A 54,112-nucleotide genomic window follows, 5' to 3' on the forward strand; every position below is an offset into this window, starting at 1 on the left:
TGTGGCTAGGAACCAATATTCTTTTCTTAGTTCTCTTATTCTCTTAGGTACTTGCTTTAGCGTAATTATTTCTTTGCCTTTATAAAACATGGGTTCATTTTTTGTCATTTTATAAACAATGTCTCTTATTTGGAGGTGGGGGTGGGGATACAGTACAGCCTCAATTAATAGGACTAAAAACCCAATGTCAGACCAAGCTATAATAATAATGCAAATCCAGAGCATGTAAATAAAAATATCAATCTCTGCTATAATTTTCTGTTGATGTAATTTTTTGTTGCAGTGAATGAAACAATACTGATTTGGTGCGCAGGACATCTGCCAGGACCCCTCTGAAGGCTTCTCAGGGGGAGATGGAGCCTGGCCTGAAAGAGCCCCCTCCCTTGCCAAGGAGGCCCGAGAGGGAAAGGGCTCCGGGGAGAAAACGCTCACCAGACGCCGTCCTGTCTTCATATCCAGGTATAGATGCTACAGGGCTGGGCTACCTATGGAACCAGCCTTGTCCTATCACATCAGCCCACCCCACACAATCCATCCATCCATCCATCCATCAATCCATCCATCAGGACAGAGCCAGAAGGGAAAGGTGTGACGAATTTGCCAAGGCTCTGGGGGAAAAGTTTACCCTGAAGTCCTTGGGGCGGGTTGACAGGTACCTGGGTGTACATATCTTGGCCACTAAAAAGGGATTTGCATTATCCCCCCCCCCCAAAAAAAGATTGAGGAGTTGTTGGCCAAATGCAAAATGGCGGAGTCTAACTCAACGCATAGCCCCATGCAAAGTGACTACTATGGCCATAATGACAAGGACAGCCCTGAGTTCACAGATAATAAATTATATAGATCTGTGATTGGCTCCTTGCTATACATTAGCAATTGGAGCAGGCCTGACATAGCTTTAGCTGTAAATCTATTGTCCAGGCATGTGGAAAACCCAAAGGAATTCCACTGGAATGCTGTCAAGAGGGTACTTAGGTACCTCAGGGGCACGGCCGATGCCCTCTTTATGCTGGAACCAGAGAAGGGGAAGCCGGCCCAGCTCTCCGCTTACTCGGACGCAGACTGGGCTGGTGACACCAAGAGTAGACGGAGCACCTCTGGTTTCCTCATACTGCTAAATGGCTGTCCTATCCATTGGCATGTTAGGCAGCAAAAATTTGATTCTTGCTCCACGGCCGAGGCAGAATATGCCAGCCTATCGGGCACAACAAACGACTTGATTTGGTTCAATGCTCTGGTAACGAGCATCTGGGCACCTCCTACTCTGCCCATCCAAATTCAAGAAGATAACACGGCCGCAATTGGAATCTCGGGGGCGTACACGGTGGGCTCTAGGTCACGCCACATAGACATCCGCTACAAGAATGTCAGGTAGCTTGCCAGAATGGGGTTTGTACACATCAAACATTGTAATACAACCGACCAGTTAGCTGATCTGTTCACAAAACCTGTGCCCATTGACCGACACAACCTTCTGTGTAAGCGTTTGTGTTTGCTCCTGTAAACGATGCATCTGCATGTCTATGACGCCTGCTCACCCCCTCACTCATACTCACTGGCACCTGTCATTGGCTGGCAAGAAGGGGAATTGTTAGGTGTTTTGTGCCAGCCATGGCAGTTTCTTAAAAGGCCACCAGATGGGAGCAAAGAGGCACCTTTGATCCCACTGGTGGGCCAAAGGGCTCCGGCCCCTGCAGCCCCATTGGGGAGAGTTAATGGCCCTCCGGCCCCCTCACACTTTGGTAAGGGAGAGGCCAGGGGCCCCTCTAAGAATCCCTGCACAGGGGCTGCTCTTTGGCTCTTGTTCTAACTTCCTACAGGACTGAACCAGGGGCTCAATCCAGGCATGGATGCCTCCTTTTACTCTACTTTACTTCTAAATAAAGATTCAACGTGATTGCATCCTTGTGTGCTGCCTTTTCTTGGAAGTGGCCTCAACGAACCATCGATCTTTGTGAGATCCCTCACATCCCCATCATCTTTGCTGGTCAGAAAGTCAGAAAAGGGGGTCATGGGACCTCGGGACATTGCAACCGTCATAAGTACATGCCAGTTGCCAAGCCTCTTGAGCTGAATTGTGGCTGTACGTCTAGGTAGCCCAGCCCCAGAGACGAGGCAGGCCCCCAACCTCCTGACCTTCCCCAAGAGCATGAAGACTCAACTCTGCCAGCTGTCTGGGGGCCCAAGGGGGCCCTGCAAGCCATGGGGGGGGTTGGGGAAGAAGGAGATTCCTCTCCTTTCAACTCTGCAATTGTCCCTTTTGCCTTTTTTAAAAAAACAAACCTGTTTGGCTTTTTTTTAAAAAAAACTTTGCTTTCAACTGCAGCTTTTGTATCGTTGGAGAGTTTTACCAAAACTACTACAACACTTCAGCGATGATGGGCAGTGCAGAAACTGGACCCCCCCAAAAAATCATATATACAAGTAGTCCTCGATTTACGACCACAACTGAGCCCAACATTTTTGTTGCCAGTTGTTAAGTGAATCACTGCAATTCCTAAATTAGTAACATGGTTGTTAAGTGAATCCGGTTTCCCCCTTGGCTTTGCTTGTCAGAAGGCTGCAAAAGGGGATCACGTGACTCCTGGGACACGGCGACTGTCATAAATGTGAGTCACTTGCCAAAGGTCCAAATTCTGATCATATGACCGTGGAGATGCCAGAATGGTCATAAGTGTGAAAAATACTTTGTTCAGTGCTGTTGTAATTTGAACCAGCACTAAAAAAACGGTTGTAAGCCAAGGACTCCATAAGAATAGAATAGAATAGAATAGAATAGAATAGAATAGAATAGAATAGAATAGAATAGAATAGAATAGAATAGAATAGAATAGAATAGAATTAGAGAGTTGGAAGGAACCTTGGAGGTCTCCTAATCCAACCCCCTGCCCATGCAGGAAACCCTACACCAGTATATCATATCTCCTATATCTCATATCTCATAATAAGAAAAATTAAAAAACCAAGCTCGGTAGCAGACTTAGCCAATCAAAGAACAAAGTTGATCAGCCTTAATCTTGGTTAGGTTCTTTTGAGATCTAGCACGTTGAGGGACACCATCACACTGGGTCATTCCATAGTGACCCCTAGCTTTGCTCCCCATAATGTCGCTAATGTTTTTTGTGGTTTTTTTGAGAAACTTTATTGAGATTTTTTACAAAAAAGAAAAAAAACATAAGTGTACTGACATTTACAGTTAGTATCAGATGTGCAGTGTTTTAACTATATACATAAATAATACTTGGTGATATTTCAAATCACTTTTTACCGTTATTTAACACACCTTTAGGTCTTTCTTTCATTTTATCATGCATCCACTTGTACCACCTTTCCCACACAATATAATAAACTGACTTCTCATCATCGTTTAATTCATGAGTTAATTTAGTCATCTCTGCGCACTCCAATATTTTCCTAATTGTGAGCTCTTCTGGTGGTTGGGTTTTCTCTTTCCAGTACTGTGCGTATGCCAATCTGGCGGCTGTAATTATGTGGATCATTAAATGTATCTTTTCCTTTCCATATGGCTTCTTTACTATTCCCAGGAGAAATATCTCTGGTGTTAATTCAATATCTTCGCCAATTATTTCATATAACCATCTCCTGATCTTGTTCCAATATCCTTTCGCTTCCGGGCATGTCCACCACATATGAAAGAAGGTGCCTTGACCGTGGCCACATTTCCAACAATTAGGATGTATATTAGGGTATATCTTTGCTAGTCTGGCCGGGACTAAATACCATCTATGTAGCATTTTATAATGGTTTTCCTTGTATGTCGCCGCTGTAGTCAATTTAAGATTCCTATTCCATGCCTCCTCCCATTCCCCAAAATTTATATCACGCCCTATATTTTTCTCCCATGCATTTATTTGATTCTTTGTGATATCTTCGGACTTGTCATCACCTAATAAATAGTTGTATAGTTTGGCCAGAATCTTTTTATTTGTTCCCATCAGGACTTTATCCAATCCATTTGATCCAAGTTCTAAACCGTATTGTTCTTTGTCTTTCTGATATCTAGATTTTATTTGTGAATAGGTCCACCAATCTAAAGTTATTCCTTGCTCTCGTAAAGTATCATTTGATTTAAGATTCCCTCCTTCGTCTAAGATATCTTTGTATCTGCCCATTTTCTCCGTCCCCCATCTATTGGGGTGGATCAGGGCCTCCATCGTTGAGAGCCAACTTGGAATTTTTTTGTAATATCTTTGCCTAATCGGGGTCCATGTTTGTATCAATGAGTCTCTAATTTTATGTCTATGGAAATATGTCTTCCTTTTCTTCTCTACATCCCAAATGTGGGCATGCCACCCTTTTTGCAAATCGTGGCCTTCTAGGGTAAGAATCCTCTTATTTTCCAGGGTGATCCAATCTCTTATCCAGACTAGCTTAGCTGCCCTGTAATATATTTCCCAATCGGGGAGTCCAAATCCACCTATATCTCTTTTGCCCCTTAAAATTTTAATAGAAAACCTCGGTTTTTTCCCCTCCCATATAAATTCTCTGATGATTTTGTCTAATTCTAAAAAAAACTTTTTCTCTAAATTTACCGGTATGTTTTGGAATAAAAATAGTATTCTGGGGAGAATATTCATCTTAATTGTGGCTATCTTGCCCAAAAGTGATCGTCTTATTTTCTTCCATCTGTCAAGGTCTTGTTTCATCTTCCTAATTAGGGGAGTATAATTGTCGTCTTTTAAGGTCGAACATCTTGATGTAATCCAAATTCCTAGGTATTTAATTTTTTTGGCAACCTGTAGTCCTAATACTTGTTTTTCTGGCTCTCAGTTGTATTCTTAATCAATACTTTGGTTTTGGTTTTGTTCAATGTGAAGCCTGCCACCTCTCCATATTTACTTAATTCCTCTAGCACTTTTGGTCCTGATTCTATGGGGTCTTCAAGGATTAAGGCTACATCGTCTGCAAATGCTTGCGTCTTGTAAATTTCCTTCCTGATCTTCAGTCCTTTTATTTCCTCATTAATTCTAATTTTCCGTAAAAGAACTTCTAAGGCCAAAATAAACAATAATGGGGATAGGGGGCAACCTTGCCTTACTCCCTTACTAATTTGGAATGTTTTAGTCCTATGCTCAGTGGCAGACTTAGCCAATCAAAGAACAAAGTTGATCAGCCTTAATCTTGGTTAGGTTCTTTTGAGATCTAGCACATTGAGGGACACCATCACAGTGGGTCATTCCATAGTGACCCCTAGCTTTGCTCCCCATAATGTCGCTAATGTTATCAAGGGGGTTATCCAGGGGACCCTCCATATCCCATCCCTATTATCTTGGGGAGTAAGAGGCCCCTTGGGTCATGACACCAGCTGTCCCCCATGAGAACATAATGCGGTGATGTCACAGCCCCTGGGGCAGAGATATAAAGGCAGAAGGGATGAGAGGGGAGCTGTGGAGAGTTGAGGAGAGTAGAGGATAGTTGAGTTCAGTTGAGTTGTGTTGAGCAGAGTAGAGCAGAGCAGAGCGGAGGGGAGTGTTCTACTTTGTCAAATACCTCGCTGAAGCCTTTCAACTTTTATTTCTAGTCTGTCTTTCACAGTTACGTTGTTGGTAGGTTGGGCTATAGTTTCTTTTTGCATGCAAAGAACGAGTTAAGCAACTCTGCTTTCTCTCTGCTGCCTGTAATTTCCTTGCCGTCTTCTCTCTTTAGGGGACTTTTAGTTTGGTTGCTGTGCCAAACCAGACAGTTGTAGAGGTACAAAGGAGAGACTCCCAAATTCCTCTGTAGATCAGCAGCTCCTTGGGCAGTCTGAGCTTCTTGACCCAGGAAGAACATGTGATAAATAGAGATAGATAGATAGACAACTAGATAGATAGATAGATAGATAGATAGATAGATAGATAGATAGATAGATAGATGATAGATGATAGATGATAGATGATAGATGATAGATGATAGATGATAGATGATAGATAGATAGATAGATAGATAGATAGATAGATAGATGATAGATAGATAGATAGATAGATAGATAGATAGATAGATAGATAGGAGCACCAAGGACCCCTCCTTTCAACCTGGAGTTACAAAACTTCTCCTTTATTGACAGGATCTCCATCCAGTTCAAGAACTCCCTCTTCACGAGAGGATGGACCACATGCTAAAAAAGTTGCCCTTCTTGAAGAAGGAGGACAGCAAGGAGTCCCATCCACAAATTACGAATAATGACCCATGGCAGTGGAACAGTCACTTCTCTGGCTCCCACCCGTCCACTTCTTCGGCCACTCAAAGAACCACGCAGGTCTTGCCCCTTCTTGTAAAGGGTTCCCCAGCTCCAGTGGACATGAGCAAGAAGGTGCAGCCTCCAGCACTGGTGCTGCCAGAATTGGTGTGCAGGACCCCTCTGAGGGCTTCTCAGGGGGAAATGAAGCCTGGCCTCAAAGAGCCCCCTTCCTTGCCAAGGAGGCCCGAGAGGGAAAGGGCTCCGGGGAGAAAAAGCTCTCAAGACACCATCCTTCCCTCATATCCAGGTATAGATGCTACAGGGCTGGGCTACCTATGGAACCAGCCTTGTCCTATCACATCAGCCCACCCCACACAATCAATCCATCCATCCCTCCATCAATCAATCCATCAGGACAGAGCCAGAAGGGACCTTAGAGGTCTTCCTTCTCCAGAGACCAATTGCATTAAGCAATAAGTTTCTCTTCCTACCTTCTAGTGCTTTGGAAAATAAGTTGGCCCCCTCCTCTGTGTGCCAGCCCCTCAAATACTGGAAGACTGCTCTCATGTCACTAGTACACCCTTCCTTCCTTTTCCTAACTACCCAAATCCAAATCCTGCAATCGTCCTTCATCAGGTAGGGACGTTATGGTGCAGACTCCATCAGTCAAAGAGTTTCGACTGTGGGGCCTAGGAAGAGGGTCTTCTCTACTGCTGCCACTGTATTAGGGAACATCTTACCCTCAGAGGTGAGGAAAGACCCCTCCCTCTTAGCCTTTTTCAAAGGCTAGATCTAAATTATAAGATTACAACATCATGAAATTTCAAAGCAATAAAAAATTCCAATTCCATATATAAGATGGTTGTCTAAGGACAGGAAGATCAGGGCCTCGAGACTTATGACACGTTTGACCCCTCCCTCAGGCTCAGCCTGGTGATCCACTACGCACTCCTTGTCTCTCTCTGCTTTGAGAAGGCTTGTCCTGTCGAATTGCCCATCAATCTCTGTCTGTCTCTTCTTCTCAGAACTCTCTGACGAGTCTTTCAAAAATTTATGGGAGAGCAGGAAGCCATTAAAAGGCAGACCCGTCAAAGAAATCTTGGATCTCATGGACGAGAGAGAAATATTAGAGACCATCTTGGACCATCTTCGTCCTTTCCAGGTAAGCAGCTGGGTTTGTGTCGCGGTGGGCCCTGAGGTCCATCGTGGAGAGGGTCCAGAAGCCAGGGCTGCCTCGGTGGAGATCATTTATCCCAAAAGTAGACAAATGTAGTTATGGAGAATTTGCTGAACTAGGGGGTCCTTGCTGGAAGGATCATGGAACGACCATGGAATGATTGCCTCAACCATTTTGGACTCCACCTCAACATCAAGACAGGATACTTAGGGACTGTCACCACCCCTGGAATGCTTCAAATCAATGGAGAAAACCTAAAGAAGGTGGACATTTTTTGGTATCTGGGATCCCACCTCCAATGTCAATGGTGACATCAATGGCGAGGTGAGAGCAAAGGAGAATGCAGCCTGGATACGTTGGCGAGAACTCACCAGTGTGTTACTGGACAGACGAATGGCCACCCATCTTAAATCTAAGACCTACAAGACAACCATCCGCCCTGTTGCACTGTCTGGCACTGAATGCTGGGCAGCAGCAACAGGGACCGCAAGCTCTCTGCATGCCACGGAAATGCGAAATGGTCCTGAGTGTGAGAAACAGTCCATTTTTTTCAGTTGTAAACTATCCTTTATAACTTCGAACAGTCAGTAAATAAATGTTCTGACCCAAACACGACAAACCCTCTGAAGTGAACTCAAAGATTCCTTTATGAGGAGAGCCAGCAGCCCCGACAAAAAGTTTCTCTCTCACCACAGGCTAACAAGTCCATCCGGCAGGGAGAAGAATCGTTGTCTGCCACATCTATTCATCTCCGCCCCCTGCCTTTTATCCCCAGAGCTAGGGAGGGGCTTCGCTAGCAGTGGTGGCTCGTCTGTCCCAAGGACCGGCCCATAGATTTCCACTGCTCTCCTCTCCTCTGCCTTCTGTGTATCCGCGCGTCAGGCACTGGACCCAGATGTTCCTCCTCTTCCTCATCCACCTCCAGACCTGCGGTCTGTTGACTCACCATCTGAGGGCTGACGGATGGCCCAGGCTCCTCCTCTGTCTCTCTCTCTCTGCCAGCCCCATTCCCTCTTCCCCCTCGGAGCTCTCAGGTTGCCTTGATGCTGGCCCTGACTCCCACGCCGCCTCCTCCTCCTCCTCCTCGTCCTCCTCCTCCTCCTCCTCCTCCTCCTCGTCCTCCTCGTCCTCCTCGTCCTCCTCCTCTGATTCGGCTGCTGGAGGGCCACAACAATAAATGGTGATAAATCAAGTTCTCACAATTTGTGGCAGAGATTTTCCAACCGTTCATCTCAAAAGCTGCCTCAGCTCCAGCTGATACAATCCGGATGGTCCTTGTTACGTGCTTCGTGTCTGTCCCAGCTAGAAAAGTCAAATTACTTATAATATGCATCCGGACGCAGAAGGGAAACCAATCCTCCCCTTGGAAACACACAGAAAGCTGTTCCTTCCTCTGCTCCTTCACTTTCTCACAACTTCTTTTTTGTTGTTCTTGTTGTTGTTGGCAAAGCAGATTCCTTCAGACCACAAACTGCCCAGGAGGAAAACAAGCGCATTGCCGCCCATCGACCAGAAGCAAAGCACGTCCCAGGTCTTGTCTAAAGACAAGGTAAATATGCGGAGGTTTTACACTTTTAGGGCCGCAGTTATCTTAGATGCAACATCAGAAGAGGACAGCTTGCCATGGCCAACTCACCGTGGCTGCCCACGAGCCACAGCAGACTCACCGCGGGTGAATTCAACCATTCCGTTCTCTCCAATAATGTTAAAAATCATTTTAACATTTGTCGTTTATGTTTCATTTGTCCCTCCTTTGAGGCCTCCTTTCTTTGACGCTTCTGTTCCACCATTTCCTCGATATTAGACAGACAATGATTAATAGAACTACAGACTTGGAAGGGGGCCTTGGAGGTCTTCTAGTCCAACCCCCTACTGAAGGAGGAAACCCTTTCCCATTTCAGGCAAACGGTTGTCCAATCTCTTCTTAAAAGCTTCCAGTGATGCAACACCCACAACTTCTGGAGGCAAACTGTTCCACTGGTTAATTGTTCTGACTGTTTGGAAGTTTCTCCTTGGTTCTAGATTGGTTCTCTCCTTGATAAGTTTCCATCCATTGTTTCTTGTCTTGCCTTCGGGTGCTTTGGAGAATAGGCTGACCCCCTCCTCTTTTTGGCAACCCTTGAGGTATTGGAACCCTGCTATTAGTGTAACTCTTGTTCCCTGGTGAGTTGGCCACGGCAAGTAGGCCATGGCTAGTTGGCCATGGTTAGTTGGCCAAGCCAAGAGGGCCATGGCAAGTTGTCCCAATCCACCACGGAGAGCTAATGCATGTAAAAAGATGAAGCTGCCAGATCTCCACAGAAACCATAAAGGATCTCAGGACGGCCAAACAGAGAATCAGCAAAGGGCACCTATGGGGATGGGGGAGGGGGGTTAAAGTAGCTTTTCAAGAAGAAGAAGAAAGTCAAAATGGCAATTATTGACTTATTAGATTCGTATGCTGCCCATCTCCCCGATCAGGTCACCCAGGACCAGTTTCCGTGTGCTTGACCACACGGAGTCCTTTTCTGATCCTAATTTCTCCTATATTTCCTTTTCCTGGCCATTTGGTGGAGCTCCCTAGGACTCACAGACTCTTTTTCCCACCTTCAGATTAGCCTCTACAAATATTATGGCGTTAAACTGCGAAACTCAACACAGAAGGACCTGGTGACGGAACAGCTCCAAAGCCTTCTAAGTTTTTCACTCCAGGAAGAAACAGACCGAGAGGTGAGTGGCAGTGGGATGCCTGCGGGGGCTGAGACCTCCATCTTTGTGGGGTCCTTGGGGCTCTCTGAGCTTGGATGTTTTCTTGCAGACGTTTAGTGACCCAACTAGGTCACCTCATCAGTGCTAGAAGAGAACAGGTTTTGCAGAATAGAGGTGAAGGGAGGAGGAGGAGGAGGAGGAGAATTGTGGGGTCCTTGGTGCTCTCTTAACTTGGTTGTTTTCCTGTAGATGTTTCATGACCCAGCTAGGTAACATCATCAGTGCTAGAAGACAATGGGGGTTACAGAGAGGAGGAGGAGGAGGAGGACTGTGGGGTCCTTGGTGCTCTCTGTGCTTGGTTGTTTTGTTGCAGACATTTCATTACCCAGCTAGGTAATTTCATCAGTGCTAGAAGGGCCTGGGGTTTGCAGAGAGGAGGAGGAGCAGGAGGTGGAGAAGGGGAGGAGAAAGCGGAAGGTAAAGACAAAGGGTTAGGTGCAAATAAGAGCCCTGGTGGTGCAGCGGACTAAAATGCTGTTAAGTAGCACGTAGCTGCCAGCTGCCGGCAATTACTGTGAGTTCAAATCTCACCGGGCTCAAGGTTGACTCAACCTTCCATCCTTCCGAGGTAGGTAAAATGAGGACCCGGATTGTGGGGGCAATAAGCTGACTTTGTATAAAAAAGAACACCGCTTTTGGGGGGGGGAAAGACCTACTAAGCAGGTCTATACAAAAGTATGAAGGCTATTGCTTAACGCATTGTAAGCCGCCCTGAGTCTCCGGAGAAGGGCGGCATATAAATCGAACCTATAAATCAATAAATGTCCTAATTCACAAACATCGCTTTGCCTAGGGAATCTCGGAATCCATTCGAATGGCATCCTTTTGCCACCTGCCTGAGATTCTGGTGGCCCTGGAGGAGGCTGGCCAGTTCAGGCAGACAAAAGGACCGTTTGCAGTAGAAGCCCCCATTGAGGTAAGACCAGGGATGGGGTTGCAAGGTCTGAAACTCAGTGCAGAAGGAGGCTGGGGGATTCTGGGAAGGAAAGTCCAATGTGCTTAGAAGGACTTAGGCTCCAGGCTGTCTGGTCTCCTCAGATTGGTCATAGATCTCGTAGATGTAGGTGGTGCTGAAATTCTCCATCTCCATCTCCTGGAGAACTATTTTATAAGGCTAGAGAAGATTAGGAGCTGCCCCAACAAACACCTCGAGTAGACCCAAAGGTGCTTTTTCCAAAGGCTTGGGCTTGGTTTTTTCCTGAAGACATTTCGCTTCTCATCCAAAAAGCTTCTTCTCTTTTGACCCAAGTCAGACCTGAAGAAGCTTCTGGGATGAGAAGCGAAACCTCTTCAAGGAAAAACAAAGTCCAGTTGCCTTTGAAAAAGCCCCTTTGGGGCAACCGTGACCTGGATGACTAAGAAGCTCCATCAGTTTCCATCCATTGCTTCTTGTCTTGTCTTCTGGTGCTTTGGGAAAGAGTTTGACCCCCTCGTCTTTGGACTGACAGGACTCACAGACTCTCTCCGAGAGATGGATTCGGACCACATTAATACTCTGCTATGGCCAGGCAGTCCTGGGAGCGCAAGTAGAGGACATGATGCCTTTCCTGGACAACATTGTCTCAGAAATACTCTATCAGTATTCCAGCATGAAAAAGGTAGGCAGGTTTCCACCCTCTACTTCTCTTAATGCTGAGTTTAATCACAAGAACAATTATAATCCGGAGTCCTTAGCTTGTTTGATTTCTTAAAGACATTTCATGACCCAACTAGCATGTTGTGGGAGAGGAGGAGGAGGAGGAGGAGGAGGAGGAGGAGGAGGAGGAGGAGGAGGAGGAGGAGGAGGAGGAGGATCTATGGTCTTGTTGCATTTATTATCCTCAAGGCAGCGCTCCTGCATTACACTCTTTCTTCCTTTCCACACAACAACTCTGTGACGTGTTTTGGATTGAGACTGGCCCCAACTCACCTAGCTGGCTCTCGTGCCTAGGGCGGGACTTGAACTCACAGTCTCCTGGTGATTGGCCCAAAGACAGTTGGCCTTTTTCCCTAAGGAGGAACTAGAACTCACCATCTCCTGGTGATGGGCGCAAAGTCTCTCAGCTGCCTTTCATCCTATAGTGGGACTAGAACCCAGAGTGTCCAGTGATGTTTTGATTGGGGGCCCCCAGAGTTCAACCAAAGACAATCGGCTACGTAAAGGTTTCAGTAAATAAATACATCCTCTTCCTTCTGGTTTCTTTTCATTCCCACTGGGGTTTTCCAGGACGAAGGGCTGAAGAAAGCCTTCATGAGGTCCATCATCATGATCACCAAAGCTGTTGCCAACAGCAGGAGGCAAGACCTCGATTTGCCCCAGAAACAGGAACTGGTCACAAACATCGTTGTAAGTGGGGAGAGGGGGGGAGGCAGGTGCTCCTGGGCGTCTTTCTTTTTGGAAGTGAATTTGAACCGAATTGAATGCCAATCAATGGAGCCTGAAAGGTTTTGTTGCTAAGAGGGACATTTGTTAAGGGAATTCTGCCCATTGTACGACCTGTCTTGCCACCGTTGTTAGCCGAATCATTTTCGTTCAGTTAATCGCACGGCTGTTAAGGGAATCTGGCTTCCCAATTTTATATAGGTCATCAAGAGGCCACAGTTACCCACCCCTGACTTAAATCATGGTCACGGGACACTGCAAACTGCCATCAATGCAAGCTGGTGGCCAAGTGACCGAAATGGGGTCACAGGATCGCTGAGGAAGGGGCGCCTCTCGGAACTTGGCATCTGGGTCATAAGTAGTCCTGAAGAGATCCCTCAAAACTTTAAATGGTGGCTAAGTGACCAGTTGTAAGCTGGGGACTTCCTGTGTCAACCAGAAAAAGCGTAGGGCTGGGAAGAGGGCCAGCTGGAGGGTGGCCATATCTCAGGTTCTTTCTTAGATGGGTTTCCTTCTCTTTTCAGGAAGTCATTGAAGATGAGCCCGCGAGACCCTTGTCCATCGAAAATCTCCATCAAGCGATCATCACCATCACCTGCATGAGGTATGTACCTGCCAAGAGACAGAGAGAGAGAGAGAGAGACAGAGAGAGAGAGAGAGAGAGAGGAAGGAGGGAGGGAGAGAGAGAGAAATCCTGCATCCTGTTTTGGTCACCACAATATAAAAAAGATGTTGAGACTCTAGAAAGAGTGCAGGGAAGAGCAACCAGGATGATGAGGGGAGTTCTGATATTTGAGGGGCTCTCAGAGAGAGGAGGGGGTCAACTTCCCCTCCAAAGTAGCTGAGAGCATGATGAGAAGCGATGTATGGAAGCTTATCAAAGAGAGATCCAGGAGAAATTTCCTGACACCGAGAACAATCCATCAGTGGAACAGTTTGCCTCCAGAAGTTGGGGGTGCTCCATCCCTCGAGGTTTTCAAGAAAAGAGGGGACAACCATATGACTGGGATGGTTTAAGGACCATCAAGCAAGGGTTGGAGTAGAAGACCTCCGAGGTCCCTTTTAGCCTAATGAGTCTATGATCTTCTCACCCTCCTCCTCTTTTCTCGTCTTTCATCAGCCGTATGAAGCCCCCCTTGAACTCCGAGATGAGGTCTAAAGTGGTGAGAAAAAGCATCCAGAAGGTGTTTTCCTTGCCGGCTTACCTGGTGACAAAACTGAACGTGAACGGCCCAGGACAACCAGCTCAAACTCAGGTGAGCAGTCCAGATGGAGCCAAGCCATCTGAGATCCACCTGGAAATAAGCATGATTCAAAATCTCCTCCAAAACTCTGGATCCATCCATGGAGCCCAATGTCCTTTTGTTCCTCGTGTTCAGCCGAGAAAGCATTTCCTCCAACTCTGGAAGAAAAACCAGCCCTGCAAGACGGGCCACTCCGTTGATTGCAGAAGGGTGGACTTCAACTCCCAGAAGTCCGTGGCTGGCTCAGGATTGTTGGGCGTTGCAGTCCACCAGTCGTCCTAAAAGGGCCATAAATTCCCCAGCCCTGGATTTCTTCCTCTTACTTCCTTTACACCACTTCTTCCTTTAGATATTCTTTTTCTCCTTCTAGGATTTTTATGACCAGATGGTGACCACCTGCAATACCATGCTCACCGCCTTGCTGTCCGAGGCTCCCAATTTGGATTCCCTGCAGGATGTCTTGACGGTAAAGAGTGATTCTTTCTCGGGGTTGGTCAGCCAGATGTTTAGGCTGGATTTGGCGATTCTGTCCAGCTGTCGAGCCCCTCCCAAGGACCCGGGATAGGCAAATGTGGCTGTTGGATGGACAACTCGTCCCATGGGACAATTCAACCATTCAATTGAACTCATTTCAATAGTTAAAAAGTGATGTTCATTTTTGTCATTTACATTTGTTTTGTCCCTCCTCTGGCATCTTTTCACTAATGATTCTATTCCACTATTTCTCTGATATTCGTGTCTCTCTTGTCCCACGGCAAGGAGGAAGGGAGGGAGGGAGGGAGGAGATGATAATAAGAGTGAGGGAGGGTCTCAGGGAAGTCCACAGGTGCCCCTGACACGAGAGACGTTGAGCTGGCCACTCCCACCTCGGCCACGCCCCCCTCGAGGTCAAACACAACCTTGATTCGGCCCTCCATGAAATCGAGTTTGACACCCCTGTCATAGAGCCTCGCAGCTGTTCCGAGTAAAGCTGCCTTCTGCAATTGACCGATGCAGATTATGTCGATGCCGATGGGATTCATTTTAGCAACAGAAATTTTGGACTCATTGTGGTCATAAGTCGAGGACTACCTGTATTTGTGATGGTTGCAGCATCCTGGGGGGGGGGTGTCACCTGACCACCATTGGCGAACTGCCCAACTGGCTTCCGACAAGCCAAAGTCTACGGGGAAAGCGAGATTCGGCTAATGACTGCATTATTCACTTAAGGACCACAGGGATTCGTTCAACCCTGGCAAAAAAAGGTCATAAAGCCAGTCACAAGTCGCCTAACATCCACCTTGGTAAGCACCCCAAATTCTGGTCGTAAGTCAAGGACTACTTATACAGGAAGTCCTCGACATACAGCCATTCATTTAGGGACCGAGCTGGGATGCTGCAGCCGTCATAAAGATGAGTCATTGGCCAAGTGTTCAAATTTTGATCATGTGACCATAGGGATGCTGCAATGGTCATAAGTGTGAAGAATGGTCATAAGTCCCTTTTTCAGTGCCATTGTAACTTTGAACAGTGACTAAATACTAATAGCACTTAGACTTACATACCGCTTCACCGTGGTTTACAGCCCTCTCTAAATGAGGACCCAGGTTCTTCTCCTATCTGGGTCCTCATTTGACTGACCTGGTAAGGACGGAAAGCTGAGTCAACCTGGAGCCGATCAGGATGGAACTGCTGAACTTCTGGCAGTTGGCAGAATTAGCCTGCAATACTGCGTTCTAACCACTGTGCCACCACGGCTCTAAATGAACTGTTGTAAGACTAGTTGTATTCCAGAAATCTTCAATTGCTACTCTAGTTTTCAGTCTAAAATAGACCTCAATTGACCAATGTCTCAAATTTGTTGAGCTCCTTAGATTTTCTCCCCAGTCCTGGCAACTTCTGTGGCTCTTCCAACTGTGAATCACAAATTCTTCCTTTCCTCCTCCTCCTTTGTTTTTCCTGGCAGCACATTAATCCCTGGATTGAATCTCCCAAGAGACACGAGAGAGAGAGGGCCATCAAGAGCATCAGACACCTCCTGAAGTTCGTTTCTGAAAACGTCAATTTCGACGTAAGTCACCGTTTGGGATGCGCAGTGAGATGTTTTCAAAGAAAGGAAGAAAAAGAAGAAAGTCCTGCTGCCTTTTGGAAAAAGCATCTTTGGGATGTGACCAGGAGGATAGAAGGAGTCCCGCTTGATGAAGGGGTTGGAGGAGAAAACCTCCACAGTCCCTTCCAGCAATTGAGGTTCTGGGATTCTAAGGTTCTAAGATTCAGAGATTCAGAGATTCTGAGATTCAAAGATTGTATGATTTAGAAATTCAAAGATTCTATGATTCTAAGATTCTATTATTCAAAGATTCTAGGATTCACTGATTTTATGAATCTATGACTATGATTCTAGTCTACTAAGATTCAAATATTGGATAATTCTAAAATTCTAAGATTTTATGTTTCTAAGATTCTGTGATTCTAGAATTCTAAAAGGTAGGATTCTAGGATTCTGTGGTGCTATGGTTCCTATGCTCTGATTTCAGTTGGCTGAAACCTTCATGAGCCCCCCTTCTCATCTTTCCCCTCCTTTTTGCTTCCTTTCATTAGCCCACAGGTGACTTTTCTTTGCTGGGACAGCTGGTGGCTTTGCTGGGCCTGCACGTTGGCGACACCAGCAAAGAAGTTGGCCAGACGTCCGCAGAGGCCGCCTACCACCTCCACCACCTCATCATGAGCAAAATGGGTGAGAAAGTTGGACTCCAAGGGCTGCCAGGAGCCCAGGGATGCGCACTGCCCAGGAGAGCACTGGGTGGCACAGCTTGTGGCGTGACCAAGACCCCGGTCGGTTGCCTGGGCAGAGATGCCTGGAATTGGCCGTTGGTATTGGCACCTCTCAGGGCCAGGGGTCATTTGAAGACTGAGTTTCTCACGTTAAGTGGATCCGTTAGGCCAGTGGTCGGCAAACTCATTAGTCAACAGAGCCAAATATCAACAGTACAACGATTGAAATTTCTTTGGAGAGCCAAATCGGTTAAACTTAAACTAGATAGGTAGGTACATTGTTATTAACTTAATTAGGGTACTCCTAAACTGGCCTTTGCTAAGAACGTCCTCAATCTGATGGAGGTACGTTCGCTGAGGTCGACCCCTTCCATCTCTCCCATCCACACTCGTCCTGTATACTTCTTTCGTCTATCTCCTTTCGTTCATCCTCTTTATATGTCCAAACCATCTCCTCGACACTACATCTTCTTTCACTCCACAACGTTCCCTAAAATTAACTTAATAAACTTTACTTAAAGTTTTAAGTCTTAGTTAAACTATAGGTACGTTGAATAAAACTTGATCTCATACTTAATAACGATATTATTTATTGATAAAATTAAATTTCTTACAATTGACCTTACAATATCCATAAAATTAAATCATGACAATGACTGACAAACACTAATGTGAACAATGGCCTTGCATCTCCTTGGAAAGTTTGAGTAAGTCAGGTTTGTATGTTGTTTTTAATTTTAGGCACGATTCCAGGTTCTCATCAATAAGACAACTTCTCAATTTACTCTTGATAAGGTTCATGCTTGAAAATGATTGTTCACATAACTATGTAGACCCGAATAAGGAAAAAACAGCAAATGCTATTTTTTTCAGTTGATGATATGAGTCAGGAATACTATTCCGGGTGTTAAAAATCATCATATCTTCCTTCTCCGGGTCTTTCAAAGCAGACCACTTGTGCTGTGAACTAAGTTCACATTTATTTTTCTCCAATATTTCTGTATCAGCACAAAGACGTTCAAATTTCGAGCTCCACAATTCTTTGTTTTTGAAATCCAGCAATTGCATTTCAAAGTTGCCAATGTCAATATTAAAGGGAGAAACATTTAATTCTGTTACAGTAGCATTAAGAGGCTTTTTAACAAAGGCTAACGTCGCTTTGCTGTTTCTGAATTCCTGAAACCTGTTGAGAAAAGCTTCCCTCATATTTAAAAGTGTTGTTTTGAAATAGCAAATGTCAATATCAGAATTATTTTCTTGGCGATGTTTCAACAGGCTTGGAAAGTGAATCGAAGTTTCTCTTTCAAAATCTTGAGCAAAAAGAGATCATTGGTTTTCGAATGAAATAACTTCTTCTAACATCGAAAAAATGGTGTTTCCTTTCCCCTGTAGTTTACGATTAAGCTGATTCAGATGAGACGTAATGTCTACCATGAAATAAAATTTTTGGATCCACTGATCGTTCGTTAGTTCTGGATAGCGAATCCCCTTCTCAAGGAGAAATGCTTTAATTTCTGTTAATAAGGAAGCGAAATGTTTCAAAACGTTTCCTCTTGATAACCAACGTACCTTGTTATGCAGCAGAAGATCGGCGTACTCGCTCTCCATTTCAACTAAAAATCCTTTAAATTGGCGATGATTAAGAGGTTTAGTTATCATGGAGTTGATAATCTTAATCACCAATTCCATAACTTTGCAAATTTCTTCTGGAAATGTCTGAGCACAAAGCGCTTCTTGATGAATGATGCAATGGTAAGTAAGTACCTCGTGATTAATTTTTTCTTTCAAAATAGCAACAAACCCGTTTCTTACGCCGGTCATACTTTTCGCCCCGTCTGTTGAAATTGAGACAATTTTATCGAGTGGAATATGATGTTTTTCAATGTACTCAATTACAGCATTGCCATGTCCTCTCCACGTGTTTGACCTTTGAGTGGCAATAATCCTAAAATTTCTTCTTTAGGACCTGTAGATGAAATAAATCGTACAAAAAGTGAAACTTGAGCTGTATCATTTATGTCACAAGACTCGTCAACTGCTATTGATAAAGCTGAAACCAATTTAAGATCTTCGACTTGCTGGTTGGTTATATTCGAAGACATTTTGACTGTTCTGTCTTTCACTGTTTTAGCAGACAATGGTAACTCTTTAATTTTTTTTAGAATATCGGCTTTGTTCTTAAAATCCTGAAATAGCTCTTCGGATGCATTTATAAAACAACTTTTTATGTATTTGCCGTCTGTATATGGTTTTCCTCTCTTAGCAATCTTTTGACTAACCGCAAAACTTGCAATATTAACATTGTTGGAAGATTGAATCCAGTAATTAAATACAGAACTTGATTTTTCTTGACTCTTCTGAAGTTCCTCAACTGCTTTCTTCCTTGCATCACCGACAGGATATTTACTACTGAATGGCACGTGTTTAGTTTTAAAGTGTCTCTCCAAATTTGATTTCTTGTTATGCACCAATTTTTCCTGACAAATAAGACAGGTCGGAAGGCCATTTAAGTTTTGAACAAACGCGAAAGTCTCGGTCCATTCAACTTTAAATTCATGGTTTTCGTCTTCCGTTTTTCTTTGCTTCTTCTTTGTAGCCATGTCAAACAGGGCACCTAAAAAATGTTTCATTTTATAATAATAAAGCCACCAACACAAAATAATTACAATTCTTAAATTGATGACAAAAATACCTGTAGGATTTGCAGCTGGTTGGAAAAATACAGGTAACTTTATGCTCCGAGTAGTCACCCGCGCGTGATTGGCGGATGCGACTAGCACTAACCACTGCACAAGGAGATTGCTGACTGACTGGCTCACTCAACTCGTGCATGAATCGCGTGCGCCTCTCCCACGCTGCGTATCCCATGGCCCACCTGCACCGCGTCTCCCGTCTCCCGTCTCTCGCCCGCAAGACACCCCCACTTCTTCTAACGCCACTTCTTCAGAATAGACTCGCCCAGGCCGAAAACCAACTTCTGCGCATGGGCCACGAAGTTCCAATCGCACTGTGCGTACGCGCCCGCAGGTGGTATTTTGTGGAAGAGCCACACTCAAGAGGCCAAAGAGCCGCATGTGGCTCGCGAGCTGCAGTTTGCCGACCACAGAGTTAGGCTAGGCATCTGCCATCAGCCAGCCTGGGCTTGTGAGTCTTGGCACATGGATTGGGTCTTAGCGTGTTTTGCAAAGCCACCTTTTAGTCATTGGATGGCTGCATGTATTGCAGGAAGCCAGAAAACGGGTTAACCAAGTTACGGGTTGAGTGGGCATTGTTAAGGAAAGAGCTAAAGAGGGTTTATAATTGCAATACATTATTTGTTAATTTTATAGTTTCAACCCCATTTTACGTGTCTTCTAATTTTTAATTGGGAGCCGTCCACAATCGGTTGAAAGACAGGCACTTATATCAATGGTTTACCTAAAGAAAAGGATCGGTTAAATTTGGCTAGTTAAAAGCTTAACCCAGTGGCAACTTTAAGCCATGTGGATTTCAATGCCCAGAATTCCCCAGGCAGCACACAATCAATTCACAACCTAATGCTTCATTTGCACATCAGACCAAGGTAGTCTGGGTTAAATCCGGTTAGATTCATTCATTCGTTTGTTCATTCGTTTGTTGGTTCATTCCTTCATTCCTTCATTTATGTAATTTGTCTCTTATGTAGCCCTATATTTCCCCTCCATTTACAGTCCCATCTATTGTGTTAACCTAGAAAAGGGGTTACAGGTAGTCCTTGACTTACAACAATTCATTTAGTGACCATTCAAAGTTTAACCGGCACTGAAAAAAAGTGACTTGTGATTGTCTTTCACATTTACGACCGTTGCCGCATCCCCATGCTCACGGGATCAAAATCTGGACACTTGGCCACTGACTCCGATTTATGACGGTCGCAGTGTCCCAGGGTCATGTGATCCCTTTTGTGACCTTCTGCCAAACAAAGTCAATGGGGAAGACGGATTCACTTAACAACCGGGTTGCTAACTTAACTGCTGCGGCAATTCACTTAACCAGGTTGGCAAGAAAAAAAATCGCAACCTGAGGCAAAACTCGCTTCATAACTGTCTTGCTTAGGACTCAATTGTGGCCGTAATAAGTCGAGGACTGCCTGTAATTGGACCACTAAAGAGGTCATTGTACCTGTTTCGTTCCTGATCAGTGAGATAAGAGAAAGGGGGGGGCAGAGAAAGAGGGAGCGAGTGGGGAGGAGGAGGACTGGTGTCTCTGAGCTTTGTTGTTTTCTTGTGAAGGTTTCATGACCCAACTAGGTAACGAGAAAACCACCGAGCCCAGAGAGCACCAGGGACCCCTCAGGTCAGCCCTGAGCTACAGATCTTCTCTTCTGTTGGAACGACTAAACCGGCCGTCAGACGAAGGATGTTCAGAAGTTCCGAATGCCAAAATCTGACCTTCTCTTGTTTTCCTCCCTCCAAAGCCAAAGAAATGGATGACAAACCTAGAAACAAGAAGGGGAAGGTCGTCACTTGGCTGAGGGAAGACTTCTCCTTTTCGGGCCCAACAATATTTTATAATAACGTCTCCAAAATGGCTACGGTACGTTTTCGTTCAGCATTTTGCCTGGCTTCTTATTGACCTTCCTTTTTCTCCTCCTCTTGACCTGGAGATACTCAAAAAAGTCAAAATCACAGTGGGGACGGCAGGCTCCAAAGGCCGGAGGGTGGATATCCATCCCCCACAATGTCTAGGAGCAGGCAATCTCGGCTGCCATGTTGGCTTCTTTCACCCACATCCTAATATCACGTGGTGGATGTCATGGAATACGGCCTGCCTCTCTACATGGGGTGCTGTCCCCAGATACGGGTCAAAGTCTCTGGCTTGTCAAAACCCTGATGCATCTCTTCATGGTCTCCTTTTCTTCTTTCCGATAGGCCTTTGGCGAGCATCTGAGCCCGTCACAAATAAACGACCTGATCTTAAAAGCCCTGGCAGCTCTGACACACCTGGACAAAAACATTTCACACAGTGCGGGACTCCTGCTCAATTCGTTCTTGGAAGAATGTGGGATGGACATGGAGGAGGTAAGAAAATGGCAGGGTTTGGAGCAAAAGGGATAGAGGAGATTTTGTAGAAAAGAAAGATGAGAATGGGTGAGACCTTGTTGACTTGGTGACAACACTTCAGCTGGATTTAAGAAGGCTAGGGTTGGATGGAGACCACCAGGTAATCTTAGGGCTGTTGAGAAAGTTGGTCATCCCTTGGATTTCTCTTTTGCCATAGCTGCCCATGATCCTCAAGGAGATCTACCGACGTCTCCCGAAGATCTTGGACCCTGCCACCAAACAACAAACGCTAAAGGCAGTGTGTCACCTGGCGTCCAAACGGGTGAACAAAGTCGTGGATATTCTCCTCGAGTGCTCGGTGGCGTGCGATGGGTAAGAAGAACCTCAAGGAGATGTGCCTCCTGTTTTCTTGTACTCTACAGAGATTCTCAACCATTTGCGATAGGGGTGAATATCTGTAGCTTGGGGTGGGCAGGTCATGTGCTGATTGGGGGGGAGGTTGCATTGGGTTGGTTGAGGGCCAGTGCAGTCGCTGGTTGGCTGTGCAGTCGATCTGAATTCTGAGAGATTCCTAGGCTGGTTGTCTCCACCATCCAGGTCATGATTGTCCCAAAGGTGCTTTTCCAAAAGGCAGCTGGACCTCCTTGGTTTTTTAACTTTCTTGGTCGCCACACTGTAGAAACAATGCAGAGACTCTGAAAGAGTGCAGAGAAGAGCAACGAAGATGATTAGTGAACCGGAGCCTAAAACATATGAAGAAGAGTTGCAGGAATTGGGTCTCTCTAGTTCGATGAAAGGAAGGATTGAGGGGGGACAGGATAGCAGTGTTCTGATATCTGAGGGGCTGCCACAAAGAGGAGGGGGTCAACCTATTTTCCAAACCACCTGAGGGCAGGACAAGAAGCAAAGGGTGGAGACGAATCAAAGAGAGAAGCAACCTACAATGTGCAGAACTTTCCTAGCAGTGCAAACAATTAACCAGTGGAACAACTTGCCTCCAGAAGTTGTGGGTGCACCATCACTGGAGGTTTTCAAGAAGAGATTGGACAGCCATTTGTCTGAAATGGGATAAGATTTCCTGCCTGAGAAGCGGTTTGGAGTACAAGACCTCCAAGGCAGGGGTGAAATCCTCTGGTTTGGTCTGGTTCGCCCGAACCGATAGTAATAATTGCTACTGTTTGCCCGAACCGGTAGTAAGAAAAAACGCTTTAAAACGTACGACAATCAGCTGTGCCGGGCAATGTCGGAACCTTTTTGTAATTTCTAATTTCAGCATTTTTTTACTACCAGTCAGCTGTGAGAAAATCAGCTGTGCCTGATTGTCTGTGAGGTTCCTGTTTGTTGCAGGGGCCATTTTGTGTAAAGTCCAGCTGCTTCTGCATTGTATGTGAGTCAGTTGTGTAGCTTTTGTGTTACTTTTGTGTAAAGTGTGATCGTTTGCTTTTGAGCTCTCTGTGATTCAGTGAGGTTCTGCATTGTGTGTGAATCAGTTGTGCAGCCACGCCCACCCGGACACATAACCACCAAGCCACGGCCGCCTGGTCATATGACCACCAAGAAACGGCCACCCGGTCACATGCCCACCAACCAACGCCCACAGAACCGGTTGGGAACATTTTTGAATTTCACCACTGCTCCAAGGTCCCTTCCAACTCGGTCCTTCTGTGAAAAGCACCTTTGGGTTAATTCTGTAGACACACTGCTCCTAGAAACCTCCCCCCCCTTGACCAGTTCTGGGTTCTCTGGCACTTCCGGTGGCGCAGAGGCCCTCCTTTGAATGGCTACTAGACAAACGGTTGCAAGTCGAGAACTACCTGTAGCTATATTTTTTTCCATGCCTTAAAGCAGTTCATTTGGCCATCGGTTCTCTAACCCTTTCTTCCGTTGGGGGGGTTAATCTATCTGGAATGGCCGTCTCTTTGAAAATGGGGAAAGAATCTGATTTTTTTCCCCAATCCATTTTTCCACCTGCACAGAAGTGCCAGGGAACTGTGGAGGGCGCTGGCTGCAGACCCCTATGCTAACCTGAAGATCATGAAGCCCCTCCTCAAAAGGCTTGATGACCACGATCCCAGCACCGAAGCTATTGGGAGGAGAACAAGCAAATCCATCATGCCCATTGCGGTAAGCCCTCAACCGGTGGCTCTCCTTTCCTGAGATCTGCAGGTGGGCCAGTCCTGAGGAAAGGGGGAAGGGGCTGAGCAGAAGAGTCACCCTCGGGGGTCTCCTCATCAGGAGCAGGCACGCCCTGGCTGGAGGGAGGCAGAGGGCAAACTGGTGGGGGCTGAAATCGGAGCAAAATTTGAGGTAAGCCCCCCTTCCCCCCAAAGTGCCCCATTGAAAGTAGAGGCATCTGTGGGCTTCCTCACCAGAACAGCTTTGATATTCATCCATCCATCCATCCATCCACCCATTCATCCAGCCAGCCAGCCAGCCAGCTCTATCATCTATCCACCCATCCATCCATCGGTTCATCTATTCATTAATCCATTCATTCATGTATCCGTTCATTGATTTATTCGTTTATTCATACATTCCTTCATTTATTCATTCCTTTACTCATCCAATCATTCATAATTCAATTGATTCCTTTATTCATTTCTTACGTTATTTCTTACAGAAATAACTAAAAAAGAGTTTGATTTAAGAAAATACATGATAGGAACCAACAAAGGCAAACACCCAACGGAGTACTTTGTGTCATATCTTATTTTAAATATTCTTAATCTGTATTTTTATTATGTGTTATATTGTTTTATTACATTGTTGTAAACTTCCCAGTGTCAGATTGCTCAGATGGCCAGTGGAGAAATTTAATTAATTAAGACCAATAGATTTGTAGTCCAGGTTTGAACTGTGGGGTCCTTGGTGCTTACTGAGCTTGGTGGTTTTCTTGCAGATGTTTCACGACCCAACCAGTCTAACCCTACCTCTAAGCCTAACTCTTCCAGCACTGATGATGTTACCTAGCTGGGTCATGAAACATCTGCAACCAAAAAACACACGCTCAGACAGCACCCAGGGCCCCTCCAAGGACCCCTAAGAGGTGGAGAGTCAAGAGCCCACTTAGGAATGAAGACAAACAGAGAAACGTGAGGTTACCGATCTCTTTGTCCCCAGTTCTGTCTCACTTGTGCTACTCGTTGTCTCCCTTTTGTCCTGTATCTACACCCCACTGGCCTCTCAAAGTCTGGAGGGGGTGTAGAATGGGAGTTTCAGAAGTCCCACTTCTAGCAACCTTTTGCTCCGTGTCTCAGACATGGACATTCCTGGCTCAGCTTTCATGGACATGAGGATTTTTTTCTTTCTCTGGGCACAATGAGAATGTATCTGCCGAACAAAACTCTGCATTGGCGACAAGAAGGGCATCCAGCCAGGAAAGCCTCAGCTCCATTCAGTTGCCCAGACTCCACCCCGCAAGGGATTAGGGGGTCGTTAAAAGAAGAAATAGATGATGATGAGGAATCTAAGTAACCTGATGAGCCCGAGCTGACTCTCCTCTCCTCCTGTTTCTAGGCCACCAATGCGCTCTCCTTCCTCCTCTCGCTTCCTGAGGCAGCAACCATTGTCCAGCATAAGTTCTCCAGCCTGCTCCTGGCGCTCGTGACGCACATCTATTTTCTGCTGGGAGCAGGCAAGAGCGGGTCAGAACAGACCTACCATCTGGGGTAAGGAATCTCCTGGGCCCAATCTGGATCCTTTCTCCATTTCTGCAAAGCTCAGGAAACAGTCGTTAAGTGAACTTTGTCCCATTTTGCAACCTTTCTTGCCAGAGTGGTTAAGTGAATCATTGCACTGGTTAAGTCCCATGGTCGTTAAGTGAATCTGGCTTCCCCGTTGACTTTGCTTGTCAGAAGGTCCCAAAAGGGGATCGCGTGACTCTGAGACACATTGACCGTCATAAATATGGGTCAGTTGCCGAGAGTCTGAATTCTGACCACATGACCATAGGGATACTGTAACGGTCGGAAGTGCAGGGGGATCAGCTGAATGATTGGCACCAACTCTTCTGCCTTTGTTTCATTTAGCAACGCAGTCAAAGCCGTCAAACACCTCATCTTGCGCACCGGCTATCAGGAGGAGTTCAAGGACTTAGATATGGTTCAATGTTGGGCGATGCTGATGAGTCCTGAAAGTGTGTTTGAAGGCATTTTCCACCTGGTCCGGTAAGAAATTAAAAGTCAAAAGAGCTTGGCTACGAGGGGCAGTGGGTGAGAGAGGGAGGGGAGGCAGAGGGAGAGGAGGAAGAAGAGGAGGCAGAGAGATAGGGGGAAGGGGAGAGAGAGGGAAGGGGAGAGGGAGAGGGGAGAGGGAGAGAAAGAGGGAGAGAAAGAGGGAGAGAGACACACAGAAGGCAAAAGTGAGAGAGAGGAAAGATTAGAGGGGAGGAGAGGGAGGGGAGAAGGAGAGGGAGAAAGAGAGAGGGAGGGTGAGAGAGAGAGGAAGGGGAGAGGGAGAGAGGGAGGGTGAGAAATTCTCTAAATGGAGTAATTCATTGAGTAATTCATTTATCGATCATTCAGCTCATGATTTCTCTAGCTTGGTGATTTTCTTCTCCCTAACCAGCAGATCTTGTCTGATCTCTCCATATTTATTCTCTTAGGATCTTGTTCAACTATTCGAAACATGAGCTGAAGGTCATGCTCCGACAGGCTGAGACCTACGTGCGCCACCCCGATTTAAGACACAAAACCATTGGGATGGTTTTCTTTTCGGAGGTGAGGAGACCTTGAGATGCACCCCAACCTTCTGGAGCTCAAGGAAAGTTGCCCAGGGTTCAACAGAACTTTATGGTTAGAAACTAGAAGTTGTGGGTTCTCCATCACTGGAGGTCTTGAAGAAGAAACTAGACAGCCATTTGTCTGACATGGTAGAGGGTCTCCTGCTTCACCAGGTGGTTGGGCTAGAAGACCTCCAAGGTCTCCTGGTATTCTGTTAATCAGTGGAATGGCTTGCCTCCAGAAGTTGTGGGAGGGAGGGAGGGAGGGAGGAAGGAAGGAAGGAAGGAAGGAAGGAGATTGAGGGAGGGAGGATGGGAGAAAGGGAGGAAGGAAGACTCAATGACCCCAAATTCCTTTTACTTTTTGCATTATTTTTTGTATTCTTGCAACTATCATTTACACTACCTATCAGACAGTCACAAAAGGGATGACGTAACCTCGAAACACTGCGACCGTCATATATATATATATTTATATGCCGCCATTCTCCTGAGGGACTCAGGGCGGCTTACAAAAACAATATCCAATACAAATCACAATAAATTAAAATCAACAACCCAATTAAAACAATTTAAAATTATAACAATGTACACCCATAACGGATCAGTTAAGTTGACGAAAGGGCCACATCTTCAACTCAAATATGGACCGGCAAGTACCCAAATTTTGATCACATGACCATGAGGATGCTACCATGGTCATAATTCTGAAAAATGGACGTATCTCTTTTGTCAATGCCGTTGTGACTTTCAGCGGTCACTAACCGAGGACTGTGTTTATTTTCTTTTTCTCTCCCCGTAATGGCTGAAAGTGGCATCCTTAGTCGAGGCTCTCAGGGAAGTTCTCTTCCTTGGCTTGGCTAACGCTCCATATCTCCACTCTTCTTCTTCAGCTGCTGTTTCACCCGGAAATTTGCCAATTCTTTGTCATCCAAGACATCCTCCAGGTGCTGAAGGAATGGATGACCCAGCCATATCCGCTGATACAGACTTTCAGCGTTAGAGGACTGGGGAACCTCATCCAACACCCGTTTGAGGTAAGAGATGGGGGGCAGGAAGGGAGTGGCTTCCAAGGTAGTAGCAGGTGTGACCTCGCTCTCTGGGAAGTCTACAAGGCTGGGAAGGAGAGAAGAAGGAGAAGAAGAAGGCAACCAGCAGAAAGAGGACAGCTAGAGTGGTGTCTCTTCTACAAAGATGGCTGCAACCCTGGAAGATCTGAAGGTGCAAGTAGAGGCCAGATCCTCTTGGAGGACATTTGTCTGAAATGGTATAGGGGTTCTGGCTTGAGCAGGGGTTGGACTCGAAGACCTCCAAGGTCCCTTCCATCTCTGGTATTCTGTTAAGGACCAGGGGAGACCTGAGAGCAGTCTTCCAGTATTTGAAGGGCTGCCCCAAAGAAGAGGGGGTCAACCTATTCTCCAAAGCCCCTGAAAGCAGAACGAGAAGCAGCGGATGGGAACTAATGAAGGAGAGAAACAACCTGGAACTAAGGAGAAATTTCCTGACCCTGAGAACAATTCATCCTTGGAACGACTTCCCTCCAGAAGTTATGGGTGCTCCATCACTGGAGCTTTTCAAGAAGAGTTTAGATAACCATTTGTCCAGCAGAGTCTAGGGTCTCCTGCTTGAGCAGGGGGTTGGACTAGAAGACCTCCAAGTTCCCTTTCAACCCTCTTCTTCTATGCTCTGTGGCCTTCTCTTGCGTTTGTCATGATCGCTGTGAGACTCAGAGAACTCCAGTGACCGTTTAATTGCTCGTTTCTTTCCCTGCTTCCTCCAGAAGAACATCTTGGAACCCCTCTTGATGCCAGTGCTAAACTGCGCTTGTCACGAACAGAAGACCTTGGCAAAAGAAGCTATAAGGACCCTGCATTTCCTCCTCAGGAACCTCGATATCAAAACCCATGCGGTGAAGGCAGTCAACCTCATTCCGCTCCTTCTAAAACATTTTCATGATGTAAGTCAACCAAATCATAACAAACTGGTTTTCCACCTCTCTCTCCCTCCCTCCCTCCCTTCCTCCCTCTCTCCCCCTCTTCCCTCCCTCTCTCCCTCTCTTTCTCCCCCTCCTCACTCCCTTCCTCCCTCTCTCTCTCTCTCTTTCACTCTCTCTCTCTCCCTCCTCCCTCCCTCCTTCCCTCCCTCCCTCCTGCACTCCCTTTCATTCTCCCTCTCCCTCTATCTCTCTCTTTCTCCCATAAAGATGGGAGAAAGTCCAGAAGGAGCTGCTAAGATTGAACAACTCTGGTCTAGATCAGGATTTCTCAACCTTGGCAACTTTAAGAGGTGAGGACTTCAACTCCCAGAACTCTCCAGCCAGCATACTGGAGTTGGGGTCCCCATCTTTGGGGCAACCATGACCTGGATGATTGACCATCTCCATGGACATTGAACTGGGAATAGGTGTGCTCTGAACTTGTGTGTTCTCCTGCAAACTTCAAGAAACTTCTGCATGGCTATTCTGCTATTGGAGGGACTAACCTGTCTCTCTTCCTTCGTAGGACGACATCGAACTGAGGAATACCTCCATCACCATTTTTGGCTTGCTCCTGAAAGGACTGAAGGAGTTACGGAACAGTAATATGGCCGAAAACATCCTGAACAGCCTTATTCCCCTCCTCATACAACTGTCAAATGATCGGACAAAAGAGGTGAGTTGAAGGGCTGGCTAACCTGAGCTCCTGCTCTGATCATGCTACCTTCACAGAGACCACTCTGTACCCCCATCTTCACTCAGAGCAACGTGGTTGTACCACGTGGACACTCTGGAGAATGCAAAGACATTGTAGACAATCCTGAAGTTGTGGAGTCCTTGGTGCTCCCTGAACTTGGTTGTTTTCTTGAAGACCTTTCATGACCCAACTAGGTGTCTTTCCTCCCTCGGCCAGGTCTCCAGGAAGACCCTCGACTCCTGCGTGTCCTTTATGAACTGGGGGGGCTTTCCCAGCAACTTGTTTGACTATGAAATGTACACCAGTCTTCATAGCATGTACTCCAACATCTGCTACGTGGTTGTAAGTAGGAGCCAAGCTGGCCTGTTTTCTTCCAGATTAGAGTAAACTAACCGTTTATTTCTTTATTTTGCCCTGCCTTTCTTATTTTTATAAATAGTTCAAGATGGTGGGCATCCCTAATACTTCTTCTTTTCTTCACAACAACCCTGTGAGGTGGGTTGCCCTGAGAGAGAGGGACTGCACCAAAGTCACCCAGCTGGCCATCGTGACTAAGGAGGGACTAGAACTCCCAAAGTCACCCAGCTGGCTTTGACCAAGAAAGCGGCCCCTTGGTTAAAAAAAAAAAAAGGAAGCTCTATAGTTCATTGGCTTCTTTGTTGCCTTGTTTTCCCCAGATGAATAAATGCAAGCAAAACCTTCCTGCGATGTTGGATCAGATGCTGGGATTCCTGAGGAGCCGGAACTCTTCCCATCGCGAGGCAGCTGCCCTCTTAATTGGTAATCACCAATGCCAACTCTGGAAGGAGGGCAGGAAAACCCAAGACAGGCGGGCGGCCTTGTCACCAAAAGGATCTATGCAGAATTAAGCCATGTCGCTTAATCAGACTGGAAGCTGCTCTTATACCGTGTGGCTTCTCCGGAACGGCTACGATCGCGCAACAGTTTCTCAGGCAGTTCCTGCCCTCTTTCTTAAGGGTATCGCTGCCGTTGTTAAGTTAGCCACATGGTTGTTAAGTGAATCTGGCTTCCTCCCGGATTTGGCTCAGCCGAAGATCGCAAAAAGTGATCTTTGACCCCCAAGACACTGTAAGCGTCATAAATACGAGTCGGTTTGCCAAGCATCCGGATTTTGATCTTGATGTGGCAACGCTTCCAAGTGTGAAAAGCAGTCGTAAGTTCCTTTTTTCAGTGCCATTGTAACTTTGAATGGTCACTAAATGAACTGTTAGAAGTCGAGGACTACCTGGCCTGTATCCCTCTCTCTTGTATAGGCAAACCCACAGCCGTGGCTTTTTCTCTGGAAATATTTCCAGCTGGCCTCCCATTCTAGTATTAACTGGATTCAAGGCTGCTTAGATTTTTTTCCAAGATGATGGTTGTTTGCACAGTCCTAGAACATAAAGTAATAGAGTTGGAAGGGACCTTAGAGGTCTTCTAGTCCAACCCCCTGCTAAAGCAGGAGACCCGATTCCATTTCAGACCAGTGGCTGTCCAATCTCTTCTTTAATCTCTTCTTGAAAGCCTCCAGTGAGGCCTGGAGACAAAAACAGAGGAAGAACGGCTACCCCTCGTCCTTCTTATTATTAGACAGACCCAATCCCTGGAACCATCCCGTAAAGTCCCAAAGCGACTCTTCCAAGTGGAAACCAATGAATTGCGCGTTTCTTTCCTGAATCAGTCGATTTAGCCGTCTCTGTTAACCCCACCAACGTTTTCTTTTTACGTGCCCAGGCTGCTGCGCGCAATACATGCAACCGGAAGTGATGACTTCAAAACAAATGAAAGAAGTTTTCCTGGGTGAGTTTCAAAGTTCCCTCGCTTGAAACAAGGAGTTTTTCTCCAGAAGCTCTGTCGCTGATCAGGGCTGGTTCTCACGGTTGATCCCGGAAATCCTTTGTTTTCTGGATTCGTTTCAGGTCTCCAGGATCTGCAAGGCGATTCCGAAGCCTCAGTGGCTCAGGCTGCAGCTGACTCAATGCAAGAAATCTTTCGGCAGTGTGGCCATCTGATCAAGCCGGGTCTAGTTAGTAGTCAACTCCTCTCCAAAGGCATCAGGAGGATCTCCGAGACCAAGCAATAATAGTTTCATAGTTTCATAGTTTTCATTATTGTCATGGCACCTCATAGAATGAAATTAAGTGCCATCCTCACTGTATATTATACTTTTTAAAAACCCTATAAAAATAAAACAAAAACACACTTCCTTCACATTGTATGCAATTGAATTAAAAAACCCTCGTATTGTATTCATATTGCACTGTACGTAGAATTGTATAGTTACTGCTCTGGGATACAAGCTGTTTTTCAGCCTATTTGTCCTTGTTTTTATTGTCCTGTACCGTCTGCCAGATGGTAATAGTTCAAAAAGAGGGGGGCCCAGGGTGAAATGGATCCTTAAGGATGCTTTGAACTTTCTAAAGCCAGCGGGAGCTATAAAGCTCTTCCAAAGTGGGGAAGGGGCAACCCATGACCCTCTGGGCACCTGCCTTCCAGCTGGTCTTTGGGGAAAGCGAGGAAGCGTGAAGATAATTCTTACATCGTGAAGGACCACGAAGGAACGTCGCAGAAAGAAGACCTGGCAGGGAGATTGTGGAAACAGGCCCTGGAGATAGGCAGAACAATTTAATGTCAGAGAGAGGAGAAGTTTCCACGAGAAGGTCACAGAGCCACAGGTGCTATTGGAGAAGGGTGGTAGCAACCATCAACCATCGATGATATCTGGAACATCTCCACTCTTGCTCGTCTCCCAACAGAAATAGGAACGCCTAGAGTAGGGCAGATGCAGAGAGCTGAACACTCCGTGGGGGGAGATCTAATGTCCTCCAAAAAGATGCTCATTATTATCCACATAGATGGAGCATTGAATAAAAGCCTTCGGGAAAACCTCTGGATCCCAAAGGCGTCTTCCCATGGGCCCTGATCTCCTTTGGAAAGCATGCGATGTTTCTCAACTTAGTTTGTTAAGCCAGAAGGTGGCCGAGCACTGGTCCCCTCCTCATATCTGTTCCTGGCAGTCCTTTCAACTTTCAGCCCTGAATGAGCCCAGCCTCATAGGTTGTAAGTTGGACCGGTCATAAACCAGGTCATCCTGCGTCCGTGATCGCTTTAATGACTTTTAAAGGGATTAAGGGAGTTGTTCAGTACAGACATTGTCCATAATCATATATTCATGTGCGTCTCCTAGGGGAAATTGTTTTGAGAATAGAAGAAGAAGAATAGAATAGAGCTGGAAGGGACCTTGGACAGGGGTGAAATGTAAAATTTGTTACTACCGGTTCTTTGGGCGTGGCTTGGGGGGGGTAATGTCACTGGGTGGGCATGGCCAACTTTGTTTTTTTAACTTTTCAAAGCATTTTTTCTGCAAATGCAAAAAAATGCTTTGAAAAGCCTCTGCCAATCAGGCAACTCAGCTGGGATCAGCGGAAGCATTTTTTCGGCGGAAGAGGTTGTAGAAAAAATGCTTTTAAAAGTAAAAAAAAAGCCTCTGATGATCGTGCGGGTCAGCTGGGCATGGTGTGTGTGTGGGGGGGGATGCAGGGATTTTTGCTACCGGTTCTCCCAACCACCCGCCGCCATCGCTACCGGATCGGGCAATCTGGTCCGAACCAGGAGATTCACCCCTGACCTTGGAGGTCTTCTAACCGAACCCCTGCTCAAGCAGGAGAATTTACACAATCTAAGATAACTTTGTCCTCTTAAAAGCCTCCACTGATGAAGCACCCACGACTTCTGGTGGCAGGCTGTTCCACTGGTTAATTGTCTTCTTTCTTAGGAAGTTTCTCCTCAATTCCAGGTTGCTTCTCTCCTTGATGAGTTTCCGTGGTTTCTTCTCCTGCCTTCTGGTGCTTTGGAGAATAATTGGACCCCGTCTTCTTTGGGGTAGCCCCTCAAATACTGGGAAACTGCTATCATGTCGCCCCTAATTCTTCTTTTCTTTAGAAAAGAATAGCGTCTAATTATGGTAGATGCCCCAAAGTGGAGAAAGGCAGACCAAAAAGGCATAGAAATATCAGGACAGGTAGTTCTCAACTTATAACCGGTCATTTAGTGTCCGTTCGAAGCTACAATAGCACTGAAGAAAGTGTTTTACGTCCCTTTTTCACACTGATGACCGTTGAAACATGGTTGGTCCTCAACTTACGACCACAATTGAGCCCAAAGTTTCTGTTGCTAAGTGAGACATTTTTAAGTGAGTTTTGTCCCATTTTACGAACCATTCTTGCCACCATTGTTAGGTGAATCTCTGCAGTTGTTAAATCAGCAACAAGGTTGTTAAGTGAATTGGCTTTGCTGGTCAGACGGTCGCAAAAGGGGATCATGTCACCCTGGGACACTGCAACCGTCGTAAATGTGAATCAGTGGCCTAGTGTCTGGATCTGGATTGTGTGACCCTGGGAAATGCTGTGGAAAACAGCCCTAAGTCACTTTTTCCGTGCCGTTGTAACTTTGAATGGTCACTAAATGAACTGTTGTAAGTCAAGGACTACCTTACCCCAAGGCTTTCCTTTCTTTTCGTTCTCCACTTTCCGTTTCCTTTCTTTTCGTTCTCCACTTTCTGCCAAGTCTTTCCAAATTCTTCCAGCAGATGGTGGCATAATCTTACGAGTCTTTCCTCAGCCAAGTTCTGTAAAAAAATAATAATCAGAATTTGATTTTGGAATGTTGGAATTTCCCGATATATACGGCATACCTTGTTTAAACTTTCTGAACATGTCCCGGTCAGTTTCTCAACATGATGAGATGGAGGAATAAGACTGAAGAAGAAGGTTCGCAAAAAAGTCAGGAAAAAATCGAGATAGAAAAATTACAATCTTTTTGCCTGGGGAGGATAGTAGTAGTGAAAATGAATGACTAGACTTTTATTTAGGGACATGATTTGTTTTGAAAAGTTATATTAAGTAATCTTACGTTTGAATTGTTATGGGCTACTGACCAAACTTTCACTTTTGTCCTGAAGTATATTAACACTAAAGTTAATTTTAAGGAATGCTTTGCTGAAAATTTATATAAGCTTATAAAGAATGTTTTGTTGAAGAATAAATATAAACTTGTGGGGTATAAGGAAAATATAAGTGGTGCAAGGGTTGAGGGAAGGTCTTTTACAATATTTTTTATAGATATCAAATAGTGAAGATGTTATTTGATTATAAGCAGTGTATTTGTAGAGAATAAGATGAATAAGTTTATGCAAAGTTATTAAGTAAGGCATGTTCCCAGGAAGAATTAATATGAGTTTATGGGGTAAAAAGTACAAATAAGGTTTTTACAATATAGTTTATTTAAGATTGGTTAAAATATTTTGTTAATGGGTTAATATATGTAAGGGTTGGAGATGTGATGGTTAATTGTAATTGGGTGCTGATTGTGCAATGCTGGAAGAAAGAAGACTTGCGTATTATTGAAGAACGGACAAGAATGAAGTTGGATTCATTATTTTCAAACAATAATTGGTTTAAATAGTTATATTCAGATACGAACAAGGGGAGTTAAAGTGTAAAAGGGAGATAAATCTATAGATAGTTAGCTTATGTTTTTTTTATATGTTTGTTAAATGCTATAGCCTGTATTTGCTCTGGGAAGTCGGGGGGGTGGGGGTGGGAGGGTTGGGCAGGAGGGGGGAGGAGGGAAGGGAAAATATGTGTAAAATTAAAAAAAACTTTTTAATAAAAAAAAAAAAGTGGTTTGGAGTAGAAGGCCTCCAAGGCAGGGGTGAAATGCTACCAGTTTGGGCAGGTGAGCCCGAACCGATAGTAATAATTGCTACCTTTTGCCCAAACCGATAGTTTAAAAATGCTTTAAAAAGTACGACAATCAGCTGAACCAGGCAATATCGGAGCTTTTTTAAAACTTTTTTTTAGCATTTTTTTACTACCAATCAGCTTTGAGAAATCAGCTGTGCCTGATTGTCTATGAGGTTCCTGCTTGTTGCAGGGGCCATTTTGTGTGAAGTTCAGCCGCTTTTGCATTGCGTGTGAGTCAGTTGTGCAGCTTTTGTGTTATTTTTGTGCAAAGTGTAATAATTTCTTTTTGAGCTCTCTGTGATTCTGTGAGGTTCCTGTTTGTTGCAGGGGCCATTTTGTGTGAAGTTCAGCCGCTTTTGCATTGCGTGTGAGTCAGTTGTGCAGCTTTTGTGTTATTTTTGTGCAAAGTGTAATAATTTCTTTTTGAGCTCTCTGTGATTCTGTGAGGTTCCTGTTTGTTGCAGGGGCCATTTTGTGTGAAGTCAAGCAGCTTTTGCATTGCGTGTGAGTCAGTTGTGCAGCCACGCCCACCCAGTCACATAACCACCAAGCCACGCCCACCCGGTCAACTGCCCACCAAGCCACGCCCACAGAACCGGTAGGGAAAATTTTTGAATTTCACCACTGCTCCAACTTCCAACTGGGTCATTCTGGGAAAAGCACCTTTGGGTTAATTTTGGAGACACGCTGCTCCTGGAAACCTCCCCCCCCTTGACCAGTTTTGGGGTCCCTGGCACTTCCGGTGGCGCAGAGGCCCTCCGTGAGGGACGGCCCACTGAACTCTCAGCCACGGAGGGTGCGGTGTGGCTTGCCAACTCCTCAGCAGATGTGGCAGGGGAACGGCCAACGTTTTACCTGCCTGGGCTTCCTTGGAAAGCAAACTTCGGGAGTGGACCAGGGTTTCCGTGCTTCGGAAGGCTTTCATTGCTGCAGAGAAGAAGCAGCAAAGGCCCAGGAGCAACGTAAGCTTCCTGCCATCAGATCAGTTGGCAACCCTGGCTCCTTCACAGGGAGATACCAACCCAGAGGAATATATGGGCGGTCCTCGACTTACGACACAAGTGAGCCCAACATTGCTGTTCTGAAGCAAGACAGTTGTTAAGTGGATTTCCCCCCATTTTACAAACTTTCTTGCCATGGTTGTTAAGTGAACCACTGCAGTTGTTGAGTTAGAAACAGTTGTTGAGGAAAGAAGGAAGGAAGGAAGGAAGGAAGGAAGGAAGGAAGGAAGGAAGGAAGGGAGGGAGGGAGGGAGGGAGGGAGGGAAAGAGGGAAGGAGGGAAGGAAGGGAGGAAGGGATGGAGGGAAGAAGGGAAGGAGGGAAGGAGGGGAGAGGGAGGGGGAAGAGGATATGGGAATGACCTTTTAAAGATATTTTAGGACTTTTCTTGTCACATCTGTTAAGTGAATCACTGCAGCTCTCAAGTTAGAAACATGGTTGTTAAGTGAATCTGGTTTCCCCACTGACTTTCCTTGTCAGAAGGTCGCAAATTGTGATCGCTTGACTTTGGGACACAGCAACGGTCATAAATCTGAACCAGTGGCCAAGCATCTGATGCTGGGCTTTTTTTTTCTGGCAGCCAGCAAACACTCTGCTGCCCATTGGGAGACTAAGGAGACAATGATAGATCTATCACGGACCTATAAGTCCTCATCAGTTAGCCACACCCTCATCCCATGTATCCTCCCTGTAAAGGTACAGTATTTGTTTTGTTTTGTTTTTCCTTTCCTTTTCATAGGCTTTATGTGTATTTCTCTTTAGCCAGGTTCTTCCTACATAAACCAAGATTTTTATGGAACCCTAATTCAGTGAAATCACAATCCACTAGTTTCTAGGCTTTTTTTTTTCTGGCAGCCAGCAAACACTCTGCTGCCCATTGGGAGACTAAGGAGACTATGATAGATCTATCTCGGACTTATAAGTCCTCATCAGTTAGCCACACCCTCATCCCATGTATCCTCCCTGTAAAGGTACAGTATTTGGTTTTTTTTTTCCTTTCCTTTTCATAGGCTTTATGTGTATTTCTCTTTAGCCAGGTTCTTCCTACATAAACCAAGATTTTTATGGAACCCTAATTCAGTGAAATCACAATCCACTAGTTTCTAGGCTTTTTATTTTCTGGCAGCCAGCAAACACTCTGCTGCCCATTGGGAGACTAAGGAGACTAAGATAGATCTATTTTGGACTTATAAGTCCTCATCAGTTAGACACACCCTGTTTGTATTAAAACGGTTCATTTGGCCATCTGTTTTCTAATCCTTTCTTCCATTGGTGGGGGGGATTTAATCTATCTGGATTGGCCGTCTCTTCGAAAATGGGGAAAGAATCTGATTTTTCCCCCAATCCATTTTTCCACCTGCACAGAAGCACCAGAGAGTTATGGAAGGCGCTGGCCGCAGACCCCTATGCTAACCTGAAGATCATGAAGCCCCTCCTCAAGGGGGATCAAGGATCAAGACCCCAGCACCAAAGCCATCGGGAGGAGAAACAGCAAGTCTACCATGCCCATTGCAGTAAGCCCTCAGCTCTGCTTTCCTTAAATCTAGAGGTGGGCCAGGCCTGAGGGAAGGGGGAAGGGGCTGAGCAGAAGAGTCAGCCTCGGGGGGTCTCCTCATCAAGAGCAGGCATGCCCTGGTTGGTGGGAGGCAGTGGGCAAACTGGTGGGGGCTGAAATTATTTAATTCGTTTTTAATTCATTTTAAATTTTTTGTATTTATGTGTTTTATCTTGTGGCTGTTCACCGCTCTGAGTCCTTCAGGAGAAGGGCGGTAGAGAAATTAAAAAAAAAAAAATTGGAGCAAAATTTGGCATAAGCCCCCACCCCCCAAAATGCACCACTGAAAGTAGAGGCATCTGTGGGCCTCCTCGCCAGAACAGCTTTGATATTCATCCATCCATCCTTCCATCCTTCCATCTATCCATCCAGTCATTCATCCATCCATCGGTTCATCTATTCATTAATCCAGTCATTTATTTATTCATTTATCCATCTATTCCTTTGTTTATTCATTCCTTTATTCATCCATTCACTCATGTATTTATTGATTCCTTCATTCATTTCTTATTTCTTACAGAAATAATTAAAAAAGAGGAGGGGAAACCAGTTTGTCGTGATTTGGTTGACTTTCGTCAGGAAAATATTTCAACAGGAGAGGAATTAGATGGACCGCCTCAATGCATGGATGTCCGCAGCAAGGTGCCTAAGGAGGAAATGAAGGGTCCGGAGAGTTTCCTTCGCTACACTCTTCTCTGGGTGACAAGCGCAGTTGATGACCGGCATGAAAACTGGCCCTGAGATGTTCTTCTGGAGGAAGCAGGGAAAGGAACGAGCAATCAAACACGGTCACTGGAGTTCTCTGAGTCTCGCAGCGATCATGACAAGCACAAGAGAAGCCCACAGAGCATAGAAGAAGAGGGTTGAAAAGGAACTTGGAGGTCTTCCAGTCCAACCCCCTGCTCAAGCAGAAGACCCTAGACTATGCTGGACAAATGGCTGCCTGGTCTCTTCTTGAAAAGCTCCAGTGATGGAGCAGCCACAACTTCTGGAGACAAGTCGTTCCAAGGATGAATTGTTCTCACAGTCAGGAAATTTCTCCTTAGTTCCAGGTTGTTTCTCTCCTTCATCAGTTCCCATCTGTTTCCTCTTGTTCTGCTTTGAGATCTTCTCCAAGAGGATCTACTTGATCCTTCAGATCTTCCAGGGGTGCACCCACCACTCTAGCTGAGTCCATCCTGTTCCTGATGATTGTCTTCTTCTCCTTCTTCTGTCCTTCCCAGCCTTGAAGACTTCCCAGAGAGTGAGGCCACACCTGCTACTACCTTGGAAGCCACTCCCTTCCTGCCCCCCATCTCTTACCTCGAAGGGGGTGCTGAAGAACATATCCCAGTCCTCTCACGCTAAAGATCTGGATAAGAGGATACGGCTGAATCATCCATTCCAGGAGAACCTCGAGAATGTCTGGCGTCATAAAGAAGTCTCCAACCTCCGGGTGATACAGCAGCTGAGGAAGAAGAGTGGAGATACGGAGCATTAGCCAAGCCAAGGAAGGGAACAGCCCCGAGAGCCTCGACTAAAGATGCCACTTTCAGCCATTACGGGGAGAGAAAAAGAAAATACAGTCCTCGGTTAGTGACCACTGAAAGTCACAACGGCACTGACAAAAGAGATACGTCCATTCTTCAGACTTTCAGACCATTGTAGCATCCTCATGGTCATGTGATCAAAATTTGGGTACTTGCCGGTCCATATTTATGACGGTCGCAGTGTTTCGAGGTTACGTGATCCCTTTTGTGACCGTCTGATAGGCCAAGTCAATGGGGAAACCAGATTCACTAATTCATCAGATTGACCACCGTAAGAACTGCACTGCAGCGATTCACTTAACAACTGTGGCAAGGAAGGTCAAACAATGAGGCAAAACTTGCTTAAGAACTTTCGCTTAGCAACAGAAATTTGGGGCTCAGTTGTGGTCATATATCGAGGACAACTTTTAGACGGAAATCACTGAAAGATCTGGTTTATCCTAAGTATTCGACCACGGCATTGGCTTAAGGACTGCTGAAATCACTTAGTGACCACTGGAGGTTCTATGACAGTCATATGTCGAGAACGACAGTATGGCAAAAGGTAATGTAAATGATAGTTGTAAGAATACAAAACTGCCTATAATTCAAAGAGTAAAAGGAAATTGTGGTCATTGAGTCTTCCTTCCTTCGTTCCTCCCTCCCTCCCTCCCTCCCTTCTTTTCCCTCCCTCCCTCCCTCCCTCCCTTCCTTCCTTCCTTCCTTCCTTCCTTCCTTCCTTCCTTCTTTCCATCCTTCCTTCCTCCCTCCCTCTGCTTCCTTCCTTCCTTCCTCCCTTCCTTCCTTCCTTCCTTCCTTCCTTCCTTCCTTCCTTCCTTCCTTCTTTCCATCCTTCCTTCCTCCCTCCCTCCCTCCCTCCCTTCTTTTCCCTCCCTCCCTCCCTCCCTTCTTTTCCCTCCCTCCCACCTTCCCCACCAACAACTTCTGGAGGGAAGCCCTTCCACCGATTAACAGACTAGCAGAAGACCTTGGAGACCCCCTGCTCAAGCAGCAGACCCTCTACAACAGGCACCCTCAAACTACGGCCCACGGGCAAAGAATAGGGCCCGCGGAGTGGTGTGATTAAGCCCCGCCCCTTGCCCCGCCCCTAACTGCCTTATCTCCCAGCGAGCCAGCTGCAAGGCCAGCTGAGGGCCAGCTGAGGGGTGATCTCGCCGGTGCAGCCTGGAAAAGCAGCTCTGGGCTTGTAAAGAACTCCTTCAAATTAAAAGTCTTTAAAAACAATTTAAACGGGGGCTTAGAAGGAGAAAAGCCAGAAAATAGACAGTTAAATTGGCCACGCCCACCCAGTCACATGACCACCTAGCCATGCCCACCCACCCCGTCCGGTCCCCCAACAGTCTGAGGGACTGTGAATTGGCCCCCTCTTTAAAACGTCGGAGGACCCCTGCTCTACAACCTCAGACCAATGGCTGTCCAGAATATTGGGGTGCATCCCAAGGTCTCCTCACCTCCGAGAAGAAAACCTTCCCGATGGTCTTCTCTCTTAGATCGGGACGGGGCAGGTAGGTGTTGGCCTCTCTGAACATCACCTTCAGCTCCAGTTTAGAGAAGCTGACTAAATTCCCAAAAGAGCAAATATGGAGAGCTCAGACGAGATCTGCTGGTTAGGGAGAAAAAAATCACCAAGCTAGAGAAATCATGATCTGAATTCAATTACTCAATGAATTACTCCATTTAGAGAATTCCTCAACCTCCCTCTCGCCTCCCACTCTCTCTCACCCTCCCTCTCTCTTTTTCACTCTTCCCTTCCCTCCCTTTCTTCCCCTCTAACCTTTCCTCTCCCTCACTTTCGCCTTCTGTGTCTCCCTCCCTCCTTCTTTCTCTCCCTCTCCCCTCCCTGAGACTGATTTCTAGGATCTTCCCCAATGAATCCAAACACAGGATGCAGTGAACCAATGCTCTTTATTGATCAACGTTTCTATTACAGGTATTTAGCTGGAAGTGGCCCCTGGACTCCTGGACCATGACTTAAGTACCTGGGAGGCGGAGCTAAGGGAAGGAGGGGTCAGGGGAGGATCTAGGTGGATGTAGAGTTAACCCTTATCATACCTGGGATGGTGAATGGTGGGCATTTACACATAACAAATCCCCCTCTAAATGCCCAACAGTTGGACCTGTTACAGAATCCATGGATCAGGCCCAATAACTGGCACGAGTCAATCATTTGAATAAGTCTCTTTTATTTACAGGTTCATCATTACGTCACATACTGCATCTGGAAGTGGAAGTCGGGGAAGAGTGTGTCTACTTTTTATACTTGTGGGCGGAGATTCAGGTAAGGAGTGGTCAGTGGGTGGTACTGACCAAGTGAGTATTGTAGTTAACCCCTGCACTACTGTGTCCCTGTTGACCCCTGGCATGAGTAAGGCATTTATTTCTGACAAATCCCCCTCTAAATGCCTGACCTGTGGCTGTGGATCTGACTGTTTAAATGGTGCCCAAGGGCGGATATTGAGTTTGGATACCAGGTGTGAGTGTTGCCTGCCCTGTAGTGGTTTCGTGAGTATGTCTGCAGTCTGTTCTTCTGTGTCGCAATGTATGGCCTTTACAAATCCGATTTTAGAGAGCTGTCTCACATGCTTGTACTTTATGTCAATATGCCTGGATCTCTGCCCTACCGCGTCGGCCATGGAGATTTCTATAGCGGCCTTGTTGTCTTCGTAGATGTTTATCGGATACGCAGGTTTGCACCACACACTGGCGAGTAGGTCGTCAAACCAGATGAGGTTGTTTGCGGCCTTGGATAGGCATATGTACTCCGCCTCTGTGGTTGAAGTGGCCACTAAGTTTTGCTTACCCGTGTACCAATGCACCGGACTATTGTTCAAGTAGAATACGTATCCTGATGTGCTTTTCCGGCTTTTGGTGTCACCGGCCCAGTCAGCATCAGCATAGCAGGAGAGGACGGGCTCATTGGACGGCTCTGGTTCTAGGACTAGGCATGCGTCGGCACTTTGCTTCAGGTACCTCAGTACCCTCTTTACAGTGTCCCAGTGGTACATGGTGGGTTTGCCTATGTGCCTGGACAATAGATTAACTGATAATGCAATATCTGGCCTGGTCCAGTTGGCGATATATAAAAGAGAGCCTATGACTGACCTGTACAGTGTGTTGTCTTCAAACTCGGGTGATTCACCATGTGTATTTTTTAGGAAGTCCGGCTGCATGGGTAATTCACACCCCTTGGCATCTGCCATGTTGCATTTGTGTAGTATTTCTTCTATCTTTTCTTTCTGGGACAGTTGAAAGCCCTTAGGTGTTTCGTTGACCTGCACGCCTAGGTATCTGTTTATTTTCCCTAGGTATTTTAATGTGAAGTGTTCACTTAGTTTACTGGCGAAGGCGTTGCGGTTCCCTTCGTGTTTACTGATGTAAAGTATGTCGTCCACGTAGACTAGGATGTATTCTGGTGAATCCCCCTCTCTCCTAGTGAAAAAACAGTTGTCGGCTATGGTTGCTGTAAATCCCATTGACTTCAGGACCTCAACCAGGCACTCATACCAGCGTTTGCCGGATTGTTTCAGTCCATATAGGTTTTTGTGAAGTAGCCAGGTGTCCCCCCCTGTTGGTCTCTTTACTGTGTGGTGCCCTAACGTATATTTCCTTATCTAGGTTGGCATGCAGGTAAGCTGTCTATACATTGAACTGATGTACCTCTAGTCCTAGCAGGGAAGCGATGACCAGGGCACTCTTGACACTTTCAGTCCTTACAGTTGGTGAGTAAGTGTCAGTGTAGTCTTCTGGGAACCTCTGGGCAAATCCCTGGGCAACCAGCCTAGCCTTGTACAGGTTTTGGCCACCCTCCAGGTTCTTGATTTTGAAGATCCACCTGGTACCTATCGTATTTTTGCCCTCTGGAACCTCGGCTGGAATGTAAACTTCTAGCTCTCTCAGACTGTCCATTTCCTTGGCCATGGCTGATTCCCATTTCGACCTCTCCTCTTGTGGTAGTCTCAATACCTCTTCATATGAGTTAGGTGTGATATGGTTCGTGTGTATGTGCATCACATAGTCATTTAAACTTCTTGGTAATTGGTTCCTGGTTGATCTGACTGGCCTATCTGTCGTTTGTTCGGTGTCATGTAAGTACCTGGCTTCCTTTTGTGTTAGTGAGTCTACACTTATCTTGGGGTGATTCCCTTTCCATTCCTCAACCTTGATGCCTTGGAGCTTGGGTTTGTGTTCCTTCCTTTCCTGTCTATCTGCCGTTTCGTGTTTATCTTGCACTTGCTCGTCTGGCCTAGTCTCCTGCCTGGTGGATACCTTGTTGAGGTGTATCCTGGACCAGTTAGCTTGTTCATGGAATACCGCTGTCCTAGAGATCACGAATCTGTCGTTATTGTCCACAAATCTGAACCCCTTGGTACCTGGCTCGTACCCCATAAATCTCAGTCTCCTGGATACTTTGTCCCCCTTCCTGCGCAGCTGTTTGGGTATATGGACATCAGCAGTTACGCCGAATACATGTAGGTGTGCTATCTGTGGTTTTTTGTTGTACATGAGTTCGTATGGCGTTTTGTCTATTACACTGGACCAGGTTCTGTTGAGTGTGTAGTTTGAGTAAACTAAGGCCTCAGACCAAAAATGTTGACCAATTCCCGCGTCCTCTAAAGCGCACCTGATCATAGTCTGTAGCGTGGAATTCCGTCGTTCTGCGACACCGTTCTGAAAGGCCGAGAACGGGGACGACGTAAAGTGAAGCACGCCTTTGGATCTGAGCCAATGAGAGAAATCCTTTGACAGGAACTCAGATCCTCTGTCTGTCATGATTTGTTTGATTTGTGTGTTGTTTTGAGTCTCTACCCTTTTGTAGAACTCTTTGAATTTTTGGAAGGCCTCATCCTTTCGTTTTAGAGTATAGACGAAGCCATAACGACTATAATCGTCTACGATGGTGAGAAAGTATCTTTTCTTGTATTTGATGGATGGCCTTAGGGGCCCCACCAGATCCATATGGACTAAATTGAATACTTGTTTGGTGGCGCGTGAGGATTTCTTAGGTCTGGGTTTGACCTTTAGCTTAGAACATTAGCACACCGAGCACTCGAGGTAATTTTCACAACTCTTTATTTTGACGCCCTCGGTACAGTTGGCCATTTTTTGGATTACGGGGAAACTGGCGTGCCCTAGTCTCCAGTGTAGTAAGTGAACACAGTCGTCGTGCATGAGTTTGCCTATCGATGGCCTTCCCTGGGTGTGTTTGGTGGAGTGTGTTTCATGTGTCATGTTCTCCTCACTCTCTGTCTCTCTCTCATTCACCTGTTCTTCCTCAGCTTTGTCCTGGTTAGTGTCCTTCGTGTATTCTGAGTTGGTGTATATGCTGGGTGTGTTATTCTCATGGAATGTTATGTATGGTAGCCCTTGCTTGATTGTCACTCTACCTACTCCCTCTCTACCCTTGCTGACGTGAGCCTTCCCTTCTGCAAAGGTTACCTTGATCCCTGATTCTTCACTGAGTTTTAATGCAGCCAATATGTTGTGGGGTATCTCCGGGACCAGTAATACCCCCTCTATTTTCCCTATGCCTGGTAGCGTAACTACCCCCCTGCCTGTTACCTTAACCTCGCTTTGGTTTGCAACCTTGATTGAAAAATTCTCCTCTGTGAATGAGGAGAGCAGTTTTTGGTTATAGGTCGTGTGGTTGGAGGCCCCAGAGTCCAGAAGCCACGAATTGGCCTCCCCATCCTGACATGTTATGTGGGTGCGCTCCCCTATCCCATATAATGATCCTGTTCTGCTGTCACGTGAACTATCCCTGTTCCCCCTCCTGTCTCTGGGATTGGGTGAGTCCCTGCGTCTGTACCTCTCTTCAGAAGTGTGTCTCTCTGTCTGTCTGAACCTATATTCCGGTCTGCTTCTCTCTCTGTGGTTCTTGGGGCAGTCTCTCTTGAGATGTCCCCTTGACCCGCAGCTATAGCACTCTGTTACGCCATGCTGCCTGTCTTGGAAGGCTACTTTCTTTTCGTGTTTATGTTCTCTGGAGGGACCAGAGCGGCTCCTTTTCAGATTGTCTTCAGCGATCAGTTTGTTAGACAGCTTCTCAACGGACAGGAGGCCTAGACTAACAGTATCTAGGTGTGCTAAGAAGCTGTCCCATGAGTGATCTAAAGAGTTAATTATTACACTCTTCATGATCTGATCTGATATGACTTCCCCCCTAAGGTGTAGTTCTGCCCTGGTAGCGTTTAGGGACACCAGGTGCTTGCTTATGGGGGTCCCCGGTTTGACTCTGGCAGAGAAGAAATCTTTGGAAATCTGGGTAGTGGTTGCCACACTTTCACTGTAAAATAACCCAAACATTTTTTGTATGATTTCTGACACAGTGAGATTGTGACCAATGCTATGGTAAATTGTGGGAGATATGCTAGAAATTAAAAGGTAAAATGCCCTATGGTGCAATACAGTCCAACTCTAAAGTCCATGGTCTCTCTGGGGGGGTCATTAATAAAATGTGACATGTTTTCTTTTAGGAACACCACCTGAAGCTGCTGTGACCACTCTAGGATATTGCCCCCATCCATCCTCAACTTTGGAAAGTCACTTGGTAAGTTCCCAGCATTATTTGTAAAATTACTTACTGCAGGCTGCTGTCCATGGTTCTTTATCTGCCTATAACAGCAGTACGGCATGGGAACGCTTGCCGGCAGTTTAAAAGTCCCTCTCTGTAATTTTTTTCTTTTTTCTTCCTCTAGGTGAAACAGCGCATGTGCGAAGTCCATTTCAGCTCTGCCGTCATCGTGGAAGGACCTGTTCATTGCAGCTCCGGCGTAGAGGTCTCTATCTCTCAGGTAGGCCTCGGCTTCGGTCTTGGGGGTCCAGGTGTGCTCCGGAAGGTGTCGTCTTGCAGCGGCTTCGTCAAAGTGAAGATCCTGATGGCGTTGGAGTCCCGGCGACGAATGCAGGTAGCTGCCCCAATCCCTGCGTTCTGGGGTGCGTGGCCTGGGCGATCGGAGGCGCGGTGTCCTTGGGGTGCGTAGGGGGGTTGGCGCGCTGGCGTGGGCATCGGTAGTCCTCGGGTGGGTGTTCCGGTGCCCCTCTCCTCGCTTTCCTTTTTGCTTGGGCCCCTCCGGTTCCCCTTTTGCGATTTTGAGGCCTGGGCTGAAGGCGGCGGCAAGGGTCTTCATGGCCTTATCGACTTGCCACTCGGTCGGGGTGCATCTGGAGTCCGAATCGGATTCTGTCCCCTCACCCCGGTCACTTTCTTCGCCGCTTAGGGTCGGGTATTTTTCGCGCGCCGGCCATTTTGAATTCTGGCTACCGATTGGACGGGAGTCGGCCATCTTGTCCGACCACGTGGTCAAAGATGGCCGCCGTTTCAAATTTTGAGCGGGGCTTCGCGGCTCGGTGACTGCTGTGGGGTCTTTTTGGGGCAATCCACTCACCGAGTTCAGCTTTTCGAGCTCCGGATCCTAGTCTTCCTCGCTCCTCGCCACATCGCGGTCCATTATGAAGCTTCGCAGGTCCGCGAGAAGGTTCTTGTCGCTGGCTCGCTCCTTTAGTAATCATAGGACGTCGAGTCGTAGTCTTTCTTCCTCCCGGTCATCATGGTCTGCTATTTTTCCTTTCTTGACCTCCCCCTTTTCTTCTGTTGCGGTGGCCTTGGGGTCGATCGAGGTTTCTGCCTTCCCTGGCGATCCCGCTGGGTTGCCCTCTCGTTGCTTCGGTGTCGTTGCCATCTCGTTGGCAGCGATGTGTCCTCATTGCGTGATCGGGAGTTATTGGGCCATAAAACCATCCTCTGCTACCATATTGTTACAGAATCCATGGATCAGGCCCAATAACTGGCACGAGTCAATCATTTGAATAAGTCTCTTTTATTTACAGGTTCATCATTACATCACATACTGCATCTGGAAGTGGAAGTCGGGGAAGAGTGTGTCTACTTTTTATACTTGTGGGCAGAGATTCAGGTAAGGAGTGGTCAGTGGGTGGTACTGACCAAGTGAGTATTGTAGTTAACCCCTGGACTACTGTGTCCCTGTTGACCCCTGGCATGAGTAAGGCATTTATTTCTGACAGGACCTGCTTGCGTATTCTGTACCCGTACCCCTAATTTAGTCGTAAGGTAGGCATGTTGTTTGCTGGGTAGAGGTTTGGTCAGGATGTCTGTGGCTTGCTCGGCGGTCTCACAATGTACAGCCTTAATAAAACCAATGTTTGTTAATTCTCTGACATGTTTGTGCTTAATGTCTATATGTCTGGACCTTTGGCCTACTGCTTCTGCCATGGATATGTCTATGGCTGCTTTGTTGTCCTCATGTATTACTATCGGGTAGGCCGATTCATTCATCTTTTGTACCATTGGAAAACTAGCGTGGCCTAGTTTTCTGTGTAGTAAGTGGGCGCACCCATCATGAATGGGTTTGCCAATATGTGGTTTCCCTTTGTGTGTTGTGTTTGTGGTGGGTTTGCCTCCTGCGGTGTGTTCTCCTTCACCCCTCTATTTTCTGTTGGCATGCTTGTCCCTTTCTCGTTACTTTCTGAGTTAGTGTTTGAGTGCTCTTGGGGCACTAAGTAGGATAGTCCCCCTTCTATGATGATCTTTCCTATGCTTCTCTTTCCTTTGGTCATATATGCTTTCCCTTCCCTGAAGGTTGTCTCAATGCCCAAGTCTTTACTTAGTTTGAGTGTTGCTAATATATTGTGGGGTATTTCTGGGATGAATAGTACCCCCTCTATCTTCCCTATTCCATCTATGTGTGCGCTCCCTTCTCCTTTCACCAATACCTTGTTCTGGTTGGCTACATTGATGTGGTATTCCTTAGGTGTGAATGCCTCCAGTATGTTCCTATTGTTGGTGGTGTGATTGGTGGCTCCTGAGTGAATGAACCATGTGTTCCTTCCTTTTGCCTGGGTGTTTGGGTGTTGGTGGTCTCTAAGTTCGTATAGTGACCCAGTCTGACTATCCCTGGAGCTATCCCTATATCCTCTCCTGTCCCTGGGGTTGGGTGAGTCCCTGTGCCTGAACCTGCTTTCTGGGGAGCGCCTGTCTGAGTAACCTGGTTTGCGGCCTTGCCTTTCCCTATGGTAGCTGTGGTCCCTGTCCCTCTGGTTTCTGGGCAATCTCTCCTATAGTGATTCCTAGACTCACAGTTAAAACATTCTGGCTTATCTTGGTCCCTGGTCTGGAAGTCTACCCTTTTTGTTGGTCTGCTTTCCCTGAGGCTTGATGAGCGTTCCCTTCTCAGGCTGTCCTCCGCAATCAGCCTGTTGGATAACGTCTCTAAAGAGAGGTGCTCTATGTTGAGACTATCCAGTTGCATGATAAAGTTCTCCCAACTGGGGTTTAGGGAGTTTATGATGATGCTTTTCATGATATTATCAGAAATGGTTTCCCCCCTTTGTATGAGTTCTGCCCTGGTGGTGTTTAGCTTGAGTATATGTTCCCCCATGGGTGTCCCTGCCTTATGCCTGGCTGAGTAAAATTCCCTGGATATTTTGGTTGTAGTGGCTGCACTCTTACTGTAAAATAAATTAAGTATTTTTTATAGTATCTCTGCCACGGTTAAGTGGTGGCCAAGACTGGGGTAAATGCTGGGTGACAAGCTAGACATTAGCAGATAGTAAGCCCTGTGGTGCAAACAGTCAATCTCAAAAGTCCATGGCTTCTTGGGTGGGTCATCAAATAAGTACAACATATTTTCTTTCAGAAAAGCAATCTGTAGTTGGTGGTACCACTCCAAAAGATTGGCCCCATCTAATTTCAATTTGTAATTGTCAGCAGTGAAAGTTATATTACTTACAGTCTGTTGCTGTCCATGGTTCTTTATGTGAGTGAACTCACAATATGCTGGGGGAATGCTTGTTGCCAGTCTGAACTGACTTATCTCTATGTTCCTTGTACTTATCTCTATGTTCCTTGTACTTATCTCTATGTTCCTTGTACTTCCTGTAGGTGGCGACTGGGCATGCGCGAGGCTCATTTCGCGCCGGAGGTCGTCTGGTGAGGAGCTCCTTATTGCTGCTCTCAGGCCTAGGCCTAGGCCTGCTGGTGGGGGGCTGGGCTCGCTCCTGGCGGGCCCGTAGCCCTCCCTGGGCGTCGGATGCCATGGCTGGGCCCCTGCATCTTGGGCGAAGGCTGGAAGAAGGCGAGGAGGTGAGGCGGTCGCAGGTCGAGGATCCCTGGGGACGGTGGCGGCGGCTGTCGTAAGTCGAGGATCTCCCGGATTCGGCGGCACGGTAGCGGCGGTGTCAGGTATGCTTCCTTCAATATCCAGGAAAGAAAAACCCAAACTCAATCATTTTAAAGAGCTTAGTACTTTTACTGAATATGAAATGATCGCAACCCAGGTAAAGCTGGAAGTGAGCAAAATGCGCGAAATAGCATCTACTAAGCTTCTCCCCCCCCCATGTCCATTGACCATCATCCAATCCAAAGGTCTCCCAAAGGTCAGGTGGCATCACGTCTGGCAACGTCATTCATCAGGAATGTAGGGCAGTTGGTCAGCCGGCCCCTTTGGAGATTCACTTTCGTTTCTTGGGAAGACACGTCCTACAATGGAAAAAACACCTCCTGCACCTTCCCCCCCTTTGCCCCCTTTACTAGTCCCTCCCCCCGTTTCTTATGGCAGCTGAAGCAGGCAAAGCTGAGGCTGACATTCGGCCCCTCTTGCAGAAGAGAAGTTATTCCTAAATAAGAGAAAGGGAAAAAAGAGAGAAACAGAATATATACAATAATTATGGTTTATCTGGGTATTTGGTATAGAATTGCTGTATTTTCTTGGGAGCTCGGACATCCCGTTTATTCACCCATTCAGCCTGAGACAAAGGGAAATGTTTCCAGGCTATCAGATATTGGACTTTACCATGGTGTTTCCTAGAGTCCAAGATTTCCTTAACTTCAAAATGTTGCTCCCCCTCTATGAGAATGGGAATTGGAGGGGTGCTTTGATCAGCCCTCAGGGGAGACGAGTGTTCAGGTTTTAATAAACTAACATGAAATACAGGATGTATACGTCTCAACGTTTTTGGCAATTCCAATTCAACTGTTACTGGATTAATCAGTCTAATCACACGAAATGGTCCTACATACTTAGGGCCAGTTTTTTCGACTTCTGGGTAGTCTGTAAATATTTAGTAGATAAATAAACTTTATCACCCACTTTATAAATGTGAGCTGGGGACCTTTTCTTATCGGCTTGCGCCTTATGGGCCCGGTGTGCCTCATCTAATGCCTTCCGAGTCACTGCCCATGTGCTCTTTAATTGTTCAATCCAATCCATCAAAGAGGGATTCTGGGGATCATCTTGTGGTAGCTCGGGAATGGGTACGAAATCCTGGCCCGAAGCGACCTTAAATGGAGTGAATCCGGTGCTACTGTGTACGGAATTATTATATGCCACCTCTGCAAATGGCAACAAGTCTACCCAATTGTCTTGCTGGTAATTTACGTAACACCTCAGGTATTGTTCTAGAACCCCATTGGTTCTTTCATAGGCCCCATTTGTCTGAGGGTGGTGACTGGAACTCAGCCCCTGGGCGGAGCCTATCAACTTCAAAAACTCTGTCCAGAAACTGGAAGTAAATTGCACACCCCTTGGAGATCCATGTAGCCGGTAAATCTGCCGAATAAACAGTTTTGCAAGGGTTTTTGCTGAAGGGATCTTTGAGCAACGGATGAAATGTACTTGTTTGGAAAACAAATCAGTTACTACCCAAATGACAGTGCAGCCTTCACTCTCTGGTAAGTCCACAATAAAATCCATAGATATTTCCTTCCATGGGGCATTCGGTCTGGCCACACCTTGCAGTAATCCAGGGGTTTTTCCTGGAGGTCTTTTAGCCGAGGCACATACTGGACAGCTAGCCACATATGCCTCTATGTCCTTTTTAAGTGCAGGCCACCAAAATTGTCTCTTAACAAGATGTAGAGTCTTGACAAACGCAAAGTGTCCCGCGGCCTTGGCATCATGAGCATATTTCAATACGGTTGTTCTTAATGTGGTCGGAACATACAATTTCGATCCAACCCAAGCTAGTCCGTCACAAAGTGTGCATTCATTCGAGTGGTTCTTAAACCACTCGTCAGTTTTTAGCGCTTCTCGCAATTTTTCGAGTAAATCCCCCAAGAGTTCTGGTTCGGGTTTTCCCTGCGCTCTGGTAGTGACAGGTGTTGCCAATTGTGTCGAGGGGATCATAGGTTGAACCACCTCCTTCTTGATGCTGTTATACTGCGGCAATCTGGAAAGTGCGTCCGCCATGAAGTTCTTTCCACCAGGAAGATAACGTAGGGTGAAATTGAAACGATTGAAATGTTGGGCCCAACGAGCCTGTTTTGGTGATAGTTTGCGTGGTGTTTTTAATGCCTCTAAATTCTTGTGATCAGTCCACACTTCGAAAGGGTGTTTCGCCCCTTCTAAAAATTGTCTCCATGTTAACAGCGCCCATCTAACTGCAAACGCCTCTTTCTCCCATATGGCCCATCTCCTTTCCGTTTCTGATAGTTTACGGGACGTGTAAGCACAGGGTTGTAATATCCCGTTCTCATTCTTTTGCAAGAGTATTGCTCCTACAGCTACGTCACTGGCGTCAGCTTGTACTACAAAAGGTTGTTCCATGTCGGGGTGTTTGAGCATTGGTTCAGCCGCAAACAGCTGTTTCAATTTTTCAAAAGCGGCTTGACAGTCCATAGTCCATTCTAGTGGTTTCGAGGGTTTGGGCTCTACTTCCCCTTTCCTTTTTAGCAAGTCTGTAATTGGTAGTGCGGTTTCTTATGGCAGCTGAAGCAGGCAAAACTGAGGCTGACAGGCAGTGGATCCTGGGCGACGTTGGAGGACCTCCGGATGGGCCAGGAAGCCTGGTGGAGGCCGCGTGGTTGGTGAGTCATTGTTTCTTCTCCTCATTCCGCAGCCTAGGGAAGTTGGTGCGGCGGGTGGCGAGTGCGAATCCTGCAGGTATTCAGTCCTGCAGGCGGCTGGGTCTTGGGTGTAGTTTTTGGGGTGCGTTGTCCCACGTGGTGTCTGCTGGCGTGCTGCAAGGGTTCCGGTGGCTACCCTGCTGCTCTTTTGGGGGTGCTGAGCGTCGGTTTGTTTCTTCCTGGCTCCTGGGGACTTGAGTGCTGAGCCGAGTGCTGCAGCCAGGTTTTCGATCGTTTCGTCTGCTTCGGGCTCGATGGGTGAGCCCCCGCAGGCTTGTGATCTTGCTTGGGTGCTGTTTTGGGGGTCTTCCCCAGCGAAGTTGGGGTTCTCGCTGTTTCCCGCCATTCGATTTGAATCTCAGCTTCCCATTGGCTGTTGGCCATTCCAAGATGGCCACCGAGAGCATGGCGCGGAAATGAAATCCTCTACGTCCGGAGCTTCAGCTTGGGGATACCTTCCTCTTGCCGGGCTGAGGATTTCTTCTCTCTGTTGCTGGGTGCTCATCGCTGCTCCATTGCTTTCGAGTAGGCTTTGGAGTTTCGCGATGAGCTCCTCTTTGCTGGCAGTCGCTTCCATCATCCCCAGGATGGTGGATCGGAATTCTTCATTGCTTGGTGGCTCTGCCCTTTCGCAGTAGTAGGTTTCTTCTCTTGGCCCTTCGTCCCTGAGTTGTGGACTCGGGTTGTAGTCTCCATCACCTTCAGTTGTGGTGGTCCTTGCTGTGGCACCTTCGAGAACCTGCAGTTCTTTCATCTGTTTGATGTAGGCTCTGGTGGCCATTCTTTTCTCTGCCTCTGTCTGGGTTCTTGATTCTGCCATCTCTGTGAGTTGCGGGTAAACCGTCCTCTGCTACCAACCTGTGACTGATTTCTAGGATCTTACCCAATAACTCCAAACACAGGATGCAGTGAACCAATTCTCTTTATTGATCAATGTTTCTATTACAGGTATTTAGCTGGAAATGGCCCCTGGACGCCTGGACCATGTCTTAAGTACCTGGGAGGCGGAGCTAAGGTAAGGAGGGGTCAGGGGAGGATCTAGGTGGATGTAGAGTTAACCCTTATCATACCTGGGATGGTGAATGGTGGGCATTTATACATAACAGAACCAGCCTATGCCAGTCTTCAAAGCCCTGAAACCTCATTGAACATCAGTTAACTCTGCATTCGTATTTGTCTTTATCTCCCCTCCCATTTGTGTTTCCTTATTTATTTATTTTATTAAATTTCTATACCGCCCTTCTCCCGAAGGACTCAGAGCGGTGAACAGCCGGAAGATAAAACACAGAGATACAAAAATTTAAAATAGATTAAAAACGAATTAAATAATTTGGCTGAATTTAAAATACCCCATAATTTAAACAGATTAAAATTTGTATTTAAAATTTATATTTAAAAGGGGAGAAGATTTAGGCCAGGCCAGCTTGATGAAAGAAAAACGTTTTAAGCATTTTTGCAGGACTAACATCTCTGAAAAAGGGGGCAGAATGTCAGAACTGCAATCTTCAACTTGGCACTTCACTGGCGTCCTGCCACCAATTGTTAGGGGAGAGGATGGAGGCAATTGTCATGGACAGGGTAGAGTTGGCCTACAGGGAGGGCGTGTAACAGGCTTCAAAGAAACCACAGGTGTGAGAACCAGCCTGTTCCAGTCTTCAAGTCCACAAAGCCTGAGAAAAGAATGCAAACTTCAACAAGAGGCACCAAACATCTGAGCGGTTCCCCAAACACCTCCTCGGCACACCATTGGTTGAAGACGGACCGGTCGGGGTGGGTGGATGGGATGGTGAGAAGGGGAGAAATTTGCAAATTTTTGACCAGGAGCTTTAGTTCTAGCCGGCTTTTGCTGCAACCACTAATTCCTCTTTTAAAAACCTATCACTTCAACCAAGTGACACTTCAACCAAGTGTCCGGGAGGATCCCGGATCTGCGCACCTTCCGTCATGCGCTTAAAACATTTTTATTTCATCAAGCTGGCCTGGCCTAAATCTTCTCCCCTTTTAAATTTAAATTTTAAATACAAATTTTAATCTGTTTAATTATGGGGTATTTTAAAATTCAGCCAAATTATTTAATTCGTTTTAATCTATTTTAAATTTTGTATCTCTGTGTTTTATCTTCTGGCTGTTCACCGCCCTGAGTCCTTCGGGAGAAGGGCGGTATAGAAATTTAATAAAATAAATAAATAAATAAATAAAACGGAGTGGAGGGTCTTTCTTTCCTAACGACCTACTTTTGGCAAGCCTAACAACATCATCCTGGGCAAAGGAAGGAGGCCAGGAACTTCCTGACATGATTGGGATACCTACTAGAAACACTCACGTCAAAGGACTCTTCCACCACATTTTTGTTGCGATTTGGCGAGATCTGGCCATGAATGGTGTGGATGGGTTTTAATTGTTTTCTTTTATTGAAAAGTTTTACAAACAAGAATTTTTTTTCCAAATATTTCCCCTCCCCCGCTCCTTTCCCTCCCCCCTCTACCCCCCCCCCCCGGACTTCCCAGAACAAAATACAGGTAAAACAATTAACAGTCATATGCTAA

At 46.3% G+C, this 54,112-nt stretch overlaps 1 protein-coding gene and 1 long non-coding RNA gene across 4 annotated transcripts; both read left to right on the forward strand.

Annotated features, from left to right (window-relative positions):
- The first annotated feature begins 397 nt into the window (after positions 1–397).
- LOC117659332 (maestro heat-like repeat family member 5) lies at positions 398–31,092 on the forward strand. Of its 3 annotated transcripts, none has more exons than XM_087880814.1 (27): positions 398–459; positions 6,068–6,346; positions 7,207–7,343; positions 8,812–8,907; positions 9,951–10,067; positions 10,900–11,022; positions 11,555–11,704; positions 12,313–12,432; positions 12,993–13,072; positions 13,589–13,724; positions 14,083–14,178; positions 15,658–15,762; positions 16,293–16,428; positions 20,902–21,020; positions 21,356–21,505; positions 21,705–21,859; positions 23,464–23,611; positions 25,004–25,155; positions 25,516–25,653; positions 26,091–26,205; positions 27,101–27,244; positions 27,988–28,164; positions 28,709–28,858; positions 29,096–29,221; positions 29,557–29,659; positions 30,614–30,679; positions 30,799–31,092. In XM_087880814.1, the coding sequence occupies exons 2-27, from the start codon at positions 6,190–6,192 to the stop codon at positions 30,960–30,962; spliced, it is 3,360 nt and encodes a 1,119-aa protein (XP_087736940.1). In that variant the 5' UTR covers positions 398–459; positions 6,068–6,189; the 3' UTR covers positions 30,963–31,092. The 3 variants fall into 3 exon arrangements, with proteins under 3 accessions (XP_087736940.1, XP_087736938.1, XP_087736939.1); XM_087880812.1 differs by lacking the exon at positions 398–459 and adding an exon at positions 5,381–5,567 and having other exon boundaries at positions 6,068–6,488; XM_087880813.1 differs by lacking the exon at positions 398–459 and adding an exon at positions 5,381–5,567.
- A 5,386-nt stretch (positions 31,093–36,478) lies between these two features.
- LOC148111606 (uncharacterized) lies at positions 36,479–38,720 on the forward strand. The gene is made up of 3 exons (XR_015730381.1): positions 36,479–36,594; positions 36,989–37,137; positions 37,699–38,720. It is a non-coding gene; the product is annotated as an uncharacterized LOC148111606 (long non-coding RNA).
- The last annotated feature ends 15,392 nt before the right edge of the window (positions 38,721–54,112 follow it).

Source organism: Pantherophis guttatus, chromosome 18 (genome assembly GCF_059756535.1).
Source record: "Pantherophis guttatus breed Tessera chromosome 18, ASM5975653v1, whole genome shotgun sequence".
Taxonomy (NCBI): Eukaryota; Metazoa; Chordata; class Lepidosauria; order Squamata; family Colubridae; genus Pantherophis; species Pantherophis guttatus.

Coding starts and splice junctions, on each gene's coding strand:
- LOC117659332 (XM_087880812.1), top strand. CDS start 6,107: ATGGACCACATGCTAAAAAAGTTGCCCTTCTTGAAGAAGGAGGACAGC. Junction 8,908..9,950: donor AGGTCTTGTCTAAAGACAAG/GTAAATATGCGG, acceptor TCCCACCTTCAG/ATTAGCCTCTACAAATATTA. Junction 28,859..29,095: donor CAAATGATCGGACAAAAGAG/GTGAGTTGAAGG, acceptor TCCCTCGGCCAG/GTCTCCAGGAAGACCCTCGA.